This window comes from Bubalus kerabau, chromosome 4 (assembly GCF_029407905.1).
Source record: "Bubalus kerabau isolate K-KA32 ecotype Philippines breed swamp buffalo chromosome 4, PCC_UOA_SB_1v2, whole genome shotgun sequence".
NCBI lineage: Eukaryota > Metazoa > Chordata > Mammalia > Artiodactyla > Bovidae > Bubalus > Bubalus kerabau.
Window position 1 is genome coordinate 132,672,350 of NC_073627.1, and position 72,089 is coordinate 132,744,438.

The window sequence follows — 72,089 nt, forward strand, 5'->3', positions numbered from 1 at the left end:
TGTATGTGTGTGTGTGAGTGCTTCCTCAGTGGCTTAGCAGTAAAAAATCTGCTTGCAGGTTTTGCAGGAGATGCAGGTTTGATCCTTGGTTCAGGAAGCCCTGGAGGAGGGTATGGCAACCCACTCCAGTATTGTTGCCTGGAGAATGCCATGGACAGAGGAGCCTGGTGGGTTACAGTCCATAGGGTTGCAAAGCAAAGAGATGGACACTACTGAAGCAACGATCATGTATGCATGCATGACTATGTGTGTGGGGGATAAAGTGTAATGCCTTTCCTGTTCTATGTTAATTTGTGTTAAATTCTTGACCTGCCTTTCTCATTGATTCTCTCAGCATTTCATACAGAGTCCTACCTTATCTTTGTTTTACAAAGATGAAATTAAAACTTAAGGGGGGCGGTTCTCACGGCCCTTCTCAGTGTCCATTCTCAAGACCATTTCACTTCATGACTATGTAAATGAATTAAGGCAGCATTTTCTCATCACAATAATTTGCCTTAGGGAAGATTTAATGCACCAGTCAAGAATCTTACTAGAAGATGGAATCTTGCTCATATTAAAAACCCTATATCAAAAATTGTTTTTAGTATTATACTTTTGTCACACATTTCCCACTTGGGACAGTCCTGGTTCACTAATTAAGCAATTAGGTCATGGACTTCACCCTTTCACAAACTACAAGATTTGAGGGGGTTTGTTTCTGTTGCTGATTTTGGTTTTGATTTAATGTCACTATGGTACCACATTGTGGTAAGCTGGAAATTAATCTATAGAACATCTATATGATTTCTACATGTTTGCCTCATTATTGACTGTTCTAAGGTAAACATAAAAAGATAAGCCATCAAAACAAGATTCATCTGTAGTACCTATGAATTTAGGTGAACTTTTCTTTTCTTGGTATACTCAAACATCCCTTACCTGTCCTTACAGAATCCTTACCTGTCAAGTAGGGATCCTTCTTACTAACTTGTAAGCTGAACCCTGTAAGTCAAGTATCAAGTCAACTTTCCCAAGAAATCTTTGAAAGCATTAGTTCCCTAGAGTCAACTTTACTTCTTTAAAAGTTGCTAGGCTTACCTGATTAAACCAGCCTTTATTCTCAAATATGACATTCTGGGCAAGGTTTTGATTGCATTATCAATTTTTCCAATTATATTCTGCTAAAAAGGAGGACAACTTCTTATTGAACTTATATAAATCTTATACTTCTATGCAAAATAAGAAGATTGAATAGAAATTTCTGAATTGTGGGGTTTCCATGTTTTGATGCAAATTGTTATATGTCATGCAAAATAAGAAGACTGAATAGAAATTTCTGAATTGTGAGATTTCCATGTTTTGGGGGAAGAATCAGTAAGAATAATATATCATTTAAAGTGTTTCATTACAATTTACAAAAGCAGATTCTACTAAATTGTTATGCATTGTTATGAATCTGTAGATGACAGAGACTTAAAATGATTGTAATTAATTTATTACCCATAATTTTCAAATGTGAGAATTCTGATGAGTTCATATCATGAATAATCAACTGACATGAAATTTGGCTGTTTCTGGGGCATGCAAAATATAATAAAGTTAGATGGAAGGAAAAGCTTAAAACAAAATACCTATCAGTTCAGTTCAGTTCAGTGGCTCAGTTGTGTCTGACTCTATGTAACCCCATGAATCGCAGCACCCCAGGCCTCTTTGTCCATTACCAACTCCCGGAGTTCACTCAAACTCACGTCCATTAAGTTGGTGATGCCATCCAACCATCTAATCCTCTGTTGTCCCCTTCTCCTCCTGCCCCCAATCCCTCCCAGCATCAGGGTCTTTTCCAATGAGTCAACTCTTCTCATGAGGTGGCCAAAGTATTGGAGTTTCAGCTTTAGCATCATTCCCTCTAAAGAACACCCAGGACTGACCTCCTTTAGAATGGACTGGTTGGATCTCCTTGCAGTCCAAGGGACTCTCAAGAGTCTTCTCCAACACCACAATTCAATAGCACCAATTCTTCGGCGCTCAGTTTTCTTCACAGTCCAACTCTCACATCCATACATGACCACTGGAAAAACCATAGCCTTGACTAGACAGACCTTTGTTGGCAAAGTAATGTCTCTGCTTTTGAATAAGCACACTAATTAAGCACATTTTCAAAAAAGATAGAGAAGGATACAGCTCATATATAAAAATGAATGAACATAATCTATAAGGGAAGTATCTTGACAAGTAACATAATAATTGTGAGATGTTATATACATACTACACCACAGATAAACCAATAGTATCAAATAAAGAGATGCAGTGAATTTGGGGTAAGGCCTAGATATCTGTATAGTTATAAAATTCCATAAGTAAATCTGATGTACATATCCATCTTAGAGCCGCTGCTCTAAGATGCTAGAATCAAAATGAAAAATAAAGGTGTACTCAACTAAGCATTTTATAGAATAAATTATGACTAATGATTTTAATTCTACACTGCCATTTGCCTGCTAAGTCGCGTCAGTCGTGTCCGACTCTGTGCGACCCCTAGACGGCACCTAACAGGCTCCTCAGTCCCTGGGATTCTCTAGGCAAGAATACTGGAGTGCATTGCCATTTTCTTCTCCAAGGAAATTAGGAGACCCAGGAATCGAACCTGGGTCTCCCACATTGCAGGCAGACGCTTTACCATCTGAGCCACCAGGGAATCTAATTAGGCCATTTGCCTAATATAATGCAAAGCACCACCAGGCCTCCAAAAACAAAGGAAAACTCAATGGAGCTATTTCATAGCATTTTAGTGCTTCTCCTAATGTTATAACATGTGGAAAGTGAGGGCATTAACAAACTCCTAAGCACTTCTTATGAAGTATATACTTTCTAAAATGGTTAAAAGACATTTGACTTAAACAAATTTAACTTGGATATGACTGAGAATTTCTGCTGATTTGACAACTCTTCCCACAAAATGCATCAATACTGACAAGTTAAAAAAAAAAAACACAAAAAAAACCCCACTAGGGACTTCCCTAGCTGTCCAATGGTTAAGACTCTGTGTTTCCATTGCAGGGGACTCAGGTTAAATCTCTGGTCAGGAAACAAAAATCTCACATGCTGCAAGGCCAAAACACAAAAACTAATTACTCTTAGCACTCTCTGTTTATAAGATGAAGCAACAAATCTCTGTAAATTATCAGGTATCTTCTGGAGAATCTCTGAGTTTTAGGTGCAAAAGACACCCTAAAATTTTTCATTTTTTTAAATTATACTTAGGATAGGATTTTATGAACCTGATACTTAAAAAAAAAAAAAAAAAGATGTTATCAAAGTTTCCAAATCAGAATCATGGGTGCCTGAGGGAAGAAAGTCTGGTTACATATTTAATCAAAGTGACAGTAAATATCTATAAGTAAACAAAGAAGGTAATATGATTGTTTAAAAAAGAACCTTAGGTATTTCATAGATGAAGAAACATTGTTTTCTTAAATAATAAAAAGGAATAATAATGACAATATAAAGCAGAAAAAAATTATTTCAGTATATCACAGAGTGTTTGCTCTCTAGAGAGCTTATATAGGAAACTAAAATAATCCTTTGTAGTAGGTGGAATTCTAAAGATGTTCCCACAAGGTTCCTGTCCCTGGTGACTCAGTCAAATACTAATCTAGGTACTGCTATAAAGGGACTTTTCAGATGTAATTGAGGCTACTAATCAGCTGATTCTAAAAAAGGAGGTTTTTCTGGATTATCTGGGGAATGTCAGTATAGTCCCACAAGCCCTGAAAAAGAGAGGAGGAAAGAAAAGAAGAAATGAGGTAAAAGTGGAGGCAGAGAGAAGAAAAAAGGGATGCTGACCAGCCATTGCTGGCTTTGAAAAACTTTCAGTTCATTTCCAGGAAGGAAATAGAACTCTGTTCTACAGCTGTGAGGAAATGATTTGAACCAATAACCCATCAATAATAAGCTTAAAAGCTGATTCTTTCTCAGGTTCTCTGGAAGGGAAGGCAGCCCTGCCGACACCTTGACTGGCCTGTAAGAATCTAAGACAACAACTGGATACGCCACACTGTACCTGGACTTCTGATTTTACAGAACTGTTAATAGTAAATTAGTGTTTATTACCTCAAGACTACAAGTCTGTGGGATGTCCTTGGTGGTCCAGTGGCTAAGAGTCCATGCTCCCAATGCCGGAAGCTTGGGTTTGATCCCTGGTGGGGGAACCAGAACTCACAAGCCCCATCTAAGAGTTTGCATGCTGCAGCTAAAGATCTTGCATACCGCAGTGAAGATCGAAGCTCCCATGTGCCACGTTATGACTCAGGGTAGCCCAATAAATAAGTAAAGAAATAAAAATTTTTAAACATCAGTTGTCCACATATCCATTTTGAAAGCTGGAAGCCTAGGGTGCTGCAGTCCGTGGGGTCACAAAGGGTTGGACATGACTTAGTGACTGAACTGAACTGATTAAAAAGTTCATGGTAATTTACTATGGCGCCCATAGAAAATTAGTGCACCGCTCATATTGTAGGCAAGGCAGTAAACAATATCACAAGTCAACACACTTGGCTAAATGTTAACGCATTTCATGATTCTTCAAACTACGGTAAATAAGCCAAGGCAAATAAATTTACTTTCCAAATTTTATCTTTAATTATGCTCTTTCCTGTTCCAAAAATCACCAATACTTAATGTCTGATAACAACAGTCCTGTGTGTGTGTGCACTCAGTTGCTCAGTTGTGTCTGACTCTTTGCAACTGTAGCCCGTCAGTCTCCACTGTCCATGGGATTCTCCAGGCAAGAATACTGGAGAGGGTTGCCATTTCCTTCTCCAGAGGAACTTCCCAACCCAGGGATTGAAACTATGTCTCCTGTATCTCCTTCAGTGCAGGCGGATTATTTATCACTGAGTCACCAGGGAAGCCTGAGGTGTCCTGTGAGATCAGAATTAATTTCACGGTAATACCAAGATATAATTAACATAAAATGTGTTCATTGTTGCTATTTTTAAATGAACCAATACATGAAATTTTATAATTTCTCAATTTCAGTTCCAGACCACTTATATTATCACTTTTAACCACAGTAATTAATTTCTATTTTATAATAGTGTAGAAAACTGTGAACTCTGCATCTTGCACCAGCATTTTAAGAGATACTTTAAAAAATACTGCAGTACTTTTCAGTATTTATAACAACTGTATAAAACCTTAAACATCCCTCATACAACTTCTCAAGGTGGCAAAAATGAATACATTTATTAACATGTATCAAAGATACAGCTTCTCTGGGGCATATAAATTAGAAAAGAAAAGTATGTGAATGTACAATTATGCTAATAGTCAAGCTTCTTAGAAATGACCTAAACAGCCAATAATTCCTCATTAAATATTTCAATTTAATATCAGTACCTGTTACTGATAAGTTACTCAAAGATACTAAAAAAGTGCATTCAAGCCTTGCAGTAGAACTTAGCTACCATATCAAAAATCCATATGAAGAAGGGAGGAAAAGAAGGCTGCAGCCCATGGGTAAGGGAAAGACCTTGGAACTGACTTCTTCAGCTTCCATCAGGTTTTTAGATTATTGAAGTCCTTTCAAACATCTCAACTGTAGTCTCATGAGAGACCCTGAGCTAGAAACACCTGGTGAAGCCATTCCTAGATTCCTAACCTCAGAGACTATGTGAGCCATTATGCATTTGTTTTTTAAGCTGCTGTGTATGTTTTGGAACAATTTATATGCAGCAATAGCAATGGCTAATATGCGCATGGGCAACAGGAGGCATCATGATTGCTGATGGTCTCAGTAATACGCAATTTATGATAATGTTCAGCTTGGCCGGTAGATCATTTGCCCTTTTTTAATATTTTAATTTCTCAACAGCACTAAAAAAATCTAGACTCATCCTTTGTTCATTTTCATCTTTGCAATCTTTAAGAAATGTCAATTCAAGTGCTGTTAAGCAAAAAATCATTTAAACCAATTTTCATGGTGTAATTCCTTCCCAAAGAAACAAGTTTTTGTTTTTGTTTTTTTTAAATGGGCAGTAGACAAATGTGATTTCTATTCAGTGAACACATCGCTGAAATGTACTCCTATCTGACACTGACAGTTTATTCACAGGTGATCTGACCAAACAGCTTATCTTTTTTATGGGCCAAACCTATTACATATAAAGAAAACCCACATACATATTTGTCATTTCTAAATGCTTCAACAAATAGCAATAAAAGTCTTCCTTTTTTTCTTCTCTTTTTGTTTGCTTTCAACTATATTTTGTTTGTAGCAACTTTTGACAGTGCAAAGAATGTGAGAATGAGGATTTAAAAATGATCAAGTAATTCCATAATCCTCGCACACTGCACATGATACAAAGTGAAGATAATGTATACTGTAATAATCTACTTATATCTTTCTGTTGTTTACACTTCAAGCAATAATTTACTTTGTGAGAGTATTGATTAAAAATGAGAATTCACACATATTGGGTCCAAGGAGAATCATAGATTAAAAAAAATTTTTTTTGCTTTATTTTTTGGAAAGGCCTTGCTTGTGAAATAAAACCCTAGTTATTTGTTTTCAGTTTAATTTTGACAGTTTTACAACCAAATAAAGAAATGGCCTCTCCTTAATTTTCTAACATTGTTTTCAAGATAAATGGAGTGATCCACAGTCAGACTGGAAAAAGTAACATTCCTTTATTCAAGCTGGCATTACCTATGAACAGAATGTGAAAGTGTTAGTCACTCAGTCATGTACAATTCTTTGTGACCCCATGGACTGTAGTCCTCCAGATTCCTCTGTCCATGGAATTCTTCTGGCAAGAATTCTGGAGGAGATTGCCATTCCCTCCTCCAGGGGATCTTCTCAATCCAGGGATTGAACCTGGGTCTCCTGAATTACAGGCAGATTCTTTACCTTCTGAGCCACCAGTGAAGCCCAGAATACTTGAATTTTAAGACTTTTCAGTCATATATAGAGAAATATTTCACCATTTTTTGTTATAAAAACAAGATGTACCAGGATTTAATGAGAGCTCTATTTTAAATCTAGAAAAGACAAAAACACTAAATCTGAACAAACAAAAATTATGAAACAACCTCAGTCTTATCATTTTTTGTCACTTATTAAATTTATAACCTTAAATAAGAATAACTTCTCTGTAAATTACTTTCTTTAAATGTTCAAAGGAAATCCTGATTCTTGTCCTATTTACTTCAAAAAAGTTTATGTCAACCAAGGGAAATAGCATCAGATTTGGGAAGTGTTGAGCAACATACATATTTAATAATAGCTGTATTGATTTACTCAATCTGAGTGAGGGAAGTCCTACATCTTGAGGACAATCTCTCCATGTATATTCTATACATTAACTGAAAGATGTTCTTGTGAATTTTGATAATAATTTCACTTGTTAAAATGCAATATTATCTGATTATTTTGTCTTGGCTTATCTAAATTTCAAAATATCCCAATATATGAAAAATTTTGCAACCATATTTTGAGTATGTAAACTGTACCTGGCACTGTCTTAAGTATTTTTCCTAAGATATTTCATTTAATATTTTTATATATGAAATTGACACATGCACTGATAGCAAAAATTGACATCAAGATGCCTCTGCAACTGATCCAAATGTTACATTTTATTCCCTAACTTGTGCCCTTCACTCCATTTGACATGTTTCATCATTGCTCTGTGACTGTGTTCACTTCAACTCCGTTCTCTTCCTTCACGCATTAACACCGCTTAACTGTTCTCCCCTATCTCTTTTACCTGTTCAACTCCTAGCATTTTTAACAGGTTTTTAAAATGGCCTTTAAATAAATTTTCTCCACTATCCTCAAACCATTTCCCACAAACATTTCTCTTTGGGATCAGCTCTAAATAAGTGTGCTTTTGTGAGATATTGTATCCTGGACAGCAGCCTACTTCCTGGAAATCTTTTTTCCAAATTGAAAATCAGCCCTGCCCTCACCCCCCCCTTTCAGAGTTATCTACTGGCCAAACTTCTCAGAGGCCCTTCAGGATATAAGGATAATTCAGTCCTCAGCATATGAGGCAAGCCACATTAGTGGCTTTAGAAACCTAGTATGTCTGAAGAAAGAATAATGTGCTCTGATTAAAAAAAATTTTTTTTTCTACTCTTCATCTCTTTCTCTCCCCATCACTATTTTGTCTTTGCTTGTAGTTCTGTCTCTTTGCTTTCTTTCTTGGTATTAAACTTTCTTGGTATTAAAGTTTGTATTTCTAACTGTTTGGGTCTCTTTGTGACCTCCTCCGACAGTCTGTCCATTTACTTTCCCAGATGTCCATCTCATCCAACACTCTTTCTCTGCTAGCTCTCTCTCCCTTCTCTTAAATTCCTCTCAGGTTACAGTGAAGCCTCTTGAAGCCATTTAAGAGGTGGTGGAAAGTTTCTGCACAGTAACTTACATTAAAAAACAAGATTCAGGAACTGCTATTAATAAGTTAAGGCAGTGCTCTAGGGTCAGCCAGTGCTACTGGAGCTGCATATTTGAATACTTTTCCTCATTTATAAACCCAGCTGGAACTCCAACACTGATTTCTTCTTTAATTTCTTTCTCAGTTTCCAAGACTGAGTGGGACCAGTTACCTCACTTGGTGCTGTTCTCATTTTCTCAGTGAGACCTCACAAACTGAGCCACTCAGAGATCAATCTGCGATAGCTGGGGATGCAATTTAATTTTTTTTTGTCTTTTTGGGCACTTATAAGAGGATTTCGCTTTAAGTACCTTCAGCTTTTTGGTAGGAAGATCTGACTTCTTATGGGAGACTAGCATTTTCCTGATTTCCTATCAATAATAAGAACAAAGAACTAAAACTATACTTTTCAATTAACCTATAAGCAGATTCTTTACTATCTAACAATTTTTATCTTTATTTTTTTCATTGTTTTTGAGTACTGGGTGCTAGGTATGACTGGAAAAGCTATACCAATCTCAGATCAGTTAGGCATCTATTATGTAGATGAAGGTCCTGATAAAGGTGCTGGAATCCTGGGGTGAGGAGGACATCTCCAAGAGTTTACAGTCTTCATGTGTCTTTGTGTACCGCACAAGGACTTTTTTGAGAAGATTCAGCACTTAGTGTGGAATAAACACCACTATTTCTTATTACAAGCATTCCTATTTTCATCTTTCCAAACAGGGGAACAAGTACACATTAAAATCCTTTCTCGGCTTACGTTAACTTTCTGCCTACTGATTTGGTGTCTTTGGCAGAATTGGTACTGTCTGTACTCTCATATAATTTTCCGTATATTGTTTTCTTAACAGTTTTATTGGGACATAATTGAATATGATACCATTTGCACTGAGGGTATTCAATAGCTTTTTTGTATTTACCGAGTTGTTCAACCTCGACACAATCTAATTTTAAACCCTCTTGGCCATCCCCTCAATTAAACTCAGTTAATTGAAATGGGGTTTAGTTAATTTAATTAAGCAACCACTAATCTCTTTGTGTCTCTGGATTTGCATCTTCTGGATATTTCACATGAAATAAATCATACAGTTGTGCCTCTTTGTATGTGGCTTTTTCACTTGGCGTAATATTTTCAAATTTACCCATGTTATAGCCTGTATCAGTGCTTCACTCTTTTTTATAGCCAAAATATATTCCAGTCCATGGATATGCCACATCTTCTTTGTCTATTCACAGTTTATCATCATTTGGAGTCTTTTGACTTTTGATTATTATGAATAATGCTGCTGTAAACTTTTCTGCACTAGTTTTTGTGTGGACATATGTTTCCATTTCTTTCGAGAAGTTTATATCCAAGTTGGAAGAGGTAAAAATGTCTTTTGCTCCTGACTATACAAAATGGTACAATAGCATACTAGGATACAATAGCATTTCATTATTTTACAAAATGTACTTATTTATTAAACCTTACTCCTAAAAATATATCCTAAGCATAAATTTTAAAAATATATTTTGGAAAATATTAATCATACTTTAATATCTTGGTTGAAATAAATGAAAAATTCCTAAATATCTAATAATAATATAAATTAAAAGACCCACAAAACATACAGCAATAAACTAAGAAAGCCACAAATTTGGTATCTATAAAGTTTCTTTAGAAGCATAAAAATTGATAAATATGTGAAATACATATAAATTACAGTTTTCCTTTCTTTAGACTTGTACATGTGGACAAATCAAAACTAAAGGCAGGGGTTTCATTAGGATAGGGAATGAATCAATTATTTTTTTCAGCTTTTAAAAGTATTAATTTCTTGATTTTATGGGTATGAACTTTCAGTTATGCAAGAATAGTAAGTTTCAGAGATCTACTGTACAAACACAGTGCCTAGAATTAACAATAGGGTATTATGCATTTTCAAAATTAAGAGGGTAGACATCATGTTAAGTGCACTTACCACAATAGAAACACAAAATGATGGAAAGTAGGACAAGTGGAACCGTATCAAATTTCTCAAATAGTGTAATTGTATGCATATATGTGTGTGTGTGTGTGTGTGTGTTTGTACTTTTGTTTACTTCACAAGAAGGAGATTCTGATTTTGTAGTGGTTATGAGTTGAATAGTTTAGCCACCTGATGCAAAGAGCCAAATCATTGGAAAAGACCCTGGTTCTGGGAAAAATTGAGTACAGGAAAATGGGGTGATAGAGGATAAGATGGTTAGATAGAATAACCAACTCAATGGACAGGAGTTTGAGCAAGCTCCAGGAGATAGTGAAGGACAGGGAGGGCTGGCATACTGCAGTCCATGGGGTCATCAAGACTGAAAAACATAGTTTGAGCTGTGTCCCCACAAAGCTATGTTGAAGTCCTAATCCTCAATACCTCAGAATGTCTCCTTTGGAAATTGGATTGTTTCAAATGTATTTGGCTGAGTTAAGGTGAGACCATGTGGCTTCCCTGATAGCTCATTTGGTAAAGAATCCACCTGCAATGCAGGAGATGCCAATTCGATTCCTGGGTTGGGAAGATCCCCTGGAGAAGGGAAAGGCTACCTGCTCCAGTATACTGGCCTGGAATATTCCATGGACTGTATAGTCCATTGGGTCACAAAGAGTCGGACATGACTGAGTGACTTTCACTTTTCACTCTAGGTGATGCCATACTGGAGTAGCCTGGGCTCCTATCTCAATCTGATTGATTTGCTTGGTGTCTTTACACAAAGAAGGAGAAAGACATACATAAGGGTAATCAGTTCAGTTCAGTTGAGTCAATCAGTTGTGTCTGACTCTTTAGGACCCCATGAATCACAGCACACCAGGCCTCCCTGTCTATCACAAACTCCCAGAGTTCACTCAAACTCATGTCCATCGAGTCAGTGATGCCATCCAGCCATCTCATTCTCTGTCGTTCCCTTTTCCTCCTGACCCTAATCCCTCCCAGCATCAGGGTCTTTTCCAATGAGTCAATTCTTCACATGCGGTGGTCAAAGTATTGGAGTTTCAGCTTCAACTTCAGTCCTTCCAATGAACACCCAGGACTGATCTCCTTTAGAATGGACTGGTTGGATCTCCTTGCAGTCCAAGGGACTTGCAAGAGTCTTCTCCAACACCACAGTTCAAAAGCATCAATTCTTCGGGGCTCAGCTTTCTTCACAGTCCAACTCTCACATCCATACATGACCACTGGAAAAACCATAGCCTTGACTAGATGGACCTTTGTTGGCAAAGTACTGTCTCTGCTTTTGAATATGCTATCTAGGTTGGTCATAACTTTCCTTCCAAGGAGTAAGCGTCTTTTAATTTCATGGCTGCAATCACCATCTGCAGTGATTTTGGAGGCTGCAAAAATAAAGTCTGACACTGTTTCCACTGTTTCTCCATCTATTTGCCATGAAGTGATGGGACCAGATGCCATGATCTTAGTTTTCTGAATGTTGAGCTTTAAGCCAACTTTTTCACTCTCCTCTTTCACTTTCATCAAGAAGCTTTTTAGTTCCTCTTCATTCTCTGCCATAAGGGTGGTGTCATCTGCATATCTGAGGTTATTGATATTTCTTCCAGCAATCTTGATTCCAGCTTGTGCTTCTTCCAGCCCAGCGTTTCTCGTGATGTACTCTGCATAGAAGTTAAATAAGCAGGGTGACAATATACATCCTTGATGTACTCCTTTTTCTATTTGGAACCAGTCTGTTGTTCCATGTCCAGTTCAAACTGTTGCTTCCTGACCTGCATATAGATTTCTCAAGAGGCAGGTCTGGTGATCTGGTATTCCCATCTCTTTCAGAATTTTCCACAGTTTATTGGGATCCACACAAAGGCTTTGGCATAGTCAATAAAGCAGAAATAGATGCTTTTCTGGAACTCTCTTGCTTTTTCAATGATCCAGTGGATGTTAGCAATTTGATCTGTGGTTCCTCTGCCTTTTCTAAAACCAGCTTGAACATCTGGAAGTTCACAGTTCATGTACTGCTGAAGCCTGGCTTGCAGAATTTTGAACATTACTTTACTAGCGTGTGAGATGAGTGTAGTTGTGTGGTAGTTTGAGCATTCTTTGGCATTGCCTTTCTTTGGGATTGGAATTAAAACTGTCCTTTTCCAGTCCTGTGGCCACTGCTGAGTTTTCCAAATTTGCTGGCATATTGAGTGCAGCACTTTCACAGCATCATATTTCAGGATTTGAAATAACTCAACTGGAATTCCATCACCTCTACTAGCTTTGTTCGTAGTGATGTTTTCTAAGGCCCACTTGACTTCACATTCCAGGATGTCTGGCTCTAGGTGAGTGGTCACACCATCGTGATTATCTGGGTCGTGAAGATCTTTTTTGTACAATTCTTCTGTGTATTCTTGTCACCTCTTCTTAATATCTTCTGCTTCTGTTAGGTCCATACCATTTCTGTCCTTTATTGAGCCCATCTTTGCATGAAATGGTCCCTTGGTTTCTCTAATTTTCTTAAAGAGAGCTCTAGTCTTTCCCATTCTGTTGTTTTCCTCTATTTCTTTGCATTGATCACCGAGAAAGGCTTTCTTATCTCTCCTTGCTATTCTTTGGAACTCTGCGTTCAGATGCTTATTATCTTTCCTTTTCTCTTTTGCTTTTCACTTCTCTTCTTTTCACAGCTATTTGTAAGGCCTCCTCAGACAGCCGTTTTGCTTTTTTGCATTTCTTTTCCATGAGGATCGTCTTGTGTGGGGAGCCAGCAGGAGGACCTCCACCCATGGCAAAGGTCATGAGGAAGGAGGCTCGACATATGCAAAGGCGGGATCGAGCCTCAGGAGTCCCCCTGGAAATTCTCGAGCATCTATCCCCATAACCAGAGCCTGCCTACTTTACTACTTCATGCTCTCACCTACACCTCTGACTTTATGGGGGGCTGTCCCCCACCACCTCTTTCGGAGAAGAAGTTAACTTAGAGCTCCAGTTAATAATAATTCCTGGGCATGACAGGAGTGTTCCAAACTTACAAACTCCTCTGAAGGTTCTCTAGCCTGCCTGACAGGCTTGTCCAGCCACATGTGATTGCTCACAGCCTCCCAACCGTGAGAGGCATGAGATGCTTTAAACCTTCTAAAAACAGGTTCTTTAGAGAAGTTAGATAAACTATTAGTATAAGTATAGTGGGCTGATTAGAAATTGTATTGGTGAAAGGTTTTTCATTTGTTGAGCCAATGTTTGCTGCTAAGTCTCCACATCCCCTGCCCTTATACACATTAATGAATATATAGAAGAAATAAGTATTAACCTTTGATATAAATCACATTAGACCTTAGGCTAAGTAAATTCTTTCCTTAACTAAAACTCACTACACCCTCACCCTATAGGAATGTAACTTTGTTTGGGTGGCATCTCTTTTAAGAATAATCACCCCTGGAGAAATAAGTGTTGAATGACCGCTGTCACAAGGAGAGGGTCATAAATTGTCAGCAGGCCCCCTGGCCAGAAGATGATGTAACACCCCTAAGACCTCTGTATACATTTGTATGAAGCACCTGACTTTAATAAAAGTCAGGACTGCTGTCCCCACGTGACTTTTGTATAACATCTCAGTGTATAAAAACAGACTCTGGAAAATAAAGAATTGGGATCAGTTCCTCAAAATACTGGTCTCCTCATGTCTCTCTCTCTCTCAAACTCTGGCTGAGTCTCCATCTGGAGCGCGAAGCCCGCCATGCTTACTAATTATGCCTGGGCTTCTAAGATCCGACCAGGGAGGCCTCAATGTCTCCTCTCCTTCAGGAGAACAGAAGGACGCCTGCGGCCTATGTAAGTGGTGCAAGCTTCTTGTCTTGAAGTTTTATTGGTTTCCCGCGTAAACCAAGCTACTCAGCCTCTTTTCTCCACTGAATTTTCCTGCTGAGCTATCCTCATTCTATTACTGTTTATATCTCTAATTAATATCTAATTGAAGCTATTGTATCCTGATCCTCACCGACGCTGTCCCCGCTTCGAATACCCTGGATCAGCCAGGGCTGGACCCCAGCAGTCTTGATCCCTGTCTCCTGTACAATGTCACAAACCTCTGTCCATAGTTCATCAGGCACTCTGTCTATCAGATCTAGTCCCTTAAATCTATTTCTCACTTCCACTGTATAATCATAAGGGATTTGATTGAGGTCATACCTGAATGGTCTAGTGGTTTTCCCCACTTTCTTCAATTAAGCCTGAATTTGGCAATAAGGAGGGTAATCGCAACATGAAAATAGAAACAGATTGGAGCTATGCTACCACAAGACAAAGAATGCTTGGGGCTAACAGAAAGAAAGAAGAAAGGCAGGATCTTCTCCTCGAGGCTTCAGAGGCATCCTGGCCCTACTGAGAACTTAATTTCAGAATTCTCACCTCCAGAACTGGGAGACAATAAATATCTGTTATTTTAAACAAATTTTCAAGGTACATTTTTACAGCAGCTTGGAAAATAATTTAGTAGTCCTAAGGTCTGCGGTATCACTTACCAGAGAGATAGCCGTTACCCAGGTATGGCATAACATAGCTGTTAAGAGCAGAAGCATGGGTGTATCATGGTTGCTACATGACAAACTTAGGAAGCCAGATTCTGGGGTTCAAATGGCAACTCTGCCACTTTCTGCATGTCTGCTCTTATTGTTGTATTGTTGTTCAATCGTTAAATCATATCCGACTCTTTGCGACCCTATGGACTGCAAAACACCAGACTTCCCTGTCCTTCACTATTACCCAGAGTTTGCTCAAACTCATGTCCATTGTGGCAGTGATGCTATCTAACCATTTCATCCTCTACTGCCCTCTTTTCGTTTTGCATTCAATCTTTCCCAGCATCGGCATCTTTTCCAATGAATTGGGTCTTTGCACCAGATGGCCAAACTGTTGAGGCTTCAGCTTCAGCATCAGTCCTTCCAACAGATATTCAGGGTTAATTTCCTTTAGGATTGACTGGTTTGATCTCCTTGCAGTCCAAAGGACTCTCAGGAGTCTTCTACAGCACCACAATTCAAAAGCATCAGTTCTTTGGCACCTAGCCTTCTTTATGGTCCAACTCTCACATCCATACATGACTACTGGAAAAACCATAACATTGACTCATATGGACCTTTGCTGGCAAAATGATGTCTCTGCTTTTTAATATGCCCTCTAGATTTGTCATAGCTTTCCTTCCAAGGAGCAAGCATCTTTTAATTTCATGGCTGCTCTTATACAGATTATGTAATTTATCTGTGATTTAGTTCCTCATCTGTTAAATGCAAACAAGAATAATAACAAAATAGGAAGACTTACCTCAGAACTTTATTATGAAGACTAAATGAATACTTAAAACAGCTGTTGTTGTTTAGTTGCTAAGTTGAATCTGTCTCTTGTGACCCCACGGACTGCAGTCTGCCAGCCTCCTCTGTCCATTGGATTTACCAGGCAAGACTACTGGAGTGGGTTGCCATTTCCTTCTCCAGGGGGTCTTCCTGACCTAGGGGTTGAATCTGAGTCTCTTACAGTGGCAGGTGGATTCTTTACCACTGAGCCACCAGGGAAGCCAACTTATAGCTGTACCTGGCCTAAATTAGTGCTACGTGATGCTGTTACTATTAACCTCTTGGCAGTTTGGTTCTCCTATCTAAACTGAGATTATAAGAGTACCTGTTATATGTTACAGGGTACAGAGTGCTTAAAACAGTATTCAAAAGGTTAGTAAAAGCTCAAATATTAGCTGTTATTTTTTGTAAGTTACCAATGTATAGGTGTTCCGAAAGTTTTTGCTAAATGAATAAATAGATGAAGTAAGTGTAATGTGAAGTGTATTTTAATATTATTGTTGTCTTATTTCATAAATCACTATCTACTTTTATGCTAGTAATTTGTGTATGTGTCATAGCCCCTAGTGTATTACATGTTGAAATGATCATCTCATTTTATTTATGACTGATGAACATAAGTTTAGTCTCTGAAATTTCTCATTCTTAGGTAAAGAAATCATTGTCTTTTATTTCCTATCTTTATTTTCTTATTTCTCTTATATATAAAATGGGGATATTGTCCTAAATAATCTCTCAGGTCCTTTCATATTACGAATATTTCATAACTCTGATATTCTGAAGATTAAAGTCTGGGATATTAAAGTCTGAGTCTTCTTAGCAGACTGATAGTTTGAAGCAGTCTATTTAAAAAATTGTTGTTTAGCCACTAAGTCATATTCACTTCTTTTGCAACCGTTGGACTGTAGCCCACCAGGCTCCTCTGTCCATGGAATTTTTCATACAAGAATACTGGAGTGGGTTGCCATTTCCTTCTCCAATTAGCAAAATACAATAATTTAAACAAAAACATCTCTATAAGGGCTCAACAAAAGAGTTGAGCTGCCAGAAAAACAACAACACAAAAAAAAACATACATTAGGATCAATCAATAGAGATTACCTAATCAATAGAATGGAAATAAAAAATAAAGGGAAATGAACAGAGTCTTAAAGAAGCATGGAGTACCATTAACGTATACCGATGTAAACAATGAAAAATCCAGAAGAAGAGAGAGATAAAAAGACAGAACATTTATTTGAATAAATTATGACTGGAATCTTTCCAGATTTGATGGAAAACATTAATTTTCAACTCCTCCAACACAACAAAATTGTCCCCAACACAACAAAATCTTCATCTAGATATATAATACTCAAATTATAGAAAGAGAAAATTTTGAAAGATGAAAGAAAAAATAACTTTTAATGTACAAGAGAATCTCAGTAAGATTAACAATGGACTTTTTATTAGAAGCATTGAAGGTCAGAAGACTTTGCAGTGACATATTCAAAGTGCAGTGACATATTCAAAGTGCTAAAAGAAAAACCTGTGGATCAAGAAACCTGTACCTAGTAAAACTTTAAAAAGTGAAAGGAAAATAAGACATTTCCAGATAATCAAGTCTCCTTAATGAAGCTTCCCAGGTTCTTTCTCCCTACATTGGACATGCTTTGGCCCACATTAACATCTTAGGTCTTAGCAGAGGTGTGTGGTCATGTCATTTACACAGAAAATGCCATTTAGGCTGTAAATCATCCCCATTTTATACTTAGAAAAATACATAGCTTATACCACATTTTCCAGACAACTGTACCCAAGAAGTCCAGAAGTTTCGGTTGTCTGTTTGTTTGTTATATCAGGAGCAGTTTTAAACAACATCACATATTGTACTGAAAGCAACTGATAGAAAAGGAATCTCCTGTGTGTCAGTAGCAAGTTTATAAGACGGTAAGACTGAATCACCTGCCTTCTTTCTTTCCCCTGGGCTTTCCTCAAAATGGGAAAAAGCACCTATATCTCAGACCTTTCCTTTCATATTGCTGGAAAGTTGATGTCAAATTATCCACAAAATGACCCATCAGAATCCTTTGGACAGGAAGTGTACATGCTACAAATGTCTGGAGAAAAAGAGCTGAACCATAAGTGCTGGTAATTGTCCATCTATATTCTTCTCACATCAGTGAAAGAATAGATTTCTTTGCACTTGCCAAGTATAAGCATATTATAGATTCATACCATAAGTGATTAAATTAAAACATTTTCATTTCACTGAAAACTCAAACAATGCAAGACCTTTGCAAAATTAAATAAAACTGCTTCTGTTGGTCACTGTAATTATCTTATTCTGGAACACTATGTGTAATTGAGTTTTGAATTGAAGTCAGTAGAGCAAGTCTGTCAAAATCAATTCAATTGATTTTCATTTATGCAGATGCATTGCGTTCTACAGTGGTTGAAGTTCTTTATTGAATGGATTAGATTCCAGATGAAGACCAGTTTTTCATATTCCAAATCTTTCACACCCCAAAACTTTCCATAGATATTTTGAAAACTTTCCTGGACAAATAATAAGGCAAGTATGCTTACACTAGGCTAAGCAATAACTTCTAAAATTAAAAATATTGAGTTAACTTTTTAAAATGGAATTACTAAGAATGTAAAATACAAATAACTCTAATCGGAATTTTCCAAAAATATAGAATATTTATGTAACATAAAATAGGGATAGACCAAAATGTTAAACACCAATTGGCTGTGGTCTGGAGTTGCCAGGGATCATCCTGAGGCCAAATAAAGATAAGCAAAATGGAGAGATCAATTTTTTTTTAAATTAAGCATCAGTTGTCAAATTTTATCTTTATAAAAGTAAAAGCTTTTGGAAAAAAAGTTTTTTCAAACTGGCTTTTGGAAAAAAATAGCTATTCAGATGAACTTACTTAGTTTACATTATTCCAATGCATTGATTTAACATCTATTAAATTAACCACTAATGATTTAGCATAAAATCTTAAATTATCTGAGATGGAATGAAGGGGCAATAGAAAGCAATTTTTAAAATACCTTACATCGATTCAACTAGACACAATTATTTTTATGTACCATCTCAAATAGAGTAATTGGAGCATAGTATTACCTCATTTATTATCACTTACATGAATAAGGAGTTCCATATCCAATGAAGTATGTACCCAGAATTTTATGATGCTATTTAGCAAACTTTACTGTTGTTTTATTCATAGCCTCAATATGATTGCAATTTGTTAAAGTCCAATAACACTTTAAAATAATTGTCTCCAAATTTATTGCTAAATGGTGTAATTAATTTTTCATTAGAGTTGCAACCATTCATATTATAGTTGATGTTGTGATATTTCATAGACTGATTGCAGTATTTTAATTTTGAAAAAAGTACCATTGGTATTTTTTTGGAGTATTTTCTTTGGGTCACCCATGCATAAACTCTAACATAGGTGCTTAAGGAGAAAAAATCTACTTTCACTTACATAGTCATGGGGTTCTCTGTGACCTTGGAGAGCTGTTATCAAGAATGTACTGTTTCCCCACAAGAAAGAAATTGATTAGTTTGGAGGCTAACAATGATCTTTTTCATAAAGCTATATCACTTAGCTCCTTAAACAAACTAGAATTATTTCAGCTAAGATATCAGGGGAAAACTCTAGGGTCATTTTACATTTTCATATACCAAATCTTGAATTACAACTTCGGATACAAATTGCCTCACCAGAAGTGGTTTCACGTGATTTACTAAAGGCAACTTGGATTTTCTAATTGTGCTATTTAGGATAGCGCCCATAGAATCAAGTGATCAAAATGACAGAGTTCTACACCAAATATAAAATTCTTTCAAAGTTCAAAATATGAAAAGAATATTCATTTGTTAACTATTTTCAAGTTCCCACTCACGATCACATGAAAGCATGCTGAAATTGCTTCATGAACAACAACTAATCCTCTGATTTAAAGAAAAATTGAAGAAACTTCAATTGTTCTTATTTCTGTAGGTGAGAAATGTTGAGTGACTTGCTCACAATGATCAATGTAGTTCCTAGAATTAGGGTTAGTGGGGTATTTTTTAAAAAATCCAACAAATTTTAAGTAAAAATGAGATCAAGAGGGCAAAGGTGCAGCTCATTGGACCTAAAAGCCCTTCCTGGAATAGTTGTCATGGATCAAAACAGCAGTCTTCTTAAATATTAAATCTTTTTTCTGAGTTTGCAGGACTGAGAACTACACTCAAACATATCATTCTCAAAATGTTGAAAACCAGACACAAAGAGAATATCATGAAATCAGCAAGAGAAAAATGACTCATCACATATAATGGAAAGGCAATAAGGCTAACAGTTAACTTAACAACAACAGTGAAGAGCAGAAGGCAATAGAATAGCATATTTGAGTAACTGAAAGAGAAAGAATTTCATGTAAGAATCTTACATCATGTAAAATATTTTTCAAAAATTAAAGGGAGATAAAGTCATTTCCAGTTATATGTGAGAAGAACTCATTATTAGCCAATCTATTTTATACAAAACACTGAAGGAAATTCTTCAGGCTGAAAGCAGAAGAAACCAGACAGTAATTTAAATCCACAGGGTGAGAAAACATAAAAAGCATTGGTAAAGGTAATTATGTACATAATTATAAAAGGCAATATAATTGCATATTTTTTTCTTTCTTTTCTTAAATGATTTTAAATGTTTATATATCTATCTAGCATGATTGGTCCTATAACATATAAACTGTATACTGTAATATATTTGACAAAATATTAAAAAGCAAGAAGGTGAGAACAAAACTACATTGAAAATATATAGAAAATAATACTAGATAACTCAGGTCCATTGGAAGAAAAAAAGAGAACCAGAAATAGCAAATAAGATTAATATAAGAAAACCTAGAAATATATATTTGCTATCTTTATTGTCTCACCTTCGTTAAATTTAATTATAAGTAATAATTATCAAAATATGTTTTTGAAGCATAACGTATGTAGACATAATACTCACAGAAGCAAGAACTATACAAGAATAAATTATCTATGTGCTGAGACAGTTAAGTTGTGTCCTACTCTTTATAACCCTGTAGGCTGTAGCCCAGATATGAGCTTCCAGATGTTAAAGCTAGATTTAGAAAAGGCAGAGGAACCAGAGATCAAATTGCCAACATGCATTGGATCATAGAAAAAGCAAGAGAATACCATAAAAACATCAACTTCTGCTTTATTGATTACACCAAAGTGTTTGACTGTGAAGATCACCACAAACTGGAAAATTCTTCAAGAGATGGGAATATCAGACCACCTCACCTGCCTCCTGAAAAATCTGTATACAGGTCAAGAAGCAACAGTTGGAACCAGACATGGAGCAACAGACAGGTTCCAAATTGGGAAAGGAGTACGTCAAGGCTGTATATTGTCAACTTGCTTATTTAACTTACATGCAGAGTACATCATGTGAAATGCTGGGCTGGATGAGGCACAAATTGGAATCAAGATTGCTGAGAGAAATATCAATAACCTCAGATATGCAGATGACACCACCCTTATGGCAGAGAGTGAAGAGGAACTAAAGAGCCTCTTGATGAAAGTGAAAGAGGAGAGTGAAAAAGCTGGCTTAAAACTCATCATTCAAAAAATGAAGATCATGGCATTTGGTCCCATCACTCATGGCAAATATATGGGGAAACAATGGAAACAGTGACAGACTATTTTGGGGGGCTCCAAAATCACTGCAGATGGTGACTGCAGCCATGATATTAACAGATGCTTCCTCGGAAGAAAAGCTATGACCAACCTAGACAGCTTATTAAAAAGCAGAGACATTACTTTGCCAACAAAGGTCTGTCTAGTCAAAGCTATGGTTTTTCCAGTAGTCATGTATGGACGTAAGAGTTGGACTATAAAGGAAGCTGAGAGCCGAAGAATTGATGCTTTTGAATTGTGGTGTTGGAGAAGACTCTTGAGAGTCCCTTGGACTGCAAGGAGATCCAACCAGTCTGAAGCAGGTTGCTGTGCCCTCCTCCAGGGGATCTTCCTGACCCAGGAATTGAACTGGTGTCTCTTATGTATCTTGCATTGGCAGGTGGGTTCTTTATCACTGAGCCACCTAGGAAGCCCAAATTATCTGTACCTAGAATTAATTCAATATAAATTTGAAGTAGACTATCCTAAGTTATGTGTAGGTGGCAACCCTTAGAATAATGACTAAGAAAAACTTTAAAATATATAGTCAAAATTATTTTAATCATTAATAGTTTAAAGCATAAACATCCACCCAATGCAAAAGAAGTGAGTAAATGGGCCCAGAGAACAAAAAGATATAATACTTATGGGAAAGTAGAGCAAAATGAAGAATGCATTATAATATTTAAAATGTCAATATTTCAGGGAAATATTACAATTTAAAGGTATATGTACCTAAGATGAGAAACTCAAAATACATAGAGAAAAAAATCTGAAAAAATTTAAGGGAGAAATGAACAAGTCAGTAATATTAGTTGGGGTCATCAATGCCCCACTTTAAGTAATGGATATGACAATTTAACAGAAGATCAACAAGGAAATTAAAATTTTGAACAGCACTATAAACCAATGAGACCTAACAGATATCTATAGAACACTGCATTACACAACAGCAGGATACATATTCTTCTGCCATGCACATGAAACATTTTCCAAGATAGACCATATGGTTGACCATAAAACAAGCTTCAATAAATTTAAAAGGACTGAAATCATACAAAATATGCTCTTTGACAACAATGGAACTAAATTAAAAGGCAGTAACAAAGGAAATGTGGAAAACTCACAAATGAGTGCAAATTAAACAAAATAGTCTTGAATAGCAAAAAGAGCAAATTAAAAATCCTGAAAAAATTAGGAAATACTTTGAGATGCACAAAAATAAAAATACAGCATATCCAAACATATAGGATACAGATAAAGCAGTGCTCATAGAGAAATTGACATTTATAAAATGTTCATGTTATAAAACAGAAAAAGTAGTTTATATCAGTAACCTAAATTTCCACTTTGAGTAAAAGAAGTAAATTAAACACAAAATTAGAAGATGGAAAAAATTAGTGAAGAACAGAATAGATTTGTTCTAGATATTTTATTCTTCTTGATGCAATTGTAAATGAGATTTTGTTCCTCTTTCTGATAGTTTGTTGTTAATGTAGAGAAACACGACAGATTTGTATATATTTATTTTGATCTTGCAACTTTATTGAATTCATCGATGAGTTCTAATAGGTTTTTTTTTTCTTTTTGGTGGTATATTTGGATTTTTGATATATAGTATTACGCCATCTATAATTATTGACAGATTTGTTTATTCTTTCCCAATATAGATTCCTTTTATTTACTTTTTTCTTGTCACACTGCTGTGACTAGAACTTCCAACACTATATTGAACAAAAGTGGCAAGAGTGGGTATCCTTGTTTTGTTACAGATCTACTTTTCATCACTGAGTATGTTAGTTGTCAGCTTGTCATATATGGCCTTCATTATGTTGAGATATGTTCTTTCTATCCACTTTCTGGAGATTTTTGTCATAAATGGTGTTGAACTTTTTTCACAAGATTTTTCTGCATCTATTGAGATGACTATATCTTTTTATTCTTCAGTTTGTTAATGCAGTATATTAATTTGTGAATATTGAATCATGATTTTATCACTATGATAAATCCCAGTTGTTCATGGTGTATGATCTTTTTAATGTATTGTTGAAATCAGTTTGATAATATTTTGTTCTGGATTTTTTACATTTTTATCCATCAGTTATTGACCTGTGATTTTCTTTATTGTGATATCTTTTCTGGTTTTGTATCAAAGTGGTGCTGGACTTGTAGAATGAGTTCAAGAGTGTTTCTCCCTCAATAATTTTTTTGGATAGTTTAAGAAAGATAGGTGTTACATTTTCTTTAAATTTTTGGTAGAATTCACCTGTGAATACATCTGGCCCTGGAACTGTTAGGAATTGTAATTGTGTTTTGTTTTTAGTATTTATTCAATTTCATTACTGGTAATTGGTTTGTTAATAGTTTTTTATTTTTTTCTGATTCATTCTTGAGAGAGTGTACATTTCTAGAAATTTGACCACTTTATCTAGGTTATATTTTATTGCTATATATGATTGTTCTTTGTACTCCTATGAAATCAGCTATAACAAATTATAATTTCTCATTATCTATTAATATTTCTATTATTTCTAATTTTTATTTATTTTGGCTCTTCATCTTGATGTATGACTAAAGGTTTATTAATTTTATCTTTTTAAAGAACCAACTCTTAGTTTCATTGACCTTTTCTACTTTTCAAGGCTCTATTTTTATTTCTGCTTTGATATTTATTGTTTTTTTCTTCTATTAACTTTGGAAGTAAAAGACCTATATGCACAGAACTATAGTTCAGTTCAGTTCAGTCGCTCAGTCGTGTCTGACTCTTTGCGACCCCATGAATCGCAGCACGCCAGGCTTCCCTGTCCATCACCAACTCCCAGAGTTCACCCAAACTCATGTCCATTGAGTCAGTGATGCCATCCAGCCATCTCATCCTCTGTCGTCCCCTTCTCCTCCTGCCCCTAATCCCTCCCAGCATCAGAGACTTTTCCAATGAGTCAACTCTTCGCATGAGGTGGCCGAAGTATTGGAGTTTCAGCTTTAGCATCAGTCCTTCCAAAGAAATCCCAGGACTGATCTCCTTTAGAATGGACTGGTTGGATCTCCTTGCAGTCCAAGGGACTCTCAAGAGTCTTTTCCAACACCACAGTTCAAAAGCATCAATTCTTCGGGGCTCAGCTTTCTTCACAGTCCAACTCTCACATCCATACATGACCACTGGAAAAACCATAGCCTTGACTACACGGACCTTTGTTGGCAAAGTAATGTCTCTGCTTTTGAATATGCTATCTAGGTTGGTCATAACTTTCCTTCCAAGGAGTAAGCGTCTTTTAATTTCATGGCTGCAATCACCATTTTCAGTGATTTTGGAGCCCCCCAAAATAAAGTCTGACACTGTTTCCACTGTTTCCCCATCTATTTCCCATGAAGTGATGGGACCAGATGCCATGATCTTAGTTTTCTGAATGTTGAGCTTTAAGCCAACTTTTTCACTCTCCTCTTTAATTTTCATCAACAGGCTTTTTAGTTCCTCTTCACCTTCTGCCATAAGGGTGGTGTCATCTGCATATCTGAGGTTATTGATATTTCCTGGCAATCTTGATTCCAGCTTGTGCTCCTTCCAGCCCAGCGTTTCTCATGATGTACTCTGCATATAAGTTAAATAAGCAGGGTGACAATATACAGCCTTGACATACTCCTTTTCCTATTTGGAACCAGTCTGTTGTTCCATGTCCAGTTCTAACTGTTGCTTCCTGAGCTGCATATAGGTTTCTCAAGAGGCAGGTCAGGTGGTCTGGTATTCCCATCTCTTTCAGGATTTTCCACAGTTTATTGGGATCCACACAGTCAAAGGCTTTGGCATAGTCAATAAAGCAGAAATAGATGTTTTTCTGGAACTCTCTTGCTTTTTCCATGATCCAGCAGATGTTGACAATTTGATCTCTGGTTCCTCTGCCTTTTCAAAAACCATCTTGAACGTCTGGAAGTTCAAGGTTCACGTATTGCTGAAGCCTGCCTTGTAGAATTTTGAGCATTACTTTACTAGTGTGTGAGATGAGTACAATTGTGCAGTAGTTTGAGCATTCTTTGGCACAGAACTATAAGAGACTGATAAAAGAAATTGGGGGCTTCCCTCATACCTCAGTTGGTAAAGAATCCAGCTGCAATGCAGGAGACCACAGTTCGATTCCTGGGTCAGGAAGATCCATTGGAGAAGGGATAGGCTACCCACTCCAGTATTCTTGGGCTTCCCCTGTGGCTCAGCTGTTAAAGAATTTGCCTGCCTTGTGGGAGACCTGGGTTCAATTCCTAGGTTGGGAAGATCCCCTGGAGATGGGAAACGCTGCCCACCCCAGTATTCTGGCCTGGAGAATTCCAGGGACTATAGTCCACGTGGTCGCAAAGAGTCAGATATGACTGAGTGACTTTCACTTCATGTTACTTCACTAAAAGAAATTGGAGAGAACACAAACAAATGGCAAGATACATTGTGTTCATAGATTGAAAGAGTTAATATTTTTAAAATACCATACCTATACAAGGCACTGTATACATTTAATGCAAGCTCAATCAAAATACCAATGGTATTTTTTAAAGAACTAAAATAAAAATTTCCAAAGTTTGTATGGAAACACAGAATACCTCAAAGAACCAAAACAATCTTGAGAAAGAAGAATGAATACTGGAGGTATTATGGCTCCTGATTTCAAACTTACATTACAAAGTTATAATACTCAAAAGAATATGGTAGTGGCACAAAAACAGACACATACATGGATGGAACAGAATAGAAAGCCCAGAAACAAACACATACTTATACGTTCAATTAATATAGGACAAAGGAGGCTAGAATATACAGGGAGTGGGAAGACAACTTCTTCAATAAATAGTGTTGGGAAAACTTGAAAGCTGTATACTACTTTGTTGCACCCTGTACAAAAATAAACTAAAATGGATAAGACATGAAACCATAAAAATCCTAGAGTAAACAGAAGTACACTTTTTTACATCTGTCTTAGCAATATTTCTTTGGATATGTCTCATTAGGCAAAGAAAGCAAAAAAAAAAAAAATAAACAAATGGGACTACATCAAACTAAAAAGGTTTTAAGAAGAAAAGAAAATTATTAAAAAAAATGAAAAGACTGACCACGGAATGAGAGAAGATACTTGTAAACAATATATCTGATAGGTTAATTTGCAAAATGTACAAATAATGCATATAACTCAACATCAGAACAAATGATCTAATTAATAAATGACAGGACCTGAATAGACATTTTTCCAAAGAGAGACTTGAAAAATAATGCTCAGCATCACTTATCATTAGAGAAATGTAAATCAAAACAGTAAGATATCACCTCACACCTGTCACAATGACTATTACCAAAATGACAAGAAATAGCAAGTGTTTACAAGGATGTGCATAAAAGAACCTTCATGAACTGTTGATGAGAATGTAAACTGATTCTTCCATGGAAAACTGCATTTTGGACCCGTAAAATGGGATGTTCACCCCTTTGGATTGGGAAGTTCAGTGAGGCAGTAGCTGCAAGTGCAAGGTTTTCTCCACCCTGCTTGGTAGCATGTCAGGATGCATGCATTCCTCATGAATGGACTCTAAGCTTCTTCAGGCCTCTTATCTGTCTCAGACCTTCTCTCTGTCTCATGCGACCTATTGCTTCTTCTCAGACATGAGGGCTGTGAGGTCCAGATTATACCTCGATCTGCTCACCACCTAGCTTAGAGGTTCACTTACATAGACCTTCTCTTCCTTAAGATTCCTTCCAGGGTTCAAGTCCTGACCCAATGTCTTTTTTCTGGTCCTACTTGGTTTTCATGACACCTTTCTTGCATCTTTGATCGTGTAAGAATTCTTATGCCAGTTTTTAGTTCATTTTCTGTGACAATTGTTTCACATGTAGATGCATTTTTGATGTGTTTGTGGGTCTTAGTGAACTCTATGTACTCCCACTCCACCATATTTGCCTTCTTTTATTTACTTTTTAATTGAGTCTTCAGTGGACTAACATATCAAAAAGAGTATCACTTTTGGTTGATATGCAGCAACATTTTTCTCTATGACTTTCTTCTATGAGGCCTTCTCCACCTATAGGGCATCACTGATCTTCAGATTACCATATGAAATCAAAGGTAGAAGTAACTCATCCTAGAGAAAATAGTACTTTTTTTGAGATGTACCCTGAGGAAGAAGTTTATTTGAACTGGTATATAGATATGACTTTGCCTTAAGAAAAACTAATCCAGTTTGTGCAACAGCCTCAGTTATGGGATGTTTCCATAAACCAGCTTTATTTCATCTTATTGTCTTTATCTTCTTTCATCAAAACCATCTTCTCTACCTCTTACAGATATCCTAAGCAGAATCCAGAATTGTACTCAGGTTCTGAAAAATAAAATATAACCCAGTTGAAAACTCCAAATTATATTCAAATTTTACCCTATCTACTCATTTGGACCAGGGCAAGGCAGTCAACTCAGTACACAGTTGAGTGATCTGCTCACTCACATCTTCTACTCAAGCATTTTGGAGTGTGAGAATGAATTAATCCACTTCTGATGTACCTCTCACTCCCTCCTCTTCCAAGGCTAACTTTGTTGGGGTGAGGAATAGAGGACAGAAGATCTCCCTGGAGAATTAGCAAACTCTTGATTACCAGGAGATATCTCTGATGGGTTCTAGATTTCGATTTCTTCTGCAACAAGACCATGAAGATCTCCGTGATTCCTTAGGGTGATACTCAGCTCTATCCTGGCTTCATCTGTTACTGCAAATGCTCTCAGAGAAAGACAGTCTCCCTTCAGCACCACATGGCCTTATCTTTCACCTAACTTTGGGTAGAATGCCAGAAACTGTTGAGATCCTCTTCGTCACTGTACAATGAAATAATCCTTTCATTCTCTGCTTCCCAGGAACATGACACTATAGTATGAACCATCCCTACTAGAGCAGGATTATCCAGTAAGCTTCAATCTTTGTAAAATTTCCATGTAAGAAATAGGCACCAGTTTATCATCATTCTCCTGGAGGAGGCATGGCAACTCACTCCAATATTCTTATATGGAGAATCCATGGAGCCTGGTGGGCTATAGTCCATGCGGTCACAAAATGTCAGACATGACTGAAGCAACTGAATAGGCAGGCATGCTACCATCTTCCTACAGACACTCAGGGACACAGGCGAAGCTCTCCCAAGAACGTCTGGCCCACATTTCTTCCCACTCCAGGGGCAGCCCCAGGTTTTCACATAAAGTTCTCATTTCAGCAGCCATTGAGCTGGAGACTAAGATACACAACTCTCCTTATAAGCATTCCTACCTCTCAAGTGATTCTCACAGAGCTCCACCCACTCAGACTTCCTGGAGTTTGGAGAGTGAGACAAAGCCTATTCCCTATAACCCTGAACTTCTGAGAGCTCTCACTCCTGCTTCCTGCAACTGCTCTCTGATGTCCTTCCAATCAATAATCTCAGAGTATAGACTGAAGAGAGGAGTGTGGTGAGAAACTTTTGACTCTTAGAAGAGGGAAGGAGGATTCTTATGACTACTTGTAAGGTGTGGGAAAGGTCCTCCACACACTGATAGCTCTCTTTAGAATGTGAAATGGAATATCTCCTGCCATAACTATAAATAAGAATGTTAGAGCCATCCATGATTCTGGGCTTCCAAATGTGAATTGCTGACACTGGAAGGCCCCCCAAAGGGAAAACAATGCCACAATACAGCTGCTGCCACTCCCTATGGATGGAAGGTTGGGAAATATGAAAATGCAGGATGCTGGTGCTAGATAGCTGAGATTCATATGAAAGGAATGAGTTCAGTGAGCCCAGATACTTGTATCTTCTTATAGATAAAAGAAAACTACATTCCTTAACTTGAGATATCTGGTTTTCTTTAATTAACAATAATCTTTGATGTTCAGATTATCTGTCCCATTTTTTGGAATCTTCTGTATAACCTGATTCTTCCCCTCTCCCTTGCCTGCTCAGAACAGTTTCTCTGGGCTACTTGAGATGCTGCCTCCCAGGCACCTGACTCTCAACCTTCAGGCTGTGACTTTATTTTAGTTGACAAGAATATAGGTTGCTTAGTACCTACTTGTTTTAGAATTCTAATGATCATTTGAGAGTTCAAAAGAGAAATTCCATGCAACATCCTATTATGGGATGCAGCTGGAACAGAGCAGTAAAAATTCCCCCAAATTTACCAATCAGAATTTTTTCTAGCAGTGTTCTGAAGCCATTGAAAAGAAAGTTTAGTGAAAGTCTACTGGATTTGTGTGAAGGTTGATATTTTTAAAAAATTATATGTATTGGAAATATTTCCATTATTTATTATTGAATATAAAATACAAGATAAGGAACATCATATACAATATGATCCTGTTGATATATGTATTGGTTTGTATCCGGAACACGAAATGAATAGGAAATGGTTGACTTACCTTCACAGTGGGATGGATATGGGGAAACATGGCAGGGGGGAAAGGGAGGGATCAAAAGGCAGAGCACAGAGGATTTTTAGGGCAGTGAAGCGATTCTGTATGATGTTACAGTGGTGGATATGCGTCATCATAGATTTGTCCAAATGCACAGAATATGCACCACCAAAAATAAACTGTAATGGAAACCATGGACTTTAAGTGATAATGATGTGCTAACGTAGCTTCATCTATTGTAACAAATATAACCCTCTAGTGGGCAATGTTGATGGTGGGGGAAGCTATGCTTGTGTGGGGGCAGGGAGTATATGAGAAACCTCTGTAGTTTCTGCTCAATTTTGCCATGAACCTAAAATTACTCTAAAAAGTAGGCCTTCCTCTACTATGATAGTTGGGAGAGATGAAGCTACTTTATGAATAACCTTCATACTTTGCAAGTTAGAAAGGAGAGTTTACAGTACTTGAAAACAAACCAAAAACTCTAATCATGTGGAGTCTATCTTTGTGTCCTTCAAATCCAAATTGACTTGAATTCCTTCACATCAACTCTCTATAATTCAGGGTGTCTTAATCTTTAAATTTTCTTAAAAATTTATAAATTTAATTTTCTTAAAAATCTATGAATTTTAAATTCTTATAAAACTTATGATTTTTAAAAAATTATAAAATTTTAAGAAATTTACAAATTTCTTAAAAATTTATAAAATTTATTTTTCTTAAAAATTTTCTTTAAAAATTTATAAATAACCAAAAATTTGTCAATAACCAAAAATATTTCATTAGGCAAACATTTTCATGTTGCAACTGCAAGATAGTTAATTCTGTCACAGTCAATTTAAAAAGGAGTGGATATACTTATGAATAAAAATACAGCAATTAGAGAACAGTGAACATTCAAAAACATAAATAAATCATGTATAAAAATATAGGGATGGACATATATATACATATCTACACACATCTATATATCTACATATATCCCTACACACCCATACACACGTAAATAATACATATATACACATATACTTAAAGTTGATCACAGCTAATGACTTTCTTAAGCAAAGTTTAAGAGATCAATTTCAAGTATAAATTTTTTGTCCACTTTATTAAGAATTGTAGGGACCTTCCTGATGGTCCAGTGGTTATAAATCTGCCTGCCAATGCAGGGCACAGGGGATCAGCTATGTCCAGGTGTCACAACTATTAAGCCTGTTCTCCAGAACCCAGGAGCACAGAGCTCCAGCGTGCAACTACTGAAGCCTGCACACCACAATAGAGAGACCCATGCACAGCAACGAAAACTCAACACCGCCTACAAAAAAAAAAAAAAAAGAGAGAGAGAGAGAAAGAAAGAATTGTATGGCTGGGGTTTTAATTCAGGTTTCATATCCAAGAGACTTTTTATCCCAAACATCATTGTCACCATATGTGCTACCACATGTGCTCTGACCATTTTCCAAGGAGCACCATTACATCTGCAAAAAATCTGCCCACTTGTACCCAGTCTCCTGGTTGCTCAGGACAGCCACACATCAATTTATTGGCAAAGTTCAGTGATGCATTGTGTCATAAAAGTAACATACGGTAAATAGTTTATGTTGAATATGTCCCCCCAACCAACATATGCAGAGTACATCATGAGAAACGCTGGGCTGGAAGAAGCACAAGCTGGAATCAAGATTGCCGGGAGAAATATCAATATCCTCAGATATGCAGATGACACCACCCTTATGGCAGAAGGTGAAGAGGAACTAAAAAGACTCTTGATGAAAGTGAAAGAGGAGAGTTAAAAAGTTGGCTTAAAGCTCAACATTCAGAAAACTAAGATCATGGCATCTGGTCCCATCACTTCATGGGAAATAGATGGGGAAACAGTGGAAACAGTGTCAGACTTTATTTTTGGGGGCTCCAAAATCACTGCAGATAGTGATTGCAGCCATGAAATTAAAAGACGCTTACTCCTTGGAAGGAAAGTTATGACCAACCTAGATAGCATATTCAAAAGCAGAGACATTATTTTGCCAACAAATGTCCGTCTAGTCAAGGCTATGGTTTTTCCAGTGGTCGTGTATGGATGTGAGAGTTGGACTGTGAAGAAAGCTGAGTGCTGAAGAATTGATGCTTTTGAACTGTGGTGTTGGAGAAGACTCTTGAGAGTCCCTTGGACTGCAAGGAGATCCAACTAGTCCAACCTAAAGGAAATCAGTCCTGGCTGTTCTTTGGAAGGACTGATGTTGAAGCTGAAACTCCAATACTTTGGCCACCTCATGCGAAGAATTGACTCATTGGAAAAGACCCTGATGCTGGGAGGGATTGGGGGCAGGAGGAGAAGGGGACGACAGAGGATGAGATGGCTGGATGGCATCACCAACTTGATGCGCATGAGTTTGAGTGAACTCTGGGAGTTTGTGATGGACAGGGAGGCCTGGCGTGCTGTGATTCATGGGGTCGCAAAGAGTCAGACACGACTGAGCGATTGAACTGAACCAACATAAGACATATTGAAGTCCTGACCCCTGATACTGCAGAAAGTGACCTCATTTATAAATAGGACATTGCAGACATAGTTAAGATGAGGTCACAGGGCAGCGGGATGGGGGCCCTGAATCAATATGCTTCTGCTGTGCTGTGCTCAGTATTGTCCAACTCTTTGCGACCCCATGAACTGTAACCTGCCAGACTCTTATGTCCATGGGATTTCCCAGGCAAGAATACTGGAGTGGGTTGCCATTTCCTTTTGGCAACTGGAGTTGCAACTCCAGTATGGAATACTGAAGTGGAATCCCATTTCTCAGGGATCAAACCTGAGACTCCTGCATCTCCTGCATTGACAGGCAGGTTTTCTCTTTTCTTTTCTTTATTTTATTTTATTTTTTTAAACACTGAGTCACCTGGGAAGCCTGAATCAATATGACTGGTTTCTTAATAAAAAGGGAGAATTGGGGCGCAGAGACAGACATGCACAGAGGGAGAATGCCATGCACACAGGAAGGCAGAGATATGGCTGATGTGTCAACAAGCCAAGGAATATCAAAAATTGCTATCAAATCACCAAGAGCTCTCTCCCTTGGTGGTTCAGGGTAAAAAATTAGCCTGCAATGCAGGAGACCTGGGTTTGACCCCTGGGTCAGGAAGATGCCCTGGAGAAGGAAATGGCTACCTACTCCAGTATTCTTGCCTGAAGAATCCCACAGAGAGAGGAGCCTAGTGGGCTCCAGAACCCAGGAGCACAGAGCTCCAGCGTGCAACTATTGAAGCCTGCACACTACAATAGAGAGAGCCCATGCACAACAACGAAAAGTCAACACTGCCTAAAAAAAAAAAAAAAAAAAAAAAAAAAAGAAAGAAAGAAAGAATTGTATGGCTGGGGTTTTAATTCAGGTTTCATATTCAAGAGACTTTTTATCCCAAACCTCATTGTCACCATATGTGCTACCACATGTGCTCTGACCATTTTCCAAGGAGCACTGTTACATCTGCACACACCAAGAGCTAGGAGAGAGGCTTGAAACAAACTTCTCACACCCTCAGAAGGCGCTAACCCTGCCCACACCTTTATCTCACATTTCTAGCCTCTAGGGCTGTTAGAGAATTAATTTCTATTGTCTAAACTAAATAAATAAATAAGTAAAACATACATAAATAAATAAAGGTGAAAGATGTATCGATATAATTCTCTTGATGTGTGAGTGGATGTGGTGGTTTATATAGGGGTATATCAGTGAGAAATGCGGCATTACTGACTTATCTCCATGGTGAGGTGGGGTGTAGGGAAATATTAGAAGAGACACTTAAGATGTAGCTTCTTCTCTACAGTGAGTCCATATTCTCAATATTGTATTTTGTATTCTGTTATATTTTCATAATGTAAAATTATCATATTTTTACAGTAAAACTCATAAAATCTATTGAAAATGGATGCATGAAAATAAAATGAGGAAATCTATCATTTGCCATTTCTATTTCTTTAAATTGATAAATATATTTGAAGAAAATTATTTCCTCCTTATTGAAAGAATTTTGTTATGAAATATTCAGAATTCTTTCTGCCTCAGTACCAATATATGTTAGATTTGGACCATTCACAATCCTTTCTAACTCAAAAAAGTGTCTGATTTAATAAATATGTAAAGGACTCATTATTATTAATGAATGTGGAAGGAGAAAATAAATCACCATGCCTCTGCTTCATAAATAGTGTGAAACAGGTATAAAGAGTGATGGGCCCCAAGAGGAGCAGACCAAGTACAGCACCACTAGCAAGAACAGCCAGGGGGTGGGTCAGGGAGGGTCTGGCCACTATCTGCCAGGGGAAGTTCATTTTGTCAGAATCCAGCTGAGACCTGGACACCAAACCCAAGAGGGGAAGTCAGCAGTCAAAGCCATATAAGTGGCGTCTCACTGCTTTACTCACTATTGGTGAGAAGAGAAATCCTTCACCATTTCACACTCCACATTCATGGGAGCTGAGTATTGCCTTCATCTGACTGTCATGCTTTATGGACTTTGCAGATGGTGACTAAAGTCATGTGAGGGAAGTCAGCCCCAAATGACCAGAGTGTTCTTCCTGGGCTCTTCTCTCATAAATCAGTACTTTCTTCTTTTGGAGGAACTCCTCCTCCTCCTTTTAACAATTTTGCAAATTATATAAAAGAGCAAGATTGAAATTTGTTTCACAAATTATCCAGAGTGGGGTACTTGGTCCTAAAGTGATTCAGGTATTTGTGGTGGTTGCACCCATCAGCCCACCAGTGAATGTTGCTTTGGTCTCTCTGCCTCAGGGGAGAAATCTCTCCAGAGTCCTTTCTGTACTGGATGCCCAGATTGCTGGGCTCTGCTAAGCACTTACTATGTTCTAAGCTGGTCTTGGTTCTGTGCTTCACCCTTCACTCAGAAAATCTAGGGGTAGGTTTGGTGGTAGAGTATCCACACAAAGATACACATTACACACACACACATGTATTCCTTTTTAAAATTTATTTATTGAAGTATAATTCATTTACAATATTGTGTTAGTTCTACGTGTATAGCAAAGTGGTTCAATTATACATACATATATATCCATTTTTTAAATGTATTTTAAAATACTGAGTACAGTTCCCTGTGCTCTCCAGTAAGTCTTTGTTGGTTATACATACATGTCTTACTGAATACTGCAAAGGTAATCTGAACACAAATTCTGTAGGTTGTAGAGATTCACTTTAATTTATCAATTTAAAATTAGAATTATATGAAAAGCTTTTCATTTTTTAAAAAAAGGGAACCATCTTACACTGTTGGTGGAAATTAAAACTGATACATGCAATTGTGGAAAATAGTATGGGTAGTATGGGGATGTTTTACAAAATAGGAATAAATCTACTGCATGACACAGAAATCCTACTACTGGGCATATACCCTGAGAAAACCAAAATTCTAAAAGACATATGTACCCCAGTGTTTTTGCAGCACTATTGACAATAGCCAGAACATAGAAGCAACCCAGATGTCCACCAACAGATGAATGGATAAAGAATATGTGGTACATATATACAATGGAATGTTATTCAGCCATAAGAAAAGAATGAAAATCAGTCAGTTTTAGGGAGGTGGATGAAGCTAGAGCCTGTTGTACAGAGTGAAATAAGTCAGAAAGAGAAAAACAAATATCATATATTAATGCATATATATGGAATCTAGAAAAACAGGATTGATGAACCTATTTGCAGGGAAGGAATGGAAACACAGATGTAGAGCATGGATTTGTGGCCGCAGTGAGGGAGGGAGAAAGTGAGATGAACGGAGAAAGTAGCATCAACATATATACATTATCATGTGTAAAATGGATCGCTGATGAGAAACTGCTGTATAAAACAGGGAGCCCAGCCCTCTGTTGGGCTCTGTGATGACCTGGAGGGGGAGAATGGGGGAGGGAAGGGAGGCTTAAGAGGGAAGGGATATATGTATAATTATGGCTGACTCACATTACTGTATGGCAGAAACCAACACAACATTGTAGAGCAATTTTCCTCTTAAAAAAAAAAGAAAGAAAGAAAAATTCATTCTTAGATTTTATATATTGAAATAAATATAGAAAAATCTCATGGACTCCATGCCACCCAATTCTTACTCAGATTTGGGAATTGTTACAGCTACCTAGAAAATTGTTCAATACTTAGGAAAAGGTTTATACCAAAAACAGGGTGGGGACTGACTCTAATCTTAAATGCTTCCTTCATTGGCTTTTTATTCTATAGTAAAATCTCTACAATAAAAATGTACAATCACTTAAATAAAGAGAACATGGAATAGTTCTCCTGGATTTGATAATAAAATGCAGAAAGAATAGTAAAAAAAAAAAAACCCAGCTTTCCACTTAACTAAGGCAATTTGAATAATGGGATCACAAGAGAAAAAGAAAGTAAAAAGAAAAATCAGAATTACTAGTTAAAAACAAATGTTTTAAGGGGAATGTCACTCATCAGTCTGCATTCCAGTCAATAGATTCATATTGGATGATCTGAAAGTAACCTAAGAAATGAATTTTTACGAGTTAAAAAAGTTCTGTGCTGTTCTTAGTCACTCAGTCATGTCCGACTCTTTGTGACCCCATGGACTGGAGCCCATCAGGGTCCTCTGTCCATGGGGATTCTCCAGGCAAAAATACTGGAGTGGGTTGCCATGGCCCCCCTCCAGGGGGTCTTCCCAACCCAGGGATTGAACCCAGGTCTCCCGCATTGCAGGCAGATTATTTACCCACTAAGCCCCCAGGGAAATCCTAAAAAAGCTCAATATTCAGTCAGTTCAGTTCAGTCGCTCAGTCGTGTCCAACATGCAACCCCATGGACTGCAGCACACCAGGCTTCCCTGTCCATCACCAACTCCCGGAGTTTACTCAAACTCATGTCCATTGAGTCAGTGATGCCATCCAACCATCTTATCCTCTGTCATCTCCTTCTTCTCCCACCTTCGATCTTGCCCAGCATTAGGGTCTTTTCCAATGAATCAGTTCTTCGTATTAGGTGGCCAAAATATTCAGTCCTTCCAGTGAATATTCAAGACTGATTTCCTTTAGGATGAACTGGTTGGATCTCCTTGCAGTCCAAGAGACTCTCAAGGGTCTTCTCCAATACCACAGTTCAAAAGCATCAATTCTTCAGCGCTCAGCTTTCTTTATAGTCCAACTCTCACTTCCATACATGACTACTGGAAAAACCATAGCTTTGGCTAGACAGACCTTTGTTGGCAAAGTAATGTCTCTGCTTTTTAGCATGCTGTCTAAGTTGGTCATAGCTTTTCTTCCAAGGAGCACTCATCTTTTAATTTCATGGCCACAGTCACCATCTGCAGTGATTTTGGAGCCCCCAAATATAAAGTATATTACTGTTTCCACTGTATGTATGACCATTACTACATAAAACTAAGTAAAATTTTATTAAATTAACTAACTTAATATATAGTTTGTACTTTTGAAACACCAAGCAATATTTTTGAAATGGCAAGTGAAAATGAATGTCATATATCATTCAATGATAATCAACTTCACAGCCCAAATAATATCAACTTTATAAATTTTTATTGAAGTTGAATATCTGTTGTAAATTTATATTTTCCAAGAATAACTAAGGGTGTTTTCTTTTATCCTTATGATTAACTGAGAGTTATATTAATCATATATGGATTATCAATTTTCAATTTCATATAATAATATTAAGACTCTGTCTACAAATCTTATTAAAGGCAATAAAACCTAAAACTCTTCTTTTTTGAGTTCAAAGTAAAGTATCCTTCTCTGGTAGTAGATATCTGCAGGGGGAGAAGGGGGGAACAGAGGAGGAGATGATTGGATGGCATCATCGACTCAATGGACATGAGTTTAAGCAAAATCCAGAAGAAAGTGAAGGACAGGGAAACCTGGCATGCTGCAGTCCATGGGGCTGCAAAGAGTCAGCCATGACTAAGCAGCTGAACAACAGCATTTGTGTTGTACAAGCAAGTGATTTGTTTGAAGGCTGAGTACAAGCAGTCAATGGAGAAAGAGGGATGCAACATGCATAGTATTTGGGAAAATGGGTGGAACAAAGTTTTTAAAGTTTACAGAAGGAAATAGGATGAAGAGAACTGTGGAAAATAGTAAGCATTATTGGGGATCATCCTCAAGAAAAGGAGCTACAAAAAATAAATATGTAATAGTTCTGAAGTTGGGAGAATGGTATTTGAGCAAACTTATGTTTAGGTCTGTGTTCATCTTAGGAATTCTCCTGAGAGCCAGGAAAAGTGACTATGAATTAAAGGATATGAGGAAAATAAGATTGGAATTAAATGGAAAATGTGATAGGGAGTTCAAAGAAAGAGGTTGACTTATATTTGCTGAGCAGCAGCGTGGAGGGAGACAAATGATACTAGAAATTATAAATTAGAGGACCTAATTTGCTACAGTTTGTTTATATAGTTGACTTTTTTTGTTTGTTTTACTTTGTTGTTGTTGTTGTTTTTTTTTACCAGAACCCTGAAGACGGGTTCTCGGGTGGTGCTAGTAATGAAGAACCCACCTGCCAATGCAGGAGACATAAGAGACACAAGTTTGCTCCCTGGGTTGGGAAGATCCCCTGGAGTAAGGCATGGCAACCCACTCCAGTATTCTTATATGGAGAATCCCAAGGACAGAGAAGCCTGGTGGGCTACGGTCCATAGGGTCACAAAGAGTCAGACACGACTCAAGCTACTTAGTGTAGCATAGCACATGGAGAGGAGAGCAACGAGGTCCATTCAGGACTGGGGACAGTGACATAGAAATGACTTGACATCAACATGAGTGATTCTCAGTTGAGACAAGGCTTGGTTGCCATGGTCCAAGCTGGCAAAGATCATAGTGAGTGTAAGAGCCTGGAAGAACAGAGAGACCTCCAAGGGGCTAGGGTACAAAGAGGTTGGAGGTTGATTAGTGGCAAAACACCAAGAGGAACAGGAAGTTTCAGTCCATAGGAGCCTCTGCAAGTGGTGATGAGATTAGGGTGATCCAGCCTCCAATTGAACCTAAGTGGAAATTGAGGCTATTGAATTGTAAAAAGGGCGATGCTGTTTTAACTGACAGTACTCTCCCAAAGGATTTGACTTAGCTCTGTGGCTTAGAGTTGGGTTTTGAAGCTTTTTGTTAATCTTCTTGTTTATTTAATATGCTTCAAAGCTCACAGAAGACAGATGTTCCTGTGATAATGTCCCTTGGTCAAGTGAAAGCTAGTGTGCTGTTCTGGTTTCATCCCACTTGCTAATCTAAGTCTTGAGACTGGGCTATGGAGGTTGGGCTTTCTCTCCTTGGGAGAGATTGACACAGAGTGTCAGGGGCTTGGCCTGCATGCAGAGAGCACAGAGCAAGACACAAACTTCTCCAGTACAAGCTGCATTAATGTGATAGGGCCTCCATTTGTGACTGCAAAGGCCATCTTTTCAAAAGGTTCTCTAGTTGTTGATGATATCTGCCCTCCTGCTTTTCTCCAAACCAATTCTATTTATGAATTATCTGTAAGAGTAACTGTGCCTACCACAACAGATACCAATCTTTCATATGAATCCTTCTGACACCTCACTCTGCTGACATTTGTGAGCAGAGTGTATGAGCAAGCTATTTTGGGAAGTGACATTGCTATTTGAATTCTGATCATTCTGTCATGTTAGTAAAGTTTGACAAGTCATATTTCAATAAAGAAAAATATTAACACGGGGTATTTATTACTAGGATGGCTACTGATATTAGGTGCCAGCAACGGCAGCCTAGTCATTTCAGGTGTCTGCTCCTGTGTGCTCCTCCAAGCTGAGGTAAGTCCATGACAGCTAATCGCAAAGGGCTCCTTCACGAAGAGTCATAACTCCTACACTCCCTTATCCATTAATACATTTACATAAACAGTTTGGGGCTCCACTCCCTGCCCAAAGGTACAAAACAGTCCATCAGGCAGTTTAACACATAATCCTTCATTGATATTCAAAACTACTAAGAGCAGATCATGGAGTCCTGCCAGCCTCTGCAACATTGGCATTCAGTTTAGTTCTAGCTATATAAAAAATTAAGCAGCCTTTTAAAAAATGCAACGTGGTGCTGTAGTGCCCTTCTGTAATGCCTTGTTTCCCTTTCCTAAGGAGGTTTCAAGCAAAATCCAATGGATGAGAAGTTTAACAAACCAAATGAATATATCATTTTAATGATCCCAGATATCCAAAGAGATCCTCCTTTTCTCCAAGGAAGCCCCTTAAACACAGAGGAATGCTTTGCTATCTGTCTGTAGCTTGAATACCAAGACTTTCCTTGAGTGAACTTGGGTTCATTAATAGAATAACTTTTTTTTTTCCCCCCAGCAAATCGTATTATGTGAGGAAGGAGTTTAACCATTTCAACTAGATTTTCAAATTCATTTTGTTAAAGGTCTGCAAAGTACTCTCTGGTGATTTTTCAAAAATATTTTTCAGTGGTGATGTACTTATCATATTATATTTTGTGTATTTGAGTTTTCTCCATATATTAATCAAGCTAGATAGTAACTTGTATATTTTTAAATATTTTCAAAATACAGAATTTTTCTCTTTTAATTAAGGCTGCTGTTTATATTCTCCATGTCATTAATTTTTGGTTTTATTTTTATCTCCTTCCTCATGTTTTCTTTGATTTATTCTATTGTCTTCAATTCTTTAAACTGGAAATTTATTATTTTAATTATTTAAAATTTAATGTTGAAAGTATTTTAGTGTTACTGATTTTCCCCTGATCATTGCTTTCTGGTATGTGCTGTTCTCATTTTAATTTTTAGAAAACTCTATAATTTCAGTTTGCATTTTTCCTTTTGTTTGAGGTTTTTTTTTTAACTTATTTTAATTGGAGTCTAATTACTTTACAATATTGTATTGGTTTTGCCATACATCAACATGAATCCGCCACAGGTGTACACGTGTTCCCCATCCTGAACCCCCCTCCCACCTCCCTCCCCGTACCATCCCTCTGGGCCATCCCAGTGCACCAGCTCTAAGCATCCTGTATCCTTCATTGAACCTGGACTGGCGATTCATTTCTTATATCATATTATACATGTTTCAATGCCATTCTCCCAAATCAGCCCAACCTCTCCGTCTCCCACAGAGTCCAAAAGACTGTTCTATACATCTGTGTCTTTGTTTAAGGTTTGTTCAACATAAGGGATATTAATTTCCAAGTGGAAGGACTTTTGTGTGTTCTATTTGTAGTTTCTAATTTTATTGAAATCAGAATTTGCTGATGTTTTCCATATGACCTAATAAATGTTTGTTAATGTTTCATAGGCTTGTGAAAAATAAGAGCATGCTTTATTATCAGGGCGCAGAATTCTACATGTTTCAATAAGATCCACCACACTGAGGATGTGGTTTAGGCTCTATTCCTTCATGTTGTTTGCTCACTTGATCTGTCTTGTACTGAGAGTGGTGTAATAAAGTCTTCTCTTAGCAGTGTTTCTATGCATTTACCTCCTATTCCTAAAGTTTTTGCTTTATGATGATGTTTGTTATCTTATTTGATACATAATATTCATTAGTATTATATTTTCCAAATGGTGGCTTTGGTGTGAATTTATGTGCTTCTTTATTACATCCTGTGATTTTTAGCTTAAATGCTACATTGTCTGACATCAAGTTAACTGCTCTTAAGTTTTCTTTTGCTTTCCATAATTCTGTCCATTATTTTGTTTGTAGTCTCTTTGAATTACTTCTTTTAGTTGTGTCTCTTGCATAGAGCATGGAATTAAATCTTGTTTTAAATTTATTTATTTTTAAAATTTATTTATTTTAATTAGAGGCTAATTACTTTACAATATTGTAGTGGTTTTTGCCATACATTGACATGAATCAGCCATGGGTATACAAATTGAAAATGCTTTCCTTCTAATGGTTAAGTTCATTCATATTTATTGACATATTTATATAAATCTCAACTTTGTTACAATATTTTATAATTTTTTTATTTTGTTGTAATTTCTATTGTTTTCTCTATCAAATGTAGTTAACTTTGTATTTCACTTCATTTCTTTTTAAGATTTTTATCAACATTATTTTCATTGTTTCTTCTTTTTTTATTATTTTCTGTTTGTTCTTAAATTTCTAATACACACTTTTTATAATACACACCAATAATTGTTTACATATTCATCTATTTCCATGTGTAGTGCTATCTTAAAATTTTATTCTGCCCTATTTTGTTTCTGTGAGGGAGGAATTTTCCTCTGTTGATTTGTGCTGAATTTTATCTTATAATTACTTGGCAGTAATTCTATGGGTTGGTTAATCTTTTCCTTGTTACTTCTATGACTTTGGGAAGTTTTACAAGATTCTTAGTTTAAAGGCTCCCCTATCTGTAAGTTTAGCCAAATTCAGATACTTTAGTGGATTATGTTTTGTTTTTGGCTGGAATATTGTATGTCCTCAATTCCTTTGGTATTCTTTTGTTTTGCAAAACTCTAAATGTCTCCCTTTTGCTGTTTTTCTCTCTTCCACTTTTTTTGCCAAGCCACACTTCTTCCTTTCTTTTAGCCTTTTTTTTCCCCAAAAGAGTCTCTGTGCCTGAAGAATGTCTCTTCAAATAGTGTGTGCTTTTAAGTCTCTTTCCAGAGACCCATGTGTTGATCTACACAGATACATTTTTAATATTTCTGTACATAAAATGGACTTAGTCTTTTTGGCAGTGGTTTTAAATCGAACTTAGTCTTCATTGACAGCTAACTTCTTTATTTTTCACAGCTTTTCTTAGTCTGTTTTTGCTCATCAAAAAGCTTTGTTATAGTCATGGGTACAGTGAGTTAAAATGCAAATTGAAGTGCATTAACATTTTAGAAACTTACTTGAGTAAAAATTTATTTGAATTGGGCAGCATGAGCCAAAAGTGATTAGAACTTCTCTGTTGACAGGAACTGGGGGAAAACTCCTTAGAGAAAAGGCAGAAGCAAAATCAGGAAATAATTGTATTCTTTACTTGCTAAGTCTCTGCAACATCATGGACTGCCACAAGGCCAGGCTTCCCTGTTCTTCACTATCCCCAGAGTTTGCTCAAACTCATGTCCATTGAGTGGGTGATGCCATCCAACCATTTCATCCTTTGTCACCTTCTTCTCCTGCTTTCAATCTTTCCCAGCATCAGGATCTTTTCCACTGAGTTGGTTCTTTGTATCAGGTGGCCAAAGTACTGGAGCTTCAGCTTCATCATCAGTTCTTCCAATGAATGTTGAGGGTTGATTTCCCTTAGGATTGACTGGTTTGATCTCTTTGTAGTCCAAGGGATTCTCAAGAGTCTTCTCCAGTACCATAATTTCAAAGCATCAATTCTTTGGTGCTCAACCTTCATTATGGTCCAACTCTCATATCCCTACATGACTACTGGAAAAACTATATAGCTTTGACTATACAGACTTTTGTTGGCAAAGTGATGTCTTTGTTTTTAATAAACTGTCATAGCTTTCCTTCAAAGAAGCAAGTGCCTTTTAATTTTGTGGCTGCAGTCACCATCTGCAGTGATTTTGGAGCCCAAGAAAATAAAATCTGTCGCTGTTTCCACTCTTACACCTTTTATTTGTCATGAAGTGATGGGTCTGCAGCCATGATCTTAGTTTATCTGAATGTTGAGTTTTAAGCCAGCTTTTTTACTCTCCTTTTTAACCCTCATCAAGAGGCTCTTTAGTTCCTCTTTGCTTTCTGCCATTAGAGTGTTATCATCTGCATATCTGGAAGTGAAAGTGAAAGTTGCTCAGTCATGATCAACTCTTTGCAACCCCATGGACTACACAGTCCATGGATTTCTCCAGGCCAGAATGTAGGAGTGGGTAGCCATGCCCTTCTCCAGGGGATCTTTCCAACCCAGGGACTGAACCCAGGTCTTCCACATTGCACGTGGATTCCTTACCAGCTGAGATACCAGGGAATCCCAAGAATACTGGAGTGGATAGCCTATCCCTTCTCCAGTGGATCTTCCTGACCCAGGAATCGAACTGGAGTCTCCTGCATTGTAGGTGGAGTCTTTACCAGCTGAGCTACCAGGGAAGCATATCTGAAGTTGTTGGTATTTCTTCTGGCAGTCTTAGAAATTACTGAAATTACTGGTTGCTTGTCCTTAGGTTTTTCTTGTGTAAGCTTAGGATATTTACAAGCTTGAATTTTGGTTTGTTGATGCAAACACCCTAGGCATTAAAGTCATGTCAGTCAAATGCCTTACTAAAAAAAACTATTTTAATAATTTCTCCTTTTTCATACATGAGAGATTGACCAAAAATTGATATTAACACCACTTTTAGTGATCATCAGATTTAAATTGTTCCTGTCTCATCATGAAGCTCATAGGTTTTGATGTCAGATCTGAGGAAGAATTGCTTTTGCTTTTGATCCCATTGTTCATCTTGCTTTTGTTTCTCTAAGCACAGTGAAACCATCTGGTGTGTTGCTAATGGCTGCAAATACACAATTAAGGTCTTTGAGAGAACACAGCACACCAGGGAGACAACAATGATGACTATCAAGAGGAGAATACCAAGAGACTAAAGTATATATTCCTTGGCCAGAATCTTCATGAACCAAACCAGTCCCTATCAAATAAATCAAAGAATGTGCCTGATAGAGTATCACCCTGTTTAGCCAAATAGCATGTTTGCTTCTCTGGTGGATCAGATGGTAAAGTACCTGCCTGCAATGCCGGATACCCGGGGTCAATCCCTGGGTCGGGAAGATCCCCTAGGGAAGGGAGTGACTACCCACTCCAGTATTCTTTCCTGGAGAATTCCATGGACACGGGAGCCTTCCAGGCTACAGTGCATGGGGTCGCAAAGAGTCAACAAGACTGATTGACTAACACTTTCACTTTCAGAGGCTTGACCAAGATACAGTAGGAGGTATTTGCTATGGCACAGACTCCTTATTCAGCCAACAAGTAATCTAAAGGAATTCTGTTATCTAAAACCACATTATTATCTAAAATAATGCCTGCTTTTAAAAAAACACACCAGGCTTCTCTGGTGGCTCAGTTGGTAAAGAGTCTGCCTGCAACGCTGGAGAATTGGGTTCAGTCCGTGGATCAGGATAAATGGCAACTCCAGTATTCTTGCCTGGAGAATTCCATGGACAGAGGAGCCTTGTGGGCTACAGTCCATGGGGTCACAAAGAGTCTGACATGACTGAGTGACTAACACTTCATTTTTTTTTTTAATTTTATTTTTTAACTTTACAATATTATATTGGTTTTGCCATATATTGAAATGAATCTGCCACAGGTATACATGTGTTCCCCATCCTGAACCCTCCTCCCTCCTCCCTCCCCATACCATCCCTCTGGGTCGTCCCAGTGCACCAGCCCCGAGCATCCAGTATCGTGCATCAAACCTGGACTGGTGACTCATTTCATATATGATATTATACATATTTCAATGCCATTCTCCCAAATCATCCCACCCTCTCCCTCTCCCACAGAGTCCAAAAGACTGTTCTACACATCAGTGTCTCTTTTGCTGTCTCGTATACAGGGTTATTGTTACCACCTTTCTAAATTCCATATATATGCGTTAGTATACTGTATTGGTGTTTTTCTTTCTGGCTTACTTCACTCTGTATAATAGGCTCCAGTTTCATCCACCTCATTAGAACTGATTCAAATGTATTCTTTTTAATGGCTGAGTAGTACTCCATTGTGTATATGTACCACAGCTTTCTTATCCATCCATCTGCTGATGGACATCTAGGTTGCTTCCATGTCCTGGCTATTATAAACAGTGCTGCAATGAACATTGGGGTACACATGTCTCTTTCCCTTCTGGTTTCCTCAGTGTGTATGCCCAGCAGTGGGATTGCTGGATCATAAGGCAATTTTATTTCCAGTTTTTTAAGGAATCTCCACACTGTTCTCCATAGTGGCTGTACTAGTTTGCATTCCCACCAACAGTAACACTTCACTTTTAAAACCACAATAGCAAGAGAGCCTAGGCCTTTTGCTGTGCAAATGTTACCTTTATCAGTAGACTCAGCAGTGGTTGCCAGCATTAAGAAGAACTTTCTATTTGTTTGTACTAACTCCAAATCAAGGGGAAAGGGCCTATCAAATGACATTCATCTAGGGGGTTAACATCTGCTGGTAAAATTTTTTTGGTTGACTGTATAAATTCATAAATTCAAAGAAGTGGACCAATGTTGAGTTTCTGAAGTATTAGGAAGGGATATATATATATATATATATATATGTGCAATAGATCTTATTTTTTATTCCCAGGGCAGACTTAAATTGAGGCAAGGAATAGGGATATATGGATTTAGTATTTTAATTTATAAAAGAGATGTGTGGAAAAATTTAGGCATACAGTGGCTAAATGAGATTCCAGTGAGATTACTTAGAGTCATGCCACCAATACTTTTTCATAATTTGGATCATTTTATCTGGGCCATGATTAGTCCCAGAATGTAAAGCTTTGAGTAATGACATTTTTAAGGACTCAAGAAAAACCAGTCTGCTCTCCAGGCCCTCAGTGAGACCGCATTTAATATTAAATTTGCAACTCTGTTGGTACCAGCATTATTGTTCTAGCTCAGAAGTCTTGTTTTGTCTTTTATATAAATTATCATAAGTAATTTGGTTAGAATCAATCTTATGGAGTTCATTCAAGTTGTGTATTGGAACAGCTCTACTGCTGGCTGATTTAGCCTGGAAGTCTGCTAGAGCATTTCCCTGATATTCAGGTTCTGTTTTTCCAGGATGAACTTCAATTTCAATCATTTTAATTTGGTTAGGCAATAGAAAGGCAGAAGGCAATTCCTTTACTTGGGGTCCTGCTAGAAGTGAAGATCCCTGTCTGTTTCCATAACATACCAAAGTCATGGAACACCCTAAAGGCATATTTCCTATGGGAGTAAATGTTTACTGATTTTCTTTTGGATAGATGACAAGCCCAAGGGTGAACATGTAATTCTACTGGTTAAGCATATTAAAACTGGGGAAAGATTTCCTTTACTAATCTTTCTTATTGAGTTGTTACAGCATATTCTGCTTGATATTTCCCTTTTTCATTCTTGGCATAAGATTCATGGGTAAAGATTATCAAATCTTGGTTTTCTAAAGGTGTGTCTTGTTAGTCTATGTCAGAGGTCAAGAACCTTGATGCCACATTTGTAGGGTTACTGTGATGGGTAGTACCACCAGACAAGGGTAGAAGGGTTAGTAAGGTTGAGAAAGTTGCAGGACTCAAGATAGGGGTTAAAAAACGAAAGGAGAAAGAGCTAGTATAATTCAACTTGCTGAAAAATGTTGAGCTTGTTGTAAGTTTAGTAGACTGTCAATGGCATGAGGTACTTGTAAGTATAAGTCATATCTTAAAAATTCAGTGAAGCTTCCACTACTTTAGCTGCTGTAGCTACTGCTTTCAAACAGCTTGAATATGTCTGGGCTATGGGATCTAATTGAAAGTAAGCTACAGGTCTATGTTTTCCTCCGTAATTCCTAGTGTTATAATTCCTAGAGGCTAGTTTTCATGCTTGTGGATAAATAAGGTAAAAGGTTTTGTATTATTTGGGAACCCTAGGGCCAAAGTGTTTGATAGGGCTAGACTAAAGACTTGCTTATGAGTTTGTTCCCACGGTAAAGGCTCTGGAACTGAGTTTAGTATCAGCTCATACAGGGGGGTGAAAATCAGATGAAAATTTGGAATCCAAGATCTATAATATCCTTGGGTTTTTAGTTAGAAATTTTCTTAATTAGTTATAGGTCTAGGGAAGTATTAGATAGGCTTTATTCTTTCATGTGAGAGGGGAATGCCTTTTACAGTCAAATTATGTCTTAGGTAGTGGACCTTATCTTTTGAGAATTGAAGATTTTCCTTGGAGGCCTTATGGCCTTTACAAGCTAATTGCTATAATAAATAAACTGAATCTATTTATGAGTCCTCTCTTATAGGGGAACATAGCAATAAGTCATCTACATATTGAATGAGCATATAGTTCTTAGGGAACTATAAAGTTGCCAAGTCTTGATATAAAGCCTATGGAAAATAGGATGGGGTTTCAATGAACGCTTGTATTATTACAGCCCATGTATATTGTTAGTTTTATTGATTCTCTTTGTCAACTGGGATGCTAAAGAAAGCAAATCTTAATAAAGAAAGCAGAGTGAACCATTTCGAGTCTGTAGTTACATTAGATAACTATGTATTGGGGTTTGGAACCTTGGCATCATGACTTTATTAATTGCAGGCAAATATTCAGTCTTGTCAATTTGGTTTTTTAATGGTAAGATCAGAGTGTTACAGGGACTAGTGTGTGGAATTATAAGTCCTTGCTTAATTAAGTCTTCTACAATTGGTGAGAGCCCACGGATAAATTCTGGTTTTAGTGGATGTTGAGGAAATTTAGGCAAGAGCTTGTAATGATCTGTTTGGATTTTTATGCGTTCCACACTCTTAATTTTGCCTATGTGGGTTGAGGAAGAAGCTCACAGGCATTTGGGTACTTTACAAAGATTGAGAATATCATATTTCAGAGCCTCAGTTGCATCAATTTCTGCTTCCAGAGAGCAAAGTAGCTCAGGTAGAGGAGAGTCAGGAAATTTGGAGATTATTTCCTCTTCTGAGTTAAATCTTATATAACTCCTTATTTAGAAAGCAAATCTTGAGTAAGTCAGACAGAGAAAAACAAATATCATATGATATCACTTATATGTGGAATCTAAAAAAAATGATAAAGTAAACTTATCTATAAAACAGATTCATACTTAGAAAACAAACTTGTGGTTACCAAAAGGGAAAGGTAGGGGGTTGGGATAAATTAGGAGGTTGGGATTAACATATATATACTACAATATATAAAATAGGTGATTAACAAGGGCTTTCTGTATAGCACGGGGAACTATACTCAATAATTTACAATAACTTATGTGTGAAAAATCTGAAAACATATATATATTTATATGTGTAACTTAATCACTTTGATGTACACCTGAAACTAACACAACACTGTAAATCAACTGTACTCAAATATAAAATTAAAAAAAAATTTTAACAGAAAAGAAAGCAAATCTCATCCTAACCATTTACTGGGGCAGTGTCATGCATAAGGAACTTCCCAGTGTCATCTGGACTAGTTTAGGAACAGGAATCATTTTAATTTTGTTATAAACCCCCACTGTGAAAATATTCCCTTTACTACAGGTCTTTTCTAATTAAAAAATATTTTATATTGGAGCATAGCCAATTAACAATGCTGTGATAGTTTCTGATGAACAGGGAAGGAACTCAGACATACATATACATGTATCCATTCTCCCTCAAACTCCCCTCCCATCCAGGCTTCCACTGTGCCATACACTAGATCCTTATTGATTATCCACTTTATCTTTTTATTGACAGATAGTTGCTCTACAATGTTGTAGTGGTCTCTGCTATACATCAATGTGTATCAGTCATCATATATATACATATATATGTATATGTATATGTGTATATATATATATATATGTATACTTCCTCCCTCTTGAGCCTCCCTCCCCATTCCATCCCTCTAGGTCTTCACGGAGCTTTGCTATTTTATGAAAGTGGAGTTGAAGGCAGATAAAGTGGCTCTGGTATCCACCAGTACCATATAGGACTCTCCATTAATTTTATCTTAGTTTCCCCCTTCCTCATTTAGAAGAATCATGGGAAGCAGTTTACTGAGGGCTGCTCAGAGCCCTATCTAAGTTTATTAGTATTTCAGTAATCAAAGTTGTTAAGATTTCCCCTAATGGAAAAACAGTCTGAAATAACAGGTGAAAGTGAAAGTCACCCAGTCGGGTATGACTCTGTGACCCCTATAGATTGGAGCCCATCAGGCTTCTCTGTCCATGGAATTCTCCAGGCAAGAATACTGGAGTGGGTAGCCATTCCCTTCTCCAGGGGATCTTCCCAACCCAGGGATGGAACCCAGGTCTCCTGCATTGCAGGCGGATTCTTTATAGTCTGAGCCACCAGGAAAGCCTGAATTAATAGGTGAAGGTCTACCAAAAGGTGGGTTCAGCAGAGAATGTTGCTTTTTCTAGGGCCTTGGTTGTTTATCATCAAGGCACACACTTGGGGCACTGTATTCCTGAGTGGAGGACCTCTAGGTCCTGGCTGGAAATGTGTACATGAAGTTCCTTTCAACTCTTGGAGCTGTTGTAACTTCAGGGCCATAAATGTACTGGCTTTTTAAATTTTATTTTGTTCCAAGGTTTTTACAAACTCAGTTAAGGCTGTTAATTTACTAAGAAGGGTAATTTCCTCAAGAGGGAGGGGACATATGTATACCTATGGCTGATTCATGCAAATGTATGGCAGAAACCAACAGAATATTGTAAAGTAATTATTTTTCAATTTAAAATAAATTTTAAAAATAAATATAGAAAAAAAAGAAGGGAATCTTCCCAGCCTGGCTTGTATCTCTTTTTTAGACTATGTAGTTAATGCTGGAACCTGCTAATGAATAAGGAAATTGGGATATAAGTGTGTCTGCATTTATTAAAGAACACCCAGAATGTTTCACAAAAAGAACTTCCAGTTTTGTCTTACAGTCTGAGACTGGTTCATCCTTTTTTGTTCACAAGGTTGAACGATGGACTAGTCAATGTTTTGAGGAACTACCTTACCAACACTTCCAAGGAGGTCCTGGGCTGTTTTTTGTGCACATTTTGGGCTCACCCTGGCAGACTCATTAGTATTTTGCTCTTTTATATCACCCTTGGAATCTTTCCATTTGGCTTCAGCCATTTATTTTCAGGTGTTGCCAGGCCCTAACATCACATGAATTAATTGGGAAGAATCTAGGAGCCCCAGATTAAAAGTGTCAATTGAAATTCTAAATTCTTTATAAAATTTTAGGAGAATCTCTTTAGGGTTTACAAAATCTTTGATGGTGGGCCTCCATTTGGCTTTTAACCAGGAAAAAAGAGAGTTACATTTGCTATTCCAGGCTCAGTGGAAGGCTTCTTTTTAAAAGGCATTTGTTTATTGTATATTAATGCATATATGTGGAATCTGGAAAAATGGCCCAGATGAACCTGTTTCTGGGGAAGGAACAGAGACACAGATGTAAAGAATAGACATGTAGACACAGCGCGGGAGGGGGAGGGTGGGACAAATTGAGAGAGCAGGACTGGCATACATACACTGTTGTGTGTAAAATGGATAGCTAGTGAGAACCTGCTATAAAGCACAGAAATCTCGGCTCCATGCTCTGTGATTACCTGGAGCGGGGGCGGGGAGTTGGTGGGAGGGGGGCTTAAGAAGGAGGGGATATATGTATACATATAGCTGATTCACTTCATTGTACCACAGAAACTAATACAACATTGTAAAGCAACTATGTCCCAATTAAAAAAAAACAGTGTGTGTTCATGAAGGGGAGACATCTGTTTACCCTCTGTCTCATCATCATAGTGAAAAGGCAGTTGAGTAAGGGAATTAGTAGGTTCAGGGTATTTAAGAAGAGGATAATAAAGGGAAGGAGCAGTTGGAGCAGTCAAGAGTCAAGTTGGTGTATGTTTCCTTACAGATTCACAGTCAACTTGATGCCTAAGTTTTTCATTTACCTTTTGTAAAGACTCTTTAAAGAGGGAATTTTCATTTATTTAGGTTCTTAAAAGTTTCTGCATTCCAATTAAAGATGGATCTCATTGTTGGGGGAAATTTGGGATTGTTTATTGAAATTAAAAGACGATTACTTCTTGGAAGAAAAGTTATGACCAACCTAGATAGCATATTGAAAAGCAGAGACATTACTTTGCCAACAAAGGTCCATTTAGTCAAGGCTGTGGTTTTTCCAGCGGTCATGTATGGATGCAAGAGTTGGACTGTGAAGAAAGCTGAGCACCGAAGAATTGATGCTTTTGAACTGTGGTGTTGGAGAAGACTCTTGAGAGTCCCTTGGACTGCAAAGGAGATCCAACCAGTCCATTCTAAAGGAGATCAGCCCTGGGTGTTCTTTGGAAGGACTGATGCTAAAGCTGAAACTCCAGTACTTTGGCCACCTGATGCGAAGAGTTGACTCATTGGAAATGACTCTGATGCTGGGAAGGATCGGGGGCAGGAGGAAAAGGGGACAACAAAGGATGAGATGGCTGGATGGCATCACCAACTCGATGGACATGAATTTGAGTGAACACCGGGAGTTGGTGATGGACAAGGAGGCCTGGCATGCTGCAATGCATGGGGTCACAAAGAGTCAGACACGACTGAGCGACTGAACTGACTGAACTGAGTGATTCTCTACAATACCTCATAAATGGTTAAACTTATCTAGGTTTGTAGTTTCCCTCTTCGGTCACTGTTCAGTTCAGTTCAGTCACTCAGTCCTGTCCAACTCTCTGCAACCCCATGGACCACAGCACGCCAGGCCTTCCTGTCCATCAGCAACTCCCGGAGTTTACCCAAACTCATGTCCATCCCATTGGTGATGCCAGTCAACCGTCTCATCCTCAGTTGTCCCCTTCTCTGCCTGCCCTCAATCTTTCCCGTCTTTTCAAATGAGTCAGCTCTTTGCATCAGATGGCCAAAGTATTGAAGTTTCACCTTCAACATCAGTCCTTCCAATGAACACCCAGGACTGATTTCCTTTAGGATGGACTGGTTGGACCTCCTTGCAGTCCAAGGGACTCTCAAGAGTCTTCTCCAATACCACAGTTCAAAAGCATCAATTCTTCGGCACTCAGCTTTCTTTATAGTCCAGCTCTCACATCCATACATGACCACTGGAAAAACCATGGCTTTAACTAGATGCACTTTTGTTGGCAAAGTAATGTCTCTGCTTGTTAATACGCTGTCTAGGTTGGTCATAACTTTCCTTCCAAGGAGTAAGTGTCTTTTAATTTCATGGCTGCAGTCACCATCTGCAGTGATTTTGGAGCCCAGAAAAATAAAGTCTGACACTGTTTCCACTGTTTCCCCATCTATTTGCCATGAAGTGATGGGACCAGATGCCATGATCTTAGTTTTCTGTTGTTGAGCCTTAAGACAACTTTTTCACTCTCCTCTTTCAATTTCATCCACAGGCTCTTTAGTTCTTCTTCACTTTCTGCCATAAAAGTAGTGTCATCTGAATATCTGAGGTTATTGATATTTCTTTTTTTTTTTTAATTTTATTTTATTTTTAAACTTTACAATATTGTGTTAGTTTTGCCAAATATCAAAATGAATCCACCACAGGTATACATGTGTTCCCCATCCTGAACCCTCCTCCCTCCCCATACCATCCCTCTGGGTCGTCCCAGTGCACTAGCCCTGAGCATCCAGTATCGTGCATCGAACCTGGACTGGCAACTCGTTTCATACATCATATTATACATGCTTCAATGCCATTCTCCCAAATCTTCCCACCCTCTCCCTCTCCCACAGAGTCCATAAACTTTTCTGTACATCATTGTCTCTTTTGCTGTCTCGTACACAGGGTTATTGTTACCATCTTTCTAAATTCCATATATATGCGTTAGTATACTGTATTGGTGTTTTTCTTTCTGGCTTACTTCACTCTGTATAATAGGCTCCAGTTTCATCCACCTCATTAGAACTGATTCAAATGTATTCTTTTTAATGGCTGAGTAATACTCCATTGTGTATATTTCTCCCGGCAATCTTGCTTCCAGCTTGTGCTTCATCCAGCCCAGAGTTTCTCATGATGTACTCTGCATATAAGTTAAATAAGCAGGGCAGTTCAAGATTATCTTTGGTAAGGTTAATCTACTGATTCAGAAAAATGCAAGTTGTTTATCCTTATGATTAGCCAGGGTTTTGGATGAAAGAGTCCCAGATTGTGTGGACTCAGAAGAGCTTATTTTTCTTTTCTTTTCATTTTCCCTTCTTTCCTGAGGCCTTGCACTGGACCCAGTCCAACTTAAGTTAGACACAGTCCAGTTTCTAACACAGACTGAATCTTACCTGAACTGAGTCAGTTTTTATTCCTTTAAGTCTGCTGACTCTGAACTCAGACTAGAGAAAGAAATGCTCAAATAAATTTGGAGCTCTTTCAAATGCAAAAACTGTGGAGCTCAGATCACAGAGGGACTTCCAACAGCCTCCAGAAGCAGCAAGAATGTCGTGAGCTCAGAAGGGTCAGTGTATGGTTACAGTGTATGGTCATTTGCATAGCTACTCAATGCTCCTGGAGGCTACTGATTGGAGTCTTGTTTGCGTCCTACTTCTGACACCAGAACCATTAAAGGATAAACTGCAACATGTTAAAATTATAGGAATTTGAGAAAAAGATGTTTTGAATGAGGTAGCACCAACCCAGAAGTGATTAGAAGCATTCTGTCTAAGGAAACTGAGGGAAAACTTATAGAAAAGAGGCAGAAGCAGAATAAGAAAATTATTGATTCACTATAGCTTAATACAGCCATAAACAGTATTTATTTCAAAACGTTAGACATAATAGATTCATAAAATATACAATGAAATTATTTAAAGTCTTCGGTTAAACCCTGAGAGAATAGAAAAAGAGCAGGGGGAAAAAAATAACCAAAGATCAAATGGAACAAATAGAAAATATTTAACAAGGTTAAGTGTTTTATTCATAGTATATCAATTACCACTCTGTTCATGGGGAATTTCAAGGCTAGATTTACAATACTGAGATTATCAGATTGTATAAAATCTACTATATGCCACCTTCAAGAGCTACTTTGACTATAGCAACATAGGTTAACTAAATCGATGGCAAAGGATGTACAGTGCAAACACAAACCAAAGAGAACTGGAATGGCTACATTAATTTCAGACAAAATATATTTCAGAGCAAGGAATATTATCAAAGATAAAGAGGGACATTGTATAATCCTAAAAGAGTCAATTCTCTAGAAAATAAAAGCTCTAAATGTACATATTCCTTGTAAAAGAGCTTAAAAATACAAGAGCCCTGCACTGACAAATCTAAAAGGAAAAATAAGGAAATCTACAGTTATATTTGGAGATTCCAACATTCCTCTGTTAGTAATTCATGTAACAAGGAGCCAAAAATCAGCAAGGATATAGATGACCTAAACCATATTGTCAAGTAACCTTGACTGCCCTGTAAATAAATCCTTCCTCTGCTGCAAACCTCTGAGTCTCAGTGTTTAACTTGCAACATGTAACCTGACTCAGTAACAGATTCCACCAAACATTTGAAGTACAAATAATACTGATTCTACAAAATCTCTTCCAGAAAATAAAAAAGGAGTAAACTATTAAAAAAAATTTATGAAACCAGAATTACCCTAGTACCAAAGACAAGAACAGAAACCTACAGATCACTCATAAACATAGAGGCAAAAGTCCTCAACAAAATAAATGCAAATTCAGCAAAATATAAAAAAGGATAAGGACATCATGATCAAGTGGAATTCATCTCAGGAATTTAAGAATAGTTCTACATTTGAAAAACAGTCAATATAACTTATCAGATAAAGGGATTAAATAATAAAAAGAAAATATGATCAGTTCACTAGATACAGAAAACTATTCAGCAATTTTCAACATCAATTTATGATTTTTAAAAAACAAAACTCTTAGCAAACCCAGCCTTATAAAGGGCATCTTAGTCTAATAAAAATTGTCTGTGAAAAAACCTGCAGCTATTATCATACTTAATGGTGAGGGATTGAATGCTTTCCCCTACAGTCAAGAACAAGAAAGAATGTTCATTCTCATTGCTTTGATTTAATGTCATTGCTGGACCCAGTGTCCACACCATTCCCAGTGCTCATGTGAGACCTAATCTCCAGCCTCAGTCTCGTATGACATCACAACTGGTTCTTGGGATTCTCTAGAGAGGAGATGTCTCTTAGATGCATTGACCAAATATATGCAGAGGATCCCATCATGAAAGTCATTGTAGAAAAGCTGCCCCATCCCATGCTATCCTGGGAGGGGAAAAGGATCTTTCAAGAATCTTTTCTCATGGCAGGAATATCTCCCTGCTCTCTCTAGGGCTGCCTGTGATCTCAATTGGAACCTCAGGTATGATGCATATTCAGGTTGTATTCTAGAAAAAAAAAGACCTGGAAGAAGGTCTAACTTGCAGGATGATCCTAGGGTGACTGAAGAACTTAACAACAAAATACCCATATTAAAAACTTGTATAAACCGCAGAAAAACTCAATAAAACTTCCAACACTCCATCAATGTGTTCTATGTTTTCCCTGTTAAACCAAACATTCAGTTCAGTTCAGTTGCTCAGTTATGTCCGACTCTGCGACCCCATGAGTCGTAGCACGCCAGGCCTCCCTGTCCATCACCAACTCCCAGAGTTCACTCAGACTCACCTCCATCGAGTCAGTGATGCCATCCAGCCATCTCATTCTCTGTCGTCCTCTTCTCCTCCTGCCCCCAATCCCTCCCAGCATCAGGGTCCTTTCCAATGAGCCTCATCTTATTATTGAATCTGGAATAAACAGTGATCTGATGAAAACCTAGATCATAGGCAAGGGTGGAGATGTGTATTGACAGAAATATGGAGTATTTCTGTCAATACTGCAGATTAGAACTGATGCATGAAAAGCATGATGCTTGTGTATAATTTTATCTATTCATGAAGGAGTCCATGCTTTGGGTAAAACATGGTCCAAACCACAGGTGCTTTGATCTTCAGGCTTTTTAATTATCCACAACACAATACTTTTGTTGAATGCAAGATGATTAAAAGGTTGGTTATTTAACTATGTAACTACAGGAAGATATATTGTCATTCAATATGCTTTTTTCTCTTTTTTACAAGAATAACTATCCAACCAAAATGAGCTCTTGGCCAGAGCAAGACAGTACAATGGACCACACTCTTGAGGAATGTTGAGGGGAAGCTCCTGTGACAAAGTAACCCTCACTAAAGACCTCTGACATTGATCCTTGATCTCCACCCATCACCATTTTGAGATGGGGAAGTAAGATGAGGCCAGGAATTCACCTGTTCTTCAACCAGGGTGACCCTGCACTACCTGCTTTATTTGTCTACACCCTGGAAGAATTTTATTCAGATTTATGTGCCCTGCAAAAAAGTTTAACCTTACTGAATGAGGTGTAAGTTCTTTCTAACTTTTGAAGTCTATGATACCATGTTAAATGAGCATAATTTCTCAAAATAGTATAATTGATGTTGTTAAATTAAAAAGAATACTTCTAGCTAATTCTCTCAAACTTAGATATTTAGAAGAGTTTGCAGTTTTTCTTAATTATCCTACAATTACATTTTGATTTTTTTTTTAAGTTTCCCATATAGAATGCTATAGGACTTCCCTGGTAGCTTAATGTTAAAGAATCCACTTGCCAATGAAGGAGACATGGGTTTGATCTGTGGGTCAAGAAGATCTCCTGGAGAAGGGAATGGCTAACCACTCCCATATTCCTGTCTGGAAAATTCTATGGATAGAGGAGTCTGGGAAGCTACGATCCATGGGAGCCCCAATCAGACATGACTTTGTGACTGAACAACAACACAGAATGTTATATTAGCATTAAGTAAAGAAATGGCAATAATGCGAATTCAGAGAAGCTTTTAAAATTTAATATTTTAAAGATTGAGGCATGGTTGATTTACAGTGTTATATTAGTTTCAGGTGTATAACATAGTGATTCAATTTTTTTACAGATTATACTTCATTTAAAGGTATTATATTGGGGACTGCCTTGGTGATTCAGTGGTTAAGACTTTATCTTCCAATGCAAGGGGTGTAGATTTGATCCCTGGTCAAGGAGCTAAGATTCTATATGTTTCATGTCCAAAAGAAGAAAAAAAAAATGAACCAGAAGCAATATTGTAAGAAATTCAATAAACACTTTTAAAATGATCTACATCAAAAAAATCTTAAATGAAGTTATTATAAAATATTGCCTGTATTTCCTGTATGGTACAATATATCTTTGTAGCTTATTTATTTTATAGTGCAGTTTTGATATCAGAAACTAAGAATTTAGGGGCACCTTATAGGTGTGAACAGATCATCAACACACTATTTATACACACATGCATACATTTTCCCTTTCACAATTAAAACTGAACCTTGCCCCCCAAAAGTCACTTTAAAATAAAACACTATTATTTAATACCTGATTTAACATATTTTGTCTCTTAGTAGCCCCATAAAATCATTTACAATCCAATAAAAATATAGATACTGCATGTTAGTATTTATGCAATTTTCCAAAACGATGCAATTTTATGTGAAGATGTCTGAGCAGTTTGGCAAAATACTCATACTTAATGTGGTAGGAAGACCCAATGACTGTTCAATAGTGCAACCCATGATCAGGGAAAACAGATGGCCATGGGACACTAGGAGAATTCCTGGGGTCTCCCACTTGCAATTCTATTTAGGATGAGAGTTAAAATAATTCAGACGTTTCTGAAATTCAGAAGGTTGTGATACTTTCTTAAAATCTCATTAGATTTTAGTGATGTGTAACATTCCCAGAGTGGATGAGCAATATTTTATTTCTACATGGATCAACACCAAGGGAAAAGCTAAGAGACTGAAGAAGTTAGCCATATGGGAGTTATTTCCAGTGTCCCTGAATTAATTGATTCTACACTTGTACACCAGACATTCAACTATCACTGTTGGGGACACAAACAAGATACAAGTGCCCAGGCATGGCCTATGAAGGCTATCTAAGCCCATAAAAGCCATCATGGAACCAATGGGTTAACTGTCAAGGAGAGAACAGAGGCCTCCTCCCAAGGATGGGAATTTATAAAGTGTCTGTCTCAAAAGATCTGAAATCGCTGTTTATTGTCTCATTAATCTCCCAACATCCTTGTGACATGTGAGGACCAATTACCAGCTAAGTATTAGATCTGTAAAGTTGAGTGGCAAGGTGTGAACACTGGGTCCCTCACATTGACTTCCTGGGAGGACTATTTAGTTAGAGGAGTGATGGGTCCTCCCTGAAAAGTGCTCCATTCTAACTGCTATTCATTTAGTCCTCTGCTTGGCCCCATATCCTCCTACTGCTTCTTTTCCTTGGAAAATATCATTTAACCATGTCATCTGCAGCTCAAAAACAACTAGACTGCAAAGGTCTCATGGCTTTGGTTTTTGTAATAAGGACTTGTCTGGGGCTTCCCAGGTGCTGTAATGGTAAAGAATCTAACTGCAGCACAGGAGACACAATATGTGGGTTTGATCCCTGGATTGGGAAGATCCCCTGGAGGAGGAAATGGCAACCCATTCCAGTATACTTGCCTGAAAAATCCCATGGACAGAAGACCCTGGTAAGCTTATAGTTCATGGGATCACAAAGAGTCAGACACGACTGAGCAACTGGGTATTTATGCACAAATGACTGTCTAGGTTTAGACTTAAAAGGTATCAGAAGTTTGTTCCCAGTAAGGGAAAGGAAATAAGAAATTTAGATTGCTTAATGTCTCCAAGAAATCATGCATTGGCTAAATCTCCATTCAAAAGCAGAGCAAAATGTCAAATAATTGCTGAATTTGAGCAACCGGGACAACCTAACCAACCAGAGTAACTGTATCCAGAGAAACTGTCCCCAGTGTATCCCCATCACCTGAGGTCATGTGTAGACTGCCAACTACAGTACATCATGCCGCTTATTTCACTTAATGTAGTTATTTACTGCTTTTACTTAGGAATAATGTCTCTTGATGTCTGTGAGTAATTTTAAAGTAATTTTCATCTGAGAGGAATTGTCTCTTCCTGGTGCCAGCTTGCTATGTGAATCGGGCCAGCATACACATTTTAAAAATTTGATCATCTTAACAAAAATGATGTAAGCAATTAAAAAAAAATCTCAGGAAACTACAAATACTTATATTATTGGAGAATCATTTATTAAAGGTTTTGACATAATTTTGAATTATATTAGGTTTGGTTTAGAAGCATTATACTGATGAGAAGAGATACCTATGTCTATTAATTCACCATGTTTAACATTTTCTCCATGCATTACCAAGTTGGAAAGCATTGCATTTTCCCACTAAAAATGCTTTGAATATATTACTTTTATTTATTCATTTTTTTAGCTTAGCTCTTGCCTACAAGATAAAATGCTGTTTAGAGTGCAATTAACTTTGGCTCTTGTAAGGATGGTAGGTGGACATGAAATCTTCCAGAAGTCTATGCACCATTGCCAGGGATTCTGACAGTGTCACATTACCCACAAGCTTCTGTATATCGGATTTATAACAGCCACCGTCACCCCAGAGGCAGAGCAAGGTGAGTGGATGTGGGCCTGGGTCTCTCTTGGCTGCAAACATGAGGTAAAGCCTTTATCCAGGAGGTACTGAAGTTGGAAGAAGTTTTACAATAAGAGTTCATGGTCCTTCAAGGATGAGCAGAAAATCTAAAGTGTGTGTATGTGTGTAGCGCTGGGGCCTGCAGAGCCAAATTAGGAGGCAGAGAGAAGCAGGTATGAGGCATGGCAAATGCTGTGATGTTGAACCTGCTGTGTCTTAAAGTGCTTCAGGCCTCTGCCTGCTGAGATCCAAAGAGTAATATCCTCATTTGTGCAGCTCTCTGCTCTATAAAATCACAGACTCTGAATAATTGGGAGGCATTAAAAAGCCACAGACTATTTCTAAAGAAGTTCAGCCTTATTATTTGTGAGAAAATGCAGTAATGAAGGAGCAGGTGACCAATTACTGGAGGAAAGGTCCTTAGGAGACCAGCCTTCATTACCCAACAGGAAAGATTTTTCTTTGCTCTATCAACCACTTGTATACAAATACAAGATTCTCAAGAATTTAAGGGTCTTGCAAAATTGTATGTCTTTGTCATTAAAATATTCCATCTCCTCATGTCTCTCATCGAGACTAGATTTTTACCAACCCCCAAATTCCTTTTTTATTCATTGAAAGGTTAATTTTAGCCAACTTTCTTGTAAATTCTTAGAGCATAATTGCTTGTTTGTTGTTTAGTTTTGTCTTATTCCTTGTACCTCAGAAAGAAAATGAAAGCTGGAGCTGAAAGAGAAGCAGAATTCTTCCAGGAGATCTTTAATATAAATAAAGTGATGGATATCACAGTCCCAACCAAACCTTACCACATGTCCTTGGAAGGACAGTCACAGGTGTACAAAGTTCTAGATGGGGTCTATATTGAATTTGCCAAGGAAGAGCCATCTTTCTTTAGTAACATTCGGTTTCTAGTTTCTCTGCTGATCATCAGGAGTGTGACACAAGTTTATGATATTTGGGCAGAAATCATGAAACCCAGCAACAAAAAGTGACTTCCACAGATGGAAACTTCTGGGGTCAGGAAGGGGAGGGAGAGCAAGGAGATCATCCACAGTTATAGGGAAATGCCACTGGGGCCAGGGTGTTGTCCAGTCACCTTCCCACCCAATCTGGGGAGTCAGATGAGTACAGACAGCTCCAGCCAGGGCTCCAGATGTCTAAGCTAAACCAGAGCCCCGACCACAGAGCTGCAAGACAGGAGAGAAAATCCAGACCATTGTAGTTTTCTACCTTTGTCAAGAATGGAATAATCTCTAATATATTCTGCTTTGGTGCACCATAGAAAATGTTTGTCGTTCAGTTATATCTGACTATTTGGGACCCCATGGACTGTAGCCTGCCAGGCTCCTCTGTCCATGGAATTCTCCAGGCAAGAATACTGGAGTGGGTGTCCATTCCCTTCTCCAAGAAGATCTTCCCACCCCAGGGATCAAACCCAGGTCTCCCTCATTGCAGGCAGATTCTTTACCATCTGAGCCACCAGGGAAGCCCAGCTGTAGAAGTCTCTCCTAAAATTCAGCCTTGGTCTGTAATCACACAGTCCCTGGATGCTTCCACACGGAGCTCTCACTCATCAATCCAGTGAAGCCAGAGTTTTCCCTCAAAGATGTCCATTTTGAAATTTCCCTCCCTGCAGCTTGACCTTGGTGTTAATATGCTTCTTCTCACTGCATCATTACCCTAGATAGAGCTTCGGTTCTCCTTTGTCCAGGTTTCCAACAGATTCATAACTGAATCATGGGGCTCATGCCTCTTCTCTCTGGTCCATTATCTGCATAGTCCTGAGAGTCTCCTTAAAAAGTTAAGCAGATTGTCTTGCTGCCCTGTGAGAACTCTTCTTTGACTCTACTACAATTAGAATAAAATCAGATCTGGCATTCCCAGTGGGTCCCAGCTTAACTGACCCACCTCCCTGTTGCCCATCTCTCTCACCTCACTCCCATCATGCTCCCCTTTACCATCGAACTAGAATTTGTTGTTTTAGTTGCTAAGTCATGTCCAACTCTTTTGGTACTTTATGAACTCTAGCCCACCAGGATCCTCTGTCCAAGGGACTTCCCAGACAAGAGTACTGGAGTGGGTTGCCATTTCCTTTTCCAGGTATCTTTCCAAACCAAGGATAGAACCTTCATCTCCTGCATTGGCAGGTGGATTCTTTACCACTGAGCCACCCGGGAAGCCCTCACAGTGGCCTGTTCTCCATAATTTCCTGGCAATACCTGGCTCCTCCCACCTCTAGGGCTCCCCACCTCTCAGGCTGGTTAACTCTTTGCCAGTCTGCATGTGGCTATCACCTTGTACAAGCCTGGGGAATTAAGATCCTACTTGCCACTGAGTATGGCCAAAAACCCAAACAAAACAAGCAAACAAAAATAAAAAACAACAGCAGAGAAACTTCCATTCCTTTTATTATTACCCAGTGTATGTCCTTCCTGTTACTTAACTAATTGGAGCTGTTTTATTTCATACATTTCTGTCCCTGAGTTGTGTGTCTCTGGGTCTCTAGATGGTGATTTCCAGGAGGGATGGACCACACCAGTCTTGTCCAGAGTTATAAGCATAGTGCTTGGCCTATGATCTGACCCCAAGGGTGTGTTCTGTCTTTAGTGAAAGATTATGTTAACATGCACACTTAACTGTATATCCTCACACAGGTTATCACAGTCTGAGATTGGTTTTTTTTTTTTTTTCCCCAAGCTGTATAAAAAAGATTAAGAAGAACTTATTTCATTGTATTAAAAAGTTTGTAAAAAGACCTCATCCATTGAGAATTCTTACTCTCTATATTAAAAACATCTATTTTGCTTTTAGTTGTGAACTTTAAAAATACGATTTCATGTTTCTCTTCTTTTCTGAATATTTGAAATATAGACACATTATTTTTCTGTCAACTTTCCAAAATCTGACACAAGTACTGAAAGAAAAAAATATTTGTTTAGTGGACACCTCTATTAATTGTTTCTTATTTCTTCTTTGTTTTATTCTGCTTCTTAGTTCAGAAAATGCCTGACTTCCCTTCCCCCGACATGCAATCCCAGGGTGCCTCCTGGGAGGAGTGGGTCTCATCCATCAGCTCAGCTGGGTGAACGTGAGTGGACCCCCTTGGAACAGCTGTCCTGAGGCTGCTCACAGTGTCCTGGGCACCGAGCACTGCCACAACTGGTGGAGCACTTGCAAGCACTTCAGTTACATAATTCTTTCCCAAAGAAGTCCTCTCTCAGGCCACCTGTCTCTAGACTTAGGAGAAGAATGACTGTCCTTCCATGGCCAGAGGAGTGACCTGGGACCTCAGACCTGGCTCACTGCTAAGACCATCACTTTGTCTGGGATCTCTGGCAATTCCTCGACTCACAGAAAGTAGAGGTGGAGGCTCCTTTCTCTTTCCCTGCTTGTCAGATCCTTATTCCTCATTTGGAGCCCCAGGACCAGCTGAACTGCCTGGCACCTCAGTGAGCTGTGAGTCTGCAGCTGGGCTCTGGATCCTGCTCTGCCATTCCATTTACACATTTTTTTAAAGTTAGGCAGCCAGGAGTCTGAGACTGGGGTTGGCTTGCTCCAAATGGGACCTTGTCACCTCCTCCTGCCACGAGACCTGGAAAAGGTACAAAAGGGAAATAATGATGTCTATCACATAGGCTGAGTGCCGAAGAACTGATGCTTTTGAACTGTGATGTTGGAGAAGACTCTTGAGAGTCCCTTGGACTGCAAGGAGATCCAACCAGTCCATTCTGAAGGAGATCAGCCCTGGGATTTCTTTGGAAGGAATGATGCTAAAGCTGAAACTCCAGTTCTTTGGCCACCTCATGCCAAGAGTTGACTCATTGGAAAAGACTCTGATGCTGGGAGGGATTGGGGGCAGGAGGAGAAGGGGACGACAGAGGATGAGACGGCTGGATGGCATCACTGACTTGATGGACGTGAGTCTGAGTGAACTCTGGGAGTTGGTGATGGACAGGGAGGCCTGGCGTGCTGTGATTCATGGGGTCCCAAAGAGTTGGACAAGACTGAGCGACTGATCTGATCTGATCTGATCACATAGGCAAGTAGGTAGGGTCAGAGAGCTGGTTGATGTGAAATGCCCATTGGTCATCAGGTACCTGATGAATGCTCAAAGGAACACAAGCTCTTCAAAGAAAAAAAAGTTAAGTCAGATTCAGTGATACCTACTATTAAGAAAAAATCAAACTAGAAGATCCATGGTTTGCTGTGACTCCTACATGGACGGAAGGGGCAGGTGGAGATGGGCAGAGAGGGTGAGCTGCAGTGTGTCTTTGCCCAGCAGAAGTTACTCATGCTGTTGGGTTGTCCACTTCACAGGACTGTATTTCATACAGGACAGATCATTTTCCTCTGAGCCAAAATCAATCTTTCTCCCAAACCAGGGGTCATAATACAATCTTCACAAGGAAAGAATCAACCTTCAGATGCCCATCATCCCTTTTGAGACAGTAAATAAAACATGAAAACATGAAAAAGGATCCAAGACCAACAGGACTGCAACTGGTCCCAGGGGATTTTTTTCATCATAGGCTTTGATTGAAGTAGCCTGTTAGCCAGGTAGGGAAATTCTACAACCCTAGGGATGTTCAGTGACCCAGTGACACTCTGTGCAAATAACACAGGTCTTCATCCTTCTTCCAACTCAGTTTCAGCCCTTAACTTTGAAAAATGTGGCATCATCAAGTATGTTTTATATTAATAATAGTTACCCTGAAGTGAATTCCTAGCAGGTAGACTCACAGGAGTTTACTGTGTACGGGCTGTAGGCTCAGTCATGTCTGACTTCTTGTGACCCCATGGACTGTGGCTTGCCAGGCTCCTCTGTCCATAGGAATTTTCAGGCAAGAATACTGGAGTGGGTTGCCATTTTCCTCCTCCAGGGGATCCTCCCAACCCAGGGATCCTACCAATGCTTTCTGTGTCTCCTGCATTGCAGGCAGATTCTTTACCTACTGAGCCATCAGGGAAGCTTGTGGACAGGCTGGGGCTGGGAACTGTGTAAATAACTATGGTGGCTTTAAACCCTCAAAGCAACTGTGTGCATTACCTGAAACATCCCATCTGTCTTTTGTTTCTTTCTGTTCCTATTCATATGCTTCTCATAGCATTTTAGGGAAACAGCCCCAAATCATACATTTTGCTTTCTCACTGGAATTATGCCCTGATCTCTCAGCATTGGCAGAGCTGCCACAGTGAAAACCAGGGGAGCCTACTGCCCAGGGTCTGCTATGCAACTCCATCAGGGAAACAGGGACGTTTACATCTGGAGCAGCAACAGAAAACTGTGACCCAGGAGGCCTGAGCTCCCTCAGGCACCTGTCTTGTTTCTGGGCTGTGACGCTTGTAGGTGATAGCACATTCTGTGGCCCTGAGTAGGCAGATGTGTTGGCAAAGATGGGTTCCAGAGACTTGCCCGCATTTTTTCTCATCAAATAGGGAGCAGAGTTGGGCCAATGATAGTGCATTGCTGCCCTCTTGCCTTCTCTGGCTGGGTCTTAGGAGGAGCACTGTGTGAATGGTGTTTAGGACCTTATGTCTGAAGAGGGGTCGAGGACGAGAGGTGCAGCCTCTCTGAGGATGGAGATCATTGGAGCTGTGGCAGACGGCACAGCCCCCCTATTGGGCTGAATTCTTGTGCGCTTCTCCTTCTCTTCTTGCAGCTTTGATGGAACCAAACTCAAGTCCCTGTCTTAGCTGGGATCATCATCACAGCCCTTTCAACAGTATTAGGTTGGATTGTGAGAGTGTCTTGTCCTGGAGATGGGGGATGAGTAGTTAATTGCACTTCTCTCCATCCTCAAATAAATGACTTGTTTTACTTTTTACAGGGCTTTCTGTTTGAGGGCTGCCCTGAGCTGCTGCATGCACCCTGTTGGGGGATTAACAGCTCTGATTAGTTTCCATGCTTCTCTGCCACCCTGAGAGGCTGAGCTGGCTCCCAACCCATGTCATCTGACCCTAAGACATATTCATTGGTTTTAAGCCACACAACTGCTTGCCCTTGGCACATGCTTTTCTTTTGTTTGTTTGTTTCCTCATTTTATGCTTATTTCACTTTGTTACCTCCCTAAGGAGGAAAAATCATTCTCTCTCCACCCTTAAGGGTCCCTGGTTGAGAGCCTCTTGTAACAAAAGACTGATTAACAGGAGAAAATAAAGAGAAGTTTAGTAACATGTAAGCCTCCCACAGGAGGGCCGAGAGGAGCTACTCCATGTTCAAGGTCGGGAGGGGCAGCTGTGAGGAGATACCCCTCATCCAAGGTAAGGAGCAGAGGCTGCGCTTTGCTGGAGCAGCCATGAAGAGATACCCCATGTCCAAGGTAAAAGAAACCCAACTAAGATGGTAGGTGTTGTGAGAGGCATCAGAGGGCAGACACACAAACCATAATCACAGAAAACTAGTCAATCTAATCACATGGACCACAGCTTTGTCTACCTCAATGAAACTAAGCCAGGCCATGTGGGGCACCCAAGACGGGCAGGTCATGGTGGAAAGGTCTGACAGAATGTGGTCCACTGGAGAAGGGAATGGCAAACCACTTCAGTTGAGAATGCCATGAACAGTATGAAAAGGCAAAATGACCCGAGGAACTCCCCAGGTCAGTAGGTGCCCAATATGCTACTGGAGATCAGTGGAGAAATACCTCCAGAAAGAATGAAGGGATGGAGCCAAAGCAAAAACAATACCCACTTGTGGATGTGACTGGTGATAGAAGCAAGGTCCGATGCTGTAAAGAGCAATATTGCATAGGAACATGGAATGTTAGGTCCATGAATCAAGGCAAATTGGAAGTGGTCAAACAAGAGATGGCAAGAGTGAACGTCGACATTCTAGGAATCAGTGAACTAAAATGGACTGGAATGGGTGAATTTAACTCAGATGACCATTATATCTACTACTGCGGGCAGGAATCCCTTAGAAGAAATGGAGTAGCCATCATAGTCAACAAAGGAGTCCGAAATGCAGTACTTGGATGCAATTTCAAAAATGACAGAATGATCTCTGTTCATTTCCAAGGCAAACCATTCAATATCACAGTAATCCAAGTCTATGCCCCAACCAGTAACGCTGAAGAAGCTGAAGTTGAACTGTTCTATGAAGACCTACAGGACCTTTTAGAACTAACACCCAAAAAAGATATACTTTTCATTATAGGGGAATGGAATATAAAAGTAGGAAGTCAAGAAACACCTGGGGAGTAACAGACAAATTTGGCCTTGGAGTACGGAATGAAGCAGGGCAAAGGCTAATAGAGTTTTGCCAAGAGAACACACTGGTCATAGCAAACACCCTCTTCCAACAACACAAGAGAAGACTCTACACATGGACATCACCAGATGGTCAACACTGAAATCAGATTGATTATATTCTTTGCAGCCAAAGATGGAGAAGCTCTATACTATAGTCAGCAAAAACAAGACCAGGAGCTTACTGTGGCTCAGATCATGAACTCCTTATTACCAAATTCAAACTTAAATTGAAGAAAGTAGGGAAAACCACTAGACAATTCAGGTATGACCTAAATCAAATTCCTTATGATTATACAGTGGAAGTGAGAAATAGATTTAAAGGACTAGATCTGATAGATAGAGTGCCTGATGAACTATGGATGGAGGTTCATGACATTGTACAGGAGACAGGGATCAAGACAATCCCCATGGAAAAGAAATCCAAAAAAGCAAAATGGCTGTCTGTGGAGGCCTTACAAATAGCTATGAAAAGAAGGGACGCAAAAAGCAAAGGAGAAAAAGAAAGATATAAGCATCTGAATGCAGAGTTCCAAAGAATAGCAAGGGGAGAAAAGAAAGCCTTCCTCAGCGACCAATGCAAAGAAATAGAGGAAAACAACAGAATGGGAAAGACTAGAGATCTCTTCAAGAAAATTAGAGATACCAAAGGAATATTTCATGCAAATATGGGCTCAATAAAGGACAGAAATGGAATGGACCTAACAGAAGAAAAAGGTATTAAGAAGAGATGGCAAGAATACACAGAAGAACTGTACAAAAAATATCTTCAAGACCCAGATAATCACAATGGTGTGACCACTCACCTAGAGCCAGACATCCTGGAATGTGAAGTCAAGTGGGCCTTACAAAGCATCACTACGAACAAAGCTAGTGAAGGTGATGGAATTCCAGTTGAGCTATTTCAGATCCTGAAAGATGATGCTATGAAAGTGCTGCACTCAATATGCCAGCCGATTTGGAAAACTCAGCAGTGGCCACAGGACTGGAAAAGCTCAGTTTTCATTCCAATCCCAAAGAAAGGCAATGCCAAAGAATGCTCAAACTACCACACAATTGCACTCATCTCACATGCTAGTAAAGTAATGCTCAAAATTCTCCAAGCCAGGCTTCAGCATTATGTGAACCATGAACTTCCAGATGTTCAAGCTGGTTTTAGAAAAGGCAGAGGAACCAGAGATTAAATTGCCAACATCTGCTAGATCATGGAAAAAGCAAGAGAGTTCCAAAAAAACATCTATTTATGCTTTATTGACAATGCCAGAGCCTTTGACTGTGTGGATCACAAGAAACTGTGGAAAATTCCTCAAGAGATGGGAATACCAGACCACCTGACCTGCCTCTTGAGAAACTATATGCAGGTCAGGAAGCAACAGTTAGAACTGGACATGAAACAACAAACTTGTTCCAAATAGGAAAAGGAGTACGTCAAGGCTGTCTTTGTCACCCTGCTTATTTAACTTCTATGCAGAGTACATCATGAGAAACGCTGGACTGGAAGAAACACAAGCTGGAATCAAGATTGCCGGGAGAAACATCAATAACCTCAGATATGCAGATGACACCACCCTTATGGCAGAAAGTGAAGAGGAACTCAAAAGCCCCTTGATGAAAGTGAAAGAGGAGAGTGAAAAAGTTGGCTTAAAGCTCAACATTCAGAAAACGAAAATCATGGCATCTGGTCCCATCACTTCATGCGAAATAGATGGGGAAACAGTGGAAACAGTGTTAGACTTTATTTTTCTGGGCTCCAGAATCACTGCAGATGGTGACTGCAGCCATGAAATTAAAAGACGCTTACTCCTTGGAAGGAAAGTTATGACCAACCTAGATAGCATATTCAAAAGCAGAGACGTTACTTTGCCAACAAAGGTCCATCTAGTCAAGGCTATGGTTTTTCCAGTGGTCATGTATGGATATGAGAGTTGGACTGTTAAGAAAGCTGAGTTCTGAAGTATTGATGCTTTTGAACTGTGGTGTTGGAGAAGACTCTTGAGAGTCCCTTGGACTGCAAGGAGATCCAACCAGTCCATTCTAAAGGAGATCAGTCCTGGGTGTTCTTTGGAAGGACTGATGCTAAAGCTGAAACTCCAAAACTTTGGCTACCTCATGCAACGAATTGACTCATTAGAAAAGACTCTGATGCTGGGAGGGATTGAGGGCAGGAGAAGGGAACAACAGAGGATGAGATGGCTGGATGGCATCACCGACTCGATGGACATGAGTTTGGGTGAACTCTGGGAGTTGGTGATGGACAGGGAGGCCTGGTGTGCTGTGATTCATGGGGTTGCAAAGAGTTGGACATGGCTGAGCGACTGAACTGAACTGAAGGCTCCCACATTCATGGGAAATAGTCAGGAAAAGTGAATAACACTTTAATAGCCCAAGCGACCACCTTAAATAACTTTTGTTGTTGTTTAGTCACTAAGTTGTGTCAGACTGTTTTTGACCCCATGGACTATACCTCCACCAGAATGCTCTGTCCATGGGATTTCCCAGACAAGAATACTGGAGTGAGTTGCCATTTCCTTCTCCAAGGGATCTTCTCGACCCAGGGATTGAACCCTCCCTCATCTATTGCATTGGCAGGCATATATTTTACCACTGTGTCACCAAATACAGACCAAAGAAGACGATATGTGTGAAGGGGACTAATTATGGGAGATAATCAGTAAAAGCACAGTAAACAAGGTAAAGGTTGTTAAACAGAGTTAAGTCCTTGTCTACTCCATTGATGAGAGTTTCTAGAGTTTTAGTCATCCTCCTCTTCCTAGTATAGAGGAGACACCCTTGCAAATGTCTCTTACAAAGGGTCACTACTACTCAGTTTTTCAGAGCTTTTCCTCTCTCTGGTGTTTCTTAAAAATAATCAGCCCCAAACAACCCCATGCCAAAGGGGTGTAACTGGGGGGGGTAGCATATTCTGCTCCCCTACACTCCCAAATTTGCAAATCCAAAGTCCATGGTGATCCCCTGAGATGACCATGAGAGCCAGAATCTATTAGATAGCTGATAAAATCCCATTTGAACAAACTTAATACAGGACTAAAATTGCTTCATTAAAAAGCAATTACAGCTTAAAAAAAAAAAAAAAACAGTGTTGAGGGAGAATTATTTTTACTTGGCTGAAATTTTTGTAACATTCAATCAGTCCTTGCTCTTGACCAAACCTTAGGACCTGGCCTCTTCCCAATGTCCCACCTGTTTTCTTCTCAGCATTTAAATCCCTTCTGTGTGTTTCAGTCCCTCTTCCTCTGCTTGCTGGTCCACGGCCCAGCTCCAGCTCATTCTAGCTCATCCCTTCCCCAGATTTATGCCAAGAAATCTCTCCAAGAAAATCTGCATAAAATGCAAATACAGCCCAAACAACAGATTGACATAAAAGAAAAAAAAATTGTACAGGATATTTATTCTCAGCTGCTTTCTTTTGTTTGGGAATTAATTAAAATGAGATCAACTGCAAGGGGCCTTCTCTAATTCAGGCTAAACATTGGCCATGAAGGTGGGGGCTGAGGTCCCAGAAGGACCCAGTCTGTTCATTCCCCATTCCAGGTGCTGTGATCAAAGCCTGCAAAAGAAAGAAAGCAAATAGGAGTCTTATGAGCAGTGCATGCTGGAACGTGTTTTAGTAACATGCATGTATACTCAGTTGCGTCCAACCCTTAGGGACCCCATGGACTGTAGCCCTCCAAGCTCCTCTGTCCATGGAATTTACCAGGCAAGCATACTGGAGTGGGTTGTCATTTGCTCCTCCAGGAGATCTTCCCGAGCCAGGGGTCAAACTCATGTTTCCTGTGTCTCCTGCATTGGCAGGCAGATTCTTCACCATTGCACTACATGGGAATCCATAATTTTTATATTAGCTATTGCTTTCAATCTTAATGACTCATTCACTTTTTTAGAGAGCGGCACAATCAGTGGCTCTTTCTTGCCTTCATTGCTCATTAAATGTTTTTTAATTTAGGTCTCAGGGATAAAAATACACACAATGTACAGTTGGGTTTAGAAACCAAATATTCCAAACCTGACAGTCTTTTCTGTGGGATAACACACCGTCGCCCCCTGGACCACTGCTGCCTGCCTGGGCCTTTTGTCCCAGTACTGTAGCTTCAGTTCTGTGGACTCTGCTCTGTGCTTCCCACTCCCACCTCCTGGCAACTGGCCTTGTCAGTGCCCATAGGGAGCCTTGCCATAGCTTTCTCTGTCATCTGCATGGCATGATCCAGAGTCTTCAGTCCAACATCACAGAGGATGGCTATTCTCATTGTCTGTGGATGCAAGATCTGCCCACTGATCCTAAGCTGCAAACAGTAGTCACTATAGAGGCTCAGCTGCTGCATTTCAGGAATTCCTACCTGACAGAATGATGGAAGACAGAGATTCACAAACAGATCAGTTACAGTGTAAGATAGTCAAGAGCTACATAAGAAAATAAATAAGTAACTTTTTGCAATGTGGGGAATTTATTTGAATTCTTATTTGAACAAATTGTAATTTTTATAAACTGTTAGGTATTTTTTCAGAAAACCTCAGTGATTTTTTTTATGGTTATTAAGTAATGAACACCCTCTTCCAACAACACAAGAGAAGACTCTACACATGGACATCACCAGATGGTCAAAGCCAAAATCAGATTGATTATATTCTTTGCAGCCTAAGATGGAGGAGCTCTATACAGTCAACAAAAGCAATTCTGGGAGCTTACTGTGGCTCAGATCATGAACTCCTTATTGCCAAATTCACACTTAAATTAAACAAAGTAGGGAAAACCACTAGACCATTCAGGTATGATCTAAATCAAATCCCTTATGATTATACAGTGGAAGTGATTAAGAGATTTAAGGGATTAGATCTGATAGACAGA